The sequence below is a fragment of the Daucus carota genome, chromosome 7 (assembly GCF_001625215.2).
Source record: "Daucus carota subsp. sativus chromosome 7, DH1 v3.0, whole genome shotgun sequence".
Classification (NCBI taxonomy): Eukaryota; Viridiplantae; Streptophyta; class Magnoliopsida; order Apiales; family Apiaceae; genus Daucus; species Daucus carota.
The window spans coordinates 24227198-24299286 of record NC_030387.2 but is presented as its reverse complement, the minus strand read 5'-3'; the positions used below and the strand labels follow the sequence as shown (position 1 = coordinate 24299286).

At 33.0% G+C, this 72089-nt stretch overlaps 6 protein-coding genes and 1 non-coding gene across 7 annotated transcripts; 2 read left to right on the top strand and 5 right to left on the bottom strand.

Annotated features, from left to right (window-relative positions):
• Positions 1-11916: 11916 nt before the first annotated feature.
• LOC108195157 (cation/H(+) antiporter 3) lies at positions 11917-16506 on the bottom strand. Its single transcript, XM_017362109.2, has 4 exons — positions 15794-16506; positions 14583-14791; positions 13301-14302; positions 11917-13173 (listed from the first exon to the last, which is right to left on the bottom strand). Exons 1-4 carry the CDS (start codon positions 15819-15821, stop codon positions 12067-12069), a joined length of 2346 nt encoding a protein of 781 aa, XP_017217598.1. The 5' UTR covers positions 15822-16506; the 3' UTR covers positions 11917-12066.
• A 6758-nt stretch (positions 16507-23264) lies between these two features.
• Positions 23265-23947, top strand: LOC108193522 (protein EARLY RESPONSIVE TO DEHYDRATION 15). The gene is made up of 2 exons (XM_017360216.2): positions 23265-23565; positions 23647-23947. The coding sequence occupies exons 1-2, from the start codon at positions 23331-23333 to the stop codon at positions 23799-23801; spliced, it is 390 nt and encodes a 129-aa protein (XP_017215705.1). The 5' UTR covers positions 23265-23330; the 3' UTR covers positions 23802-23947.
• A 105-nt stretch (positions 23948-24052) lies between these two features.
• Positions 24053-24759, bottom strand: LOC108193523 (copper transport protein CCH). The gene is made up of 3 exons (XM_017360217.2): positions 24575-24759; positions 24423-24498; positions 24053-24345 (listed from the first exon to the last, which is right to left on the bottom strand). The coding sequence occupies exons 1-3, from the start codon at positions 24581-24583 to the stop codon at positions 24200-24202; spliced, it is 231 nt and encodes a 76-aa protein (XP_017215706.1). The 5' UTR covers positions 24584-24759; the 3' UTR covers positions 24053-24199.
• Positions 24760-32045: 7286 nt separating this feature from the next.
• Positions 32046-37493, top strand: LOC108194766 (uncharacterized). The gene has a single exon (XM_017361704.1). The coding sequence runs from the start codon at positions 32046-32048 to the stop codon at positions 37491-37493; it is 5448 nt and encodes a 1815-aa protein (XP_017217193.1).
• A 4720-nt stretch (positions 37494-42213) lies between these two features.
• On the bottom strand, positions 42214-44828 carry LOC108193264 (uncharacterized). The gene is made up of 2 exons (XM_017359852.2): positions 44575-44828; positions 42214-44111 (listed from the first exon to the last, which is right to left on the bottom strand). The coding sequence occupies exon 2, from the start codon at positions 44079-44081 to the stop codon at positions 42405-42407; it is 1677 nt and encodes a 558-aa protein (XP_017215341.1). The 5' UTR covers positions 44082-44111; positions 44575-44828; the 3' UTR covers positions 42214-42404.
• An 839-nt stretch (positions 44829-45667) lies between these two features.
• On the bottom strand, positions 45668-61904 carry LOC108196860 (inositol 1,3,4-trisphosphate 5/6-kinase 4). Its single transcript, XM_017364332.2, has 13 exons — positions 61616-61904; positions 60255-60290; positions 59455-59650; positions 58907-58939; positions 58479-58564; positions 57418-57486; positions 56764-56966; positions 54998-55151; positions 52676-52789; positions 49912-49974; positions 48182-48327; positions 47922-48078; positions 45668-46173 (listed from the first exon to the last, which is right to left on the bottom strand). Exons 1-13 carry the CDS (start codon positions 61754-61756, stop codon positions 46027-46029), a joined length of 1545 nt encoding a protein of 514 aa, XP_017219821.1. The 5' UTR covers positions 61757-61904; the 3' UTR covers positions 45668-46026.
• A 7254-nt stretch (positions 61905-69158) lies between these two features.
• Positions 69159-71555, bottom strand: LOC108194765 (uncharacterized). Its single transcript, XR_010285649.1, has 3 exons — positions 71430-71555; positions 71255-71320; positions 69159-69237 (listed from the first exon to the last, which is right to left on the bottom strand). It is a non-coding gene; the product is annotated as an uncharacterized LOC108194765 (transcript).
• Positions 71556-72089: the final 534 nt, after the last annotated feature.

Here is a 72089-nt window from a genome sequence, read left to right as displayed (position 1 = left end):
AATCAGAATGCATTCAATAAATTGATAAAATATTTTTTAAATATTTATCAAGATTATCGGGTATCTTTAAAATACTGACACCTAATAATCTACTGATTTTAGCTTAAAGGCTCAAGGGTAGGAACAATAGCTGGAGTGCAAGTAAATTTTATACGCAACTTATTTCCATGAGCAACTATACAAATGTTAAAATAGAAGAAAATGTTGAATTCGTCGGCAAACCTTCATATGCAGTCAAGACTAATAATCATTTAAAATTTCTGCATATCTTGTCAGTTTTTGTAACTCTTAAACTTTTTTTATGAGTCAAAACTAATAATCATCTAGAAATGTTCATATTTTGTCAACTTTATTTTAAACTAGGGGCAGATTTACAAACTATATTGTAAAACGGATCGCTCTTCTGGTTCTTCTAGAAATGTAGAATATGTCAATGTTGAATTATATCGGAAATATGATCATTTTATTATTCAGTTATACCGGGAAATTACTGATACAAAAGATCAAATATTATTTTGCTGGATATTATAAATAACCTATAAATAAACTCTACTTTTAGTTTTAAGTAATGTAGTAAGTGTAGTATAAAATCAAAATGGTTAAAATAATTAAAATATCGAGAGAATGATGAAAGAATGTTTTGAGGAATGCCAAATGTAACTTCACGTTGAAATTAATTAATGAAGAAGATAGGGCGTCGGCGTCCGATTCATTCATATATTAATTCTCTGCATTTCAACCAAATTACGCAAAAAGCTTATTAATTAAAATATAAAAAATATTCCTTGTATTATTTTAGTTATCATTTTAATTTTCTACATGTTTCTTTCTAAAATTTTATTTTTAAACTGAAATTCGTAGATTACATTTTTATTTAATATATATATTTTAAATTTAATCAATGCTTTTAATTAACATAGACTACGTGTAAAACCTATTAACTTAAAGTAATAGATTGGAAGTAAATTAAGCATGCACGACAAGTAAAATCTACGTAAAACTTTTCAACTCGAAATGACACATGCAAAGTAGGACCGTCCTGATAAAATCTCACTAAAGAACCTATAAAGCCGTGTTAAATTAGGTGACATGCTTAACAACCATTTCTAAATTGGAAAATGCAGATTGTTTTGACAACAATTCTGTTGCTTGTTATATTGACATGAAGTTAAATACTTTATTGTCTTGTGTTAGGTAGCCTGTTGTATGTTGGACATACGTGTTTATGTTGGATTTAAACGACGTAAGTTTCTTAGTTGAGTTCCTCAGAAACCAAACTCTAGGCTTCTCATCGAGAGAATTTATCAGAGCGTAAAATATTTCACCCGTTATTTATTGGTCATTTTGAATCTTTTTTATAAATATCATATAATTAGTGTAAAAATGTATTTTAGTTATACAAATTTATAAATGTGTTTTCATTTATGGTAATTTATACAATAATAAGTTTTATCTATGTATATCATAATTCCTGAACGATACCATATCAAGAAGTCCACGTAATTCATAAAATGCCACGTCATAAAGCCACATATTTTAATTATGCCACATCAGCAGTGCCAACTCATTACTTAATTCATATATGTCAAGTTCATTACAATCCCACAAATTACGCATGCATTCATGAATTTGTTTTTAATTGTCTTAACAAAAAATCATTTTCTTCCTAATTTTTAGTTTAATTTTAAATGTAGTTATTGACTTCTTATATCTCTAATTTAAATATGAAAAGATATCTCAATTACTCTCCAAGATATGAAACTAATCATCATTATTTCTAAATTCAAAATCAAATCAATTCTTATCATCTATTTTAAAAATTCAAATTCATCGGAATCTCTCTCATCTTTTATTTTTTTTTCTCCTCCTCTCTAAATAGGATTTCAAGCTCTATGTTAATTAAATAATTAGTATAACTTGCACGGGAATTTCATTTCATACAATTAATACTAATTGTAACAGACTTTACTTTACTTATTTTGATTCTTTTAATTGATTTCATATGTATGTGTATATATTCATATATTTGCGTATCTATAGTTGTAAAAACTTACTTTCTATTTCTCTCTGATTAAATATAGGAAGACTTCCTAAGCACTCTGAAGACTTTATTGTATAATGTTGCATGAAAAATTAAAAATTCAAAAATTGAATTATCTCTTAAATTGCTAATCGCCTTTTCTTAAAATATTTAAAATTAAAATATAATTAAAAAATTTCAAACAATATTTTTCTTATCTTTATACATTTAATTTATTTCACATTTACATGTATATTTTCGTATATTTACCTGTTTTTAATTGTAATTGTTAGCTTATAATCTCTTTCGAATTAAACATGATAATAAAACTTCCTAAGCACTTACAAGATTTTTTGTATGATATTGCATTAAAAATTCAATAGATTGAAAAGGTGATTACCTCTTAAACTGCTAATCGTCTATTCTTAAAATATATAAAAATAAAGTTCAGTTAAAATATTTTCATAAGATTATATACAAAAGAATAAGGTATTAATGCATCATTAAATATGTTATACTTTGAAAAATTATGATTCGACTATTGTTTTGTTAAATTTATTTATGTGTTATTATTTTCTTCATTATTTTATTTTTTTAGTTTTAATAAAGTAATTCTTATATATAAAAATGTGAGATGCGTCATTATATATGTTTTACTCTCTAATTTTTTTATTTTAAAATAAATATGAAAATAGTTTAAATTTATATACCAAAACAGTAACAGAGCATCGTAATGGTAAGGTGTGTGAAGAAGCATTTAGTTGATATTTAAGCATGCTCAATCAGCTGCATAATCGGTACTTTTTAAATATTTAATTGGTTTGAAATTTTTTAATTTTGTTTGAAGAATAATATCTTTTGAGGATCAGAAATTGTAAGCAATTTAAAAGGCACATGTAGTCACTATGTAGCTCTCCTTGATTATATGCATGATTGGTGCTTCAGCATGCATGGGGAGTGAATTTCATTTAATTCTTTCCATCACCATCTAAAAATTTGAATTCAAAGTAAGTATTTGCAAAATTGGAATCATATTGGTTGTCTCTCTTCAATTTTATATTTAAATTTCCTTGATTATAGCTTTCGTTGAACAATAGTATGATAAGAATTAAAACAATGATTTTATTTATGCTAATTTGTTTGATTGATTTCATATCTATGTATATGTATATGTTTATATATCTATATATTTTGTAGATAGTGGATATATATATAACCGTTATCAAGACCTCATATCTTCGATTGTCTTTATTCATCTTTGTTTTTCTTTTTCTTTTCTGACGTTATAGTTTGAGATTTTCATTCTTTTTTCTGTATCTGTAAGCAATTCTTTTAAAATTTCAAACATGTTTTTAATTTACAAGATATGTGGATGTGAATGTTAATGTGATCTTCTTCTACAATTTGTAGCTATCAAAGGCCGAGGAAACTACACTACAATGAAGAAAGCATGGCTGAGACAAGTCGTGAGACTCAAATAATCTAAGGGGTCGTTTGGAAACATGCATTTTATTTCAAATGATGGATTTCAAATGACAGGATTTGAGTTCTCATTTCAAATTCTCAGATTTATACTAACATTTGAAGGTGTGGATTTCAAATTAAATCCAGATCCAAATTCCCAAACAAGTTATTTGATCAAATCCAGAATTTCAAATGAAATCCTGGTTCCAAACAGGCCATAAAGGCATAGTAAATTCCTACTACATTCAACTGAATTTTGGTGTTATCATATGTTTTGCTGGCTTGATTAATTTAATTGACACTAATTATTTATTTTTGTGTATGTGTATATAGAATACTTGAACCACCATTTGTCTGGCCGCTTAGTTCCTCTCATAAGCAACACACCAATCTGGCTAAACAGATTCATCTGATACAAATTTTAGAGTTGTCAATAAATGGAGAATGATATATTGTTGTCTCACTTGGTAAATTGAATCTCAGCTTTTTCTGTGCAAATTTGTGAAAATTCTTATTGATACTTATTTAGATTGATTATATAACAAATGAAATCATTTATTGGAACTTAATATCAATCATTAGAATTTACATATGTATGTATAACTTATGTGTATGTATGATACAATTGTTTAGATAGTTGTCAGTTGTCTACAAGCATCTAAAAAGGAATGACGAAAGCTTAGGTGCTCTTTTAACAATCTCAAAGTCCTTAAAACAACTCATTATTGATCTGAGCAGCAGGTTTTCAAAGGAGTTGACACGGAGACTATTTGGTGTGTGAAACTTTGGTAAAGCTCATCAGCCAGATTCTCAATACAAAGGAAGTAGTATAGGCATCTGAAATGGTCAGACAGGAGTGAGGAATGTAGACGATGAGGCTAGCAATGCAATTAACATTGAGGAAGCATCACGTGATATGGAGAAGTCTGACGAAATGATGTCAATGTAATTGCCTCCATATTTACATTGATGTAGTCTTTGTTTATTATCTTGAGAATATATAATTTCGCACGTTAGTATTTTTAGTCGCTCAAGTTCATTGTTATTTGTGAAGTAGTTGTTTTAGTCATTATATTGCAAGTTCTCATTTGTCTCATGCATTGTCTCGGGAGTAAGTTATAATTTTGATCGCGTTATCTATTTAAATGAACCATTGACGGGTTTTTAAATTTTTTATCTATTGTTTTTGAAAGAGATAATCATGATTCGTATTTTATAATATTTTTATAAGAACATAAAGGACTTGAGTTTTTGAAGCCACATATCTTAATTATGCCACATCAGCAGCGCCAACTCATTAGTTAATTCATATATGTCAAGTTCATTACAATCCCACAAATTACGCATGCATTCATGAATTTGTTTTTAATTGTCTTAACAAAAAATCATTCTCTTCCTAAAGGACTTGAGTTTTTGAAAAAGATAATAAAATTTTCATGATTTGTATTTTATAATATTTTTATAAGAACTTATAAGAACATAAAGGACTTGAGTATAATGACAATATAATAATTCATGTACGATGCCACGTCAAGAAGTCCACGTAATTCCTAAATGCCACGTCATAAAGCCACATATTTCGAAGAAGACACATCAGCAACACCAACTCATCAGTTAATTCATATATGTCAAGTTCTTTACAATCCCACAAATTATGCATGCATTCATGGATTTGTTTTTAATTGTTTTAACTAGAAATCATTCCCTTCCTGTTTTTTAGCTTATTTTTTAAATGTAGTTATTGACATCCTATATCTCTAATTTAAATATGAAAAGCCTTCTCAAATACTCTCCAAGATATAAAACTAATCATCATTATTTCTAAATTCATAATCAAATCAATTCTTATCATTTATTTTAAAAATTCAAATTCATCACCATCTCTCTCATCTTTTTTATTTTTCTCCTCCTCTCTAAGTATGGTTTCAAAATCTATGTTAATTGAATAATTAGTATAACTTGCAGGGGAATATATTTCATACAATTAATACTAATTGTCACATACTTTACTTTACTTATTTTGAGTCTTTTAATTGATTTCATATGTATGTGTATATATCCATATTTGCGTATCTATAATTGTAATTACTTCCTATTTCTCTCTGATTAAATATGGGAAGACTTCCCTAAGCACTCTGAAGACTTTATTGTACGATATTGGATGAAAAATTAAAAATTCACAAATTGAATTATCTCTTAAATTGCTAATCGCCTTTTCTTAAAATATTTAAAATTAAAATATATTTAAAAAAAATCAAACAATAATTTTCTTATCTTTATACGTTTAATTATTTCACATCTACATGTATATTTTTGTATATTTACCTATTTCTAATTGTAATTGTTAGCTTCTTATCTCTTTCGAATTAAAAATGAAAAGACTTCCTAAGCACTTAGAAGATTTTTTGTATGATACTGCATTAAAAATTCAATATATTGAAAAGGTGATTACCTATTAAACTGTTAATCGTCTTTTCTTAAGATATTTAAAAATAAATTATAGTTAAAATATTTCATAAGATTATACAAAAAAGAATAAGGTATTGATGCACCATTAAATATGTTATACTTTGAAAAATTATGATACGACTATTGTTTTGTTAAATTTATTTATGTGTTATTGTTATCTTCGTTATTTTATTTTTTTAGTTTTAATAAAGTAATTCTTATATATAAAAAAATGTGAGATGTGTCATTATATATGTTTTACTCTCTAATTTATTATTTTAAAATAAATATGAAATTATTTCAAATTTATATACCAAAGCAGTAACAGAGCGTCGTAATAATAAGGTGTGTGAAGCACCATTTAGTTGATATTTAAGCATGCTCAATCAGTTGCATAATCAGTACTTTTTGAATATTTAATTGGTTTGAACTTTTTAATTTTGTTTGAAGAATAATATCCTTTGAGCATCAGAGATTGTAAGCAATTTAGAAGGCACATGTAGTCAATATGTAGCTCTGCTTGATTATATACACATCTAATCTAAATATATTTAATTCTCAAAACTGTTTGGTGACAATTTATACAACTACAGGAAATATCAGCTTTATCAACACACCGATATCGAAAGTCGATGTTAATCCAAGTTTGAGTGCAGTATATAGCATGAGACATAGTTATATATTTAATTTGCTCATTCATTCACACAGAATCATATAATTGTATATTTCATATCAAAATAATATGAGAATAATTTATTATTTTTTTATTTTGTTCCAGGCTTAATCGTGATGAATATGAATCGCTGCTAGATCTCTGATTATAACATCTCCAAGAATGCTGAATAATCGTACTACCGTATTCATATTTTTATGAAACAATAATGTAATAAGTATTTGAGATTCTCAAATCTTATAAACTATGTGGTTATCATCCGGACTATATTTATTTTATTTTATTTTATTCTTCATTTGAGATTATTTAATAGTTTGATTTTCTATTCTTAATCAAAAAAATTATGTTACTACGCCACAAAAAACCAACTACAATATCAAGACACCCGTGCGCGGAGCGCGGGCAAAAAAAAAGCTAGTATAATAATAACATTATAATATAAGCTCATGAGACACATTAAAAAACCCGACTAATTTATTCAACTCTTCAGGTTTATAATCCATTTCCGATTAATTCGGGAAGGCTGCACAGATCAATAATAACATATATTTAGATTATCTTATATTCCCTCTGTCCCATTTAATTGTATACGTTTCTTTTTCACTGATCGACACGCACTTCAATGCTCTTATAAAACATAGTTCTATAACTTATTTTTAAAATTTTCTTTTTCTGAATAAAAATATAACATGCAAACTTTTAAACAGAAAAGAAAAATCTTAAATATAAGTTATAGAATTATATTTTACGGAAGTATTATAGTCCGTGCCGTGTCCCCGTCCCCCAATGTATATAACTCAGGGGGACGGAAGGAGTAATGATTTAAGTTAAAGGTGAGTATAGTATTTAAAATTTGTTAATCCTAAAAGATATTATACCTCGATGATACTGATTAAGACTGGGCAAATAATAGAAATCGGTAAAATCCAGAAAACCGAGCCGAGATTAAAACTAAAAAATATTTAAAAATCGAGCCGAGTTCATGAGTTTGGTTCCGGTTACTAATTAAAAATGAATAGAAAAAAACTGAACCGCATCAAATCGAACTGATTATTTAAATCTAATGTATATATACACACACATAAACAATGTAGCAGGTTATGTGGCACTTGATGTGGTACAATAGACGAACTTTTGTCTGTGTCAACGCAACCTAACGGTTGTGAAACTTTTATGACTAGTCTCAATATTATTCTTTGATTTGTGAGCTCATTGACGGTTTTTTTTGAGTTATATGACCCAACTAAAAGTTAGTTCAGTGGAATGACTGTATATTACTTGAGTGGATACTTACATTAATTGTAGATTTTTTTTTTTTTTGACAAATACATTAATTGTTGATAGTTGTACATAATCTTGAAATGTTATCCTTAAACCTCTACTTCAGTTTTACAATATTTTATTTATAATCCGTATAAAATTAAAATCATATACAATTCATACGTTATATATAATAATTAAAATCTCGGTTGAATACAAAACTAAAAACATCTTCAATAGGGATATCCGATCCATTTACAGGCCTAGGTTAGACTAAAAATGATGGCTAAACAAAACACGTAATACATTGTATAAAGATAATTATTTACGTGTTTTGTTTAGCCATCATTTTTAGTCTAACCTAGGCCTGTTAATGGATTGGATATATGTTATATATAATAATTAAAATCTCGGTTGATATCATTTTTCTCAGATTATGTTTCGAACTGTTCCCAAAATTACAAAACTTAATTAGATCATGTATTCCCTTTGAGTTCTGAATCAGTGGACGCTTTATTTAATTACCGATTCGTTATGAGTCCGTTTTTGATGAGTCTTACCTTTTCGGAAAGGTCTTTTCGTTCACTACGACTTTTGTGTTTTGAGGTTTTCCAGAAAACATCGTTTAAAGGGTCAAAACAGTCAATTATTGGTCTGGGCAGATTGGGATCATGGAGATAATTGGAGTTTAAGATAAAGTCGGGGTTCGGAGTTTAGATGGTCCCTTGTGAGGTTGGTTAGTGTTTGAGTTTGCTATTTTCGAGGTACGGATTCGACCCTCTTTAATTCAGCGATATTCATGTTACTAATTGTTATATTCGTTTTATCTTTACTCTGTTCCTTTCGCGAATATTTATTTTGACTGATTTGATTCCTGAAAATTATCTCACAATCAATTTCAAAATCTTTTTATTTCAGTTCTAAAATATAAAAGAATCTGCTTTACTCCTGTTCCAATTTTATTCAGCTATTCCTCTTAGAAATAAACTACTTTTGATTCGTAGGGATTCTGTCCTCTTTTATTCATCGCCATTCATGCTAATCTGTTTTCAACTATTTTGACTTCCGAAAATTATTTTAAAAATCTGTTTTGAGATATTCAAACGTTATCCTTAAATTAAATGCTTAAACCTCTACTTCAATTTTACAAGATTTTATTTATAATCCGTATAAAATCAAAATCATATATAATTCATACGTTATATATAATAATTAAAATCTCGGTTGAATACAAAACTAAAAACATCTGCAATGGGGATATCCGATCCATTTACAGGCCTAGGTTAGGCTAAAAATGATGGCTAAACAAAACACGTAATACATTGTATAAAGATAATTATTTTATTAGATTTTAAAAATAATATGTTAGAATATAATGATGTGAAAATTTAGTACATATCTATATACAACAGCTAAACATAGCCAACATGACTGGATTAAACAAATCATATTTACGGATCTCATAATTTTGTATCCTCCGCCTCCAGATAATCTGATTTCATCTTCTTTAACTGTTTTTTATTGGTTAGGGTACAGATATATAGGTGAAGAGGAAGAACAAAATATTGACCCTGGTTTTTTAATATTACCAGTTCGACAGACTTAAATCATGCCTCGTCTCTAACAATCGTTTGACAAACACATCCAATTAGTTGAATATGATTCAGATCGTTACTTAGGTGCCGCTTGGATATGATTAACAGAAATGACAATAAGATTTCAATACAAAGGTTGAATTCCATGATCCTAACGACTTCTTAGATTGTATGCTTATATGCGCTATGCATTAACGTCTATCATCTAACTAGTTTGTTATTAGTTATTACAATGGACACACATATTCATTAGTTGGTCGATTCCGGTGCTGTAAAAAAGAAATCGGACTTAATCGGTAAAGTCATGGAACAATGATTAATCGAGAATTAATTGGATTGATCGGAGATTAATCAGATGATAGATTAAATACTCGGATATATAATCAGTTCAACAAGTTACGGAACATGGATTAATTGGTGATTAATCGTGATTAATCACCGACTTTTAGAGCAGTGGTCAATTCACACACAATTTTAGTCTGAAGACGCGAAATATGCATTCGATTCATTCATGCCACAGGTAAACTTATAAGTTATGCTCCAGCATATTGTCAAGGCATGTAGTGCAAGTATAAATAAGGATTTAACCAAAATCTGTGAGATTAATCTTTGATTGCATATAGAACGATTCAGCAACCGAGGTAGAACGAGTTACGTGAAACAGTGGGTTTTAAACTCGAGGAACTAGGGTTTATGTGTGTTGTGGCACTTGTAATATTTTCAACTCGAGTAACATTACGACGTCACTCAACTGACTACGAATTTTCACTTGGGTCATCAAACTCAAAAAGCTTTCAGTCAAATAATTGAACTAATAAAAACTTTCAATCACGTCACTTGACGTTTGGATGGAAAAATGAGTTGTCAGGCTTACATGGCAGATTGGCAACCTATGTGGCTGCTCCACGTCATTGGATCGTTAGACCCGTTCCACATCTTATAACCCAACATCATTATCCATTTCCAGCTTCTCCTTCCTCATTTCTTATCCACCATTTTTCTTCTTCAACTCTCTTTCATGTCCATTTTTTAAAAAGAGCTCATCATCTTGTTCTTTAAAACTCATAAAACCAAAAGTGTATACACAGACATATAAATCTCATTTTTCAAATCTCGTCTCTCTCTAGTCTCCACCAAACCCCATCTCTCTAATCGACGGTGACTTTATCGCGTCGGAGCTGTAATCTCCCGAAGCCTCTCCCCACGCCCCTACACCTCTCATGTTCGTTCTTCACCGACTCAACGACATTCACTATCGAGACCTCGATTCCATTCACCAATCACAATAGCGACCGCCGTCACGCTCCATCGAGACTTCCGCCGTCGAGCTGATGACGTTCTTTTATGATATGGCGAAGATGAGGCGCATGGAGATTGCGGCGGACTCGTTGTATAAGTCGAAGCTATTGGGTTTATACAGATGGGTGAAATGAAAGAAATAGGGAAATATAATGAGTTGTGGGTGAGTTACCTGGGTCGGGTCCTAACTCAGCCGGGTGGTTTTATTGATGGGTGGACTAATAAGCTGATATGGCAGCATATGTGGAAAGATTTAACGGAACACCGTCTATAATCAATGGGATTTAACGGCCGTGAAAGTTTCATCATCTTCGATGATTAAGTTGCATATTTTTACTAGTTAAGTGACCTGATTGACAGCTTTTTGAGTACGATGATCCAAGTGAAAGTTATAGGTCAGTTTAGTGATCAAAACGCCATTTAACCCTAAAATTAATAGAGATAGGAGGAAAATTTTGAAAAAATTGTGAGAAAGTGCAAAATTGCTATGATGAGATTTGAGAAGAAATTGAAGATAGGAGAGAATGGAACATTCTATCTCAAATTGAAGGTGTGATATCTAGCACATGATGTAAAGAATGGAATGGAGTAAGCAATGAATTATTTTAAAAATTGTAGATAGTACATTTTTCATTACATTACTTCCGAAATCATTCACCTCAACCAAACACAACATTAGTTGAATATGATTCAGATCGTTACTTAGTGCCCCTTGGATATGATTAACAGAAATGAGAATAAGATTTCAATACAAAGGTTGAAATTCCTTATCCTTACGACTTCTTAGATTGTATGTATGCTTATATCGCTATGCATTAACGTCTTGATCATCTAACTAGTTTGTCATTAGTTATTACCATGTACAGACATATTCATTAGTTGGTCAATTCCGGTGTTGTAAAAAGAAAATCGGACTTAATCGGTAAAATCATGAAACAATGATTAATCGAGAATTAATTGGTTTGATCGGAGCTTAACTAGATGATAGATTAGATAATTGGATATTTAATTAGTTCGACGAGTTACGGAACATGGATTAATCAGTGATTAATAAGAGATTAATCGTGATTAATCACCGACTTTAGAGCAGAGGTCAATTCACACACAATTTTAGTCTGAAGACGCGAAATATGCATTCGATTCATTCATGCCACAGGTAAACTTCTAAGTTATGCTCCAGCATATTGTCAAGGCATGTAGTGCAAGTACAAATGAGTATTTAATCAAAATCTATAAGATTAATCTTTGATTTTTGACAACTTGCAGCTCATAGAACGATTGGTTTGAGTTTAATCACTTCCAATAATTCACTTGACAATTTGTTGCTGCACCACCAAGACTGAAGCTGGTCTGTTAATTTCCGCAGATGCCAAAATGTCACCTACTGCCCCCAGCTCTGGTATATCATTCCATTGCGACAGACCCGCTAAGAGCGGTGAATGCTCTCTATGGTGTCTCCCAACCATTATCAAATCAAAGGAATCCACCATTGAATTCACTATCAGAGCAGTCTCTCCGCCATCACTAGTAGTCTCTTCTCTATAAACAATATTGCTCTGTTGCCTGCTCAATATCTTTGTCTCCCTTAACATTTCTCTATCAAGAACCGCGTCCCAGTTCTCTTCACTCACTTCAGAGGGAACAAGCCTAATGACACTCAACTGAATTCTCGTCGACTTTGCCATACGCATGGCATAGGCCAAAGCCTCCCTATCGTCATTTTCTCCCAAAAATATGACTGCAACATGATATCTTGATTGTCTGTGTTGGTCAGTAGAAGGTTCAGTGCGTATTTTACGACGATCCACTAGAATACCTACAGAACAAGGAGCTGTTCCCAGTACCTCCCGGTTTACTGTCCTCTGCAGAGTGTTTTCCAGTATAATCTTGCCATGCTGATTCCATTTCCGATGAAAGGGGAGTATGATTAGTGATGCTGAATTGTCAAAGGCGACAGAACAAACGTCGAAATGCATGAATCTTGGAAGTGACACTGAAGTGAAGGCCTGGACGGAAACCAATCCAGAATACTGTTGTTCAAAATTTTTCCAGAGATTAATTATTTGTCGCGAAGGAGTGTGTCCAGAGTAAAACTTTTGACCCACTCCGTGATTGATTATGAGTGGCGTGGCCTGGCCAACAAGTTCCACCAGGTTAAGCGCATAGGCCTGTGTGGGAGCTTCTCTGGAACTTGAAGCTTCTAAAAGCTTCATAGCTGCCATGGCATCATCAGATCTCTGGGAGCAGACCAATACTTTGAGCTGGGAATTGTTCAGAGTGCTTAAAATGCTTCTTTTTTCATAGCCTCTATATATTTTTGAGTAATCATAAAGGCATTTCACAGAGAGATGTGCAGCGGCTGCTAGTAAGGCCATCAACATCATTACCAAGGAAAAGGTTTCACTGTCTATATTCTGCACTCCAGTTATAAATGAAATGATACGAGTTATAAATTAAGTTGAGGGAAATAAATCAAATAATATTACTTGATGCAAATTCATAAATAAAAATCTAGCTCTTGCTTGTTATGTGTATACGTACCTGGTTCCTGTAGTTCATATCGTAGAATGCAGCTTGAGCTATTCCTTGGGCACTCATGATTATGCTGATAGTAATAGCATCTCTTACAGGCAGATTGTTTAGTAATGCTGGTCCTAAAACAAAGACAATTTTAATAGTAATGCCTGCCAAGGTGATCATACATATAGTTTTCAAAAAGTCGATATCAGAAAAGTCTGTTAAATCAATCCATAGTGAGAAACTGCTTATCATCAATGGAGCCAACAAGCCTGATACAAATGTGTCCAACTTGATTGCAAGTGTCGAACCCAGAGGAGGACCGATGGGGATGGCCAAACCAAGCAGAAAAGGGATATAGAAATCTGGGAGCCCCAAATTGGTGCATAGGAAGGCTGTAAAAAGAACTGCCAGATAAATGAATGCAAGGTACCCTTGCCTCACTGGCTTTCCTTCTGGTGTCCTTAAGATGATTCTTGAGAACCATGGCCGTGTTCCCACCAAAACACACGTAATTATGACAAAAGACTGAATGAATCCCAGCCAGGCCATAGATAGACTCAATGACTCTTCCAAGATTCTGTAAGCATTTAGTCCTACCAGACCTCCTTCAGCAATCAAATCAGCTACTAGAGCTGCTGCCAAAGAAAGGCGGCCAATCTCTGTATTCATGATCTTTAGATCAACTAAGAGAGCAACAACAACAGGAAATGGAGTGATGATTTTGATTCTGATAACAGTTAAAATCGCTGATCTTTGATATAGGGGAAAATACTGAGCTAAATTTGCCCACAGTATGGCCGCAGTGATCATGGGGGCCAACGAGGCACCCAAGCCTATGGTTACCGCCTTTCTTCCAACTTTCCATATCATGTTGAAATCCATCTTCACTCCAACCATGAACATGTAAAAAATAAATCCAAATCTCGACAATGAGTACAGGAGAGCATCATCCTCTGGAAAAAGTCTTTTTTGCATATCTCCGGACAAATGACCAAAAACTGTTTTTCCTAGTATAACTCCAGCCTGCATAATTTTTGAGACAACAATTAGTTATTACTCCTAGTTAGAAATGTATATTTGACAAGGTAGAGCTTTTATTTAAGGGTTTGTCCAAACACTAAATTTAATAGGTTTGGGACATTTTGATTGGCGTGGTTGTTGTATATGCAGGGAGGTCCACCATTATTAAGAAACAAGAACCAATCAAAATGAGTCAAACTTGTGAATTTTAGTGTTTAGCATGTGCCCATGGTCACACACTAGAAAAACCGTTTATTTAAACTCTTGTGGGAGAGAATCATACCAATATTTTAGAAACAATCCGCGGCAGATGAAAGCGCCTGAGAAGTACATGAAGGGAATGAGTGAGGATGAAGATCAAGGATAATTGTAGCAGCAGGCGCGGCAATGCATAACTGAGAACATAATCACTTGAGTGTCTCAATGTAAACCATCCTGGGGAATTCACTTTGATAAAAAGCCCACATTCATCTTCTTCGCCAACGTTTACACCTTTTATCAAGAAATCATTCATGTCCATGACGCTTAATTAAAGACTAATAAGCCTTAGAATGAAAAGCAAATTATGTTTCCTTCCTATTGCTGCATAAATAATGCAGGAAGTTGATGAATAAATTTTGTTACTAGCTGTAACATTGCAGCAATTAACTAAAATTATGATCATACAGATTTCCAGTTGGCTAACTCATGAGTTTTACTATACATATACGATGACAGATCACACATATAGTAACATTTATCAACCTTTTGTTTATTTTTAGGTAGGTAAATACAATGATCGCTTTATTAACATAATATCATCCGGATATAATGTACAAATATAGCCAATTTTAGACAAGGCTCTCTCAAAATCTATCTGTTTAGTCCAATTAATTATGTCCTATTAATAATAGGCTATATAATTACTCGACAAACCGGAAACTAAACTCATATGAAAGGTTAGAAATTGTAGTTATTCTAATACTACAATTTAATAAAAAATTGATAGGCCAGTTAACGAATTCATAACATGTTTTGTCTAAGACTTTAACATATTTTCAGGTAAATACATATATCATCTTTTTAATGAATTTTTATTATCTTCTAAATATAGTTTTAAGAGATGAGTCTATTTTACTTTTACTAAATACAATTGTTTTTATTTTATAGATTACCATATTATGTGATTGATATTTTTTTGGTAAATATAGACTCTTTTGGCGAGCATTTAAAAGTTTTATAAATAAAAATTTCAATTGAAAATAATAAACCTCTTCCTGAAAATTCATTTGTATGCCAAACTCAACTTGGATAATTCTCCAATAATAACTTAAATGAAAAAAAAAAATCTTTAGACAATTTATTTCATTTTTTGAGTAGTTTTTAGGAAATTTGATATATATACCAATTTTTAGATATTTATTTGTGAATATACTACATTATCAAAAATCTTACAAATTTAATACTATCTTTTAAAACATATAATCAATTAAATTAGCAAAGTATTATCTTCACCTCTTTCCCAACCATTCATCCTCCCCATCAGCTTCTCAAACCATACCAACTCTTCTGCTCCTGGCTTCTTCCCACGCAACCTCCTCGACTGTGATTCCGATTATAACTCTATCGACAGCCCAAACCTCCGCAACACCTATATCTCAGATGAATAACCCCCCTCTGCTATTTCTTCGCCACTGTCTGCGTCTCCGTAACACAACACCTCGACGCTGAAAGCTGCCACATGTCATATAGTCTCATTTTCAATCATCCAAATCGAACTCCGCTCACCATTGTACAGTCCACCCATCAACTAAACTTATCCCTTCGTATGCGGCATCGCCACACAAAACTAACACATCACCCCTGTTCCACCCAATCAACCGTTGTAACCTTCAATCAAGCCCCACAACCTCAGTCATCTAGTTGTGATTTTGTGATTGTTTTTTATATTTTGTAATTGTTTCCGAGGCACTCATTTTCACAATTTGCAATCACTGGCAACTTATTATGCAAATAAATGTAATTTTCAACTGATTTTTTCAAAGTGACATTTGTTGTTGCTTACATGGTTGCTGGTAATTGCAGATAGTGTTAGAGAATGGCTACCATGTTAAGTGATCAATTCTCCGAAAATCTTAAGGTGTTAGAGAATGGTCTTTTCCTGGATCTTATATTGATTACAAATACAATCTTCATATTTTTATAAATATTTTTTGAAAGATAATATTATATTATAAAAAACTGTATAAAAGAGACGGAGCGCAAAAATTATCTCCGGACGACACTCAAAAGCTCGGAACGAAAGTACGGATTTTAATATATACTAGTTGATAACCCATGCCAAGCACGGGTTTTTAAATAAAATTTTAAAATTTGTTATTTATTGGAAGAATAATATCTTTTTAGTTACATTATCATATTTTTATTATACCTATTTAAATTATTATTTTTAAATGATATTTAAATTATTGTTATTTAATATAAGACTTTCGATATATTAAAATTTGATCCCACTTTAAATGTATTTCATAACAATATGGGTCCCTGTTCTATGGAGTCCACAAAATAAGAGTATTGACGTCCAAAATTATTTAAAAATAATCTACTCGTTTCAATTTTAATTTTTTTAGTTTACAATATTTGTAAACATCTGACAATTTGCAGGTTATATTCTACAATATAATCGTTGCAATCAAAAGATAAAGCAATTATATTATTAATCACTAAACACTATATATGTTCTAAAATATAACTCATAAGTAGAATAATGATCTTAATGATTGTAAATGTTGAAAGATGTTAATGATTAATTGATAATTATATATTTAAAACTACTTAAAGATGGTAAATTATATATAAAATTTGAATAATTAAAGATATTATTTATGATTAAACTAAAAGATTATATGACTGGTACTTACTACGTCTTAAATGTGCACTTTATGGAATTTAACTCCAACAATATGTTTTATTTTAGTAAAATTACTATGTTGTTTGATGATTTTTAAATTGTGAACATAATATTCAAGATCAACACATATAAGTTTGTTTATAGCTTCTTTAATCTTGAACAAACAAAATTTTAAGTCACAATTATTTTATTCATTTAATAGGCAAACATTATATATAATTCTAGTTCGCGTTTTTGTAGTTTTTGTAGATCTAACAGTTGTTGTAGTTGTTTGATAAACTGATATTGTAGTTTGACAAAATTAATTAACTTTCCAAAAGTAATTTGATATCAAATATTTTGACGTATGTCTAGAGTTTTGGTTCTTTTATTATATATTGTAATATGGATAATGACTTCATTTTCTTTGAGTTTCTATTTGTCAAGTCAGTGTTACCACCGCCTTATTCGTCTTTATTGCAATCTTATGAAAAACACTGAATGATAATAATTATTATTATTAAAAAATATATGACCAAGTTTTTTGGTATTTTGGTATCAATATTGAATCTTATTTATTTTAATTCTGAAATATGAAAGAAATTTTATAGATTTGTTTCATATATTAAATTGTATGAGTTTTAAAAATTAAAACGAATATTTGACGTATGTCTAAAGTTTCGGTTCTTTTATTGTATGTTGCAATATGGACAACGACTTCATTTTTTTTGAGTTTCCATTTGTCAAGTCAGTGTTACCACCGCCTTATTTGTCTTTATCGTAATTTTCTGAAAAACACTAAATGATAATATTAATTATTAAAAAATATATGATCAAGTTTTTTGGTACTTTGGTATCAATATTGAATCTTATTTATTTTATTTCTGAAATATGATAGAAGCTTTATAAATTTATTCCGTAAATTAAATTGTATGGGTTTTAAAAATTCAAATGAATAATTTCGTTGACATTATTATTCTATTGATAGGATATTATATTAATATCAATATGAACTATTTATTTATTTGAACTCTGTAGCATGATAAAAGATTTATAGAGTTGTTCCGTATATTACATTATTTGAGTTTTAAAAAATTAAAACAAATAATTTTTTTGGTAATATATTTTTATTAGTGAGATAATTGTTATAATACAAAATCCTGTCAAATATAGAAGTTTTTTGATGATAGTAATAATTGTTAAATAAAAAATAATATGATGATAGCCAAATTTTGATATGAATTTTATAAAACTGTTTCATAAGTTAAATTGTTAGCGATTTAACTGTGCGGATAGATAAAATTATATTACAAAATCCTAAACACCATGGAAGTCTTTTTATAGTAGGATCATAACCTTAACCAATATTAAAATTTTTAATAATAAAATCCGAATCAATATAGAATTCTTTTCCTAATTGTATAATAATAATTATAAAATCCTAAAAATGTATAATAATAAGTATAAAATCCTAACAATATGAAAATCTTTTCATAATTATATAATGGTTATTGTTATTAAATAAAAAAAATTGTATAACATTGCCCTAATATTGATTGAAGTTTTTAATAATAAAATTTTAATCAATACAGAAGTCTTTCACTGTCCTAATAAATATTGAGGTCTTTAATAATAAAATTTTATTCAATACAGAAGTCTTTTAATAATAATACAATAGTGATTATAAAATCCTAATCACTATGAAAGTGACTCGAATTTTGGTACTTTGGTACCGAAGTTCGACCGAAACTATTAATAAAGGGTATTGATGCTGCTGCCTACTGGCCGCTGGGAAGAGATGGAAACTATGTGCTCAAATTTTCTTTTAAAAGAGCGTATGAAGATTTTTTAATTTGTTACATAGAAACTCGGGAATGTTAGATAAGAATAAGGATAAGACCGGTGACTCATCCCCGACATGTTGACTCAGGTAAAAAACTGAAAATAGATTCAATGAACCACTCCAGTTCAGGCGTTCAGTTTACCATAATTGACCTGTTAATTTGAGGGTTGTGGCTAGTCCACCTGTACTTGTTAAGAAGTTTAATCCATGATAACAAAATTACATAGATATTCATAATTATACAATAACTATTTGCGATATAAATATATTTTTGAAAAAATATATAAAAGATTAAATAAATATTTCTGACCTTTTTTTTTTTCAAACAATAAATATTTCTGACTTAAAGGTGATTTTAAAAATATAAAAAAAAAAATATGTCATACATACATTGGCATTACATTCAAAATAATTTTAAATAAATAATTTTTATGTATTTAAAAATTAATATGTTATAGAGACATTCACGTTACATTCAAAATATATATGTAGTATAAAGTAGTGGAAAATAGGAAGAAAAGTAGGTAAAGTGGTGGGACACATTGATTTTTGATGGGACACATTGATTTTTAATGTATAAAAAAAAGATTGTGAAGTAAAAGTAGTGTGAAAAAGAAAGAAAAGTGGAGAAGTGATGCGACTTATTGATTATTTTTGATAAGTTTTAAAAGGTAAAAAATTGGATGATACATCAAAAAGAAAAGTGTAAAGAAATGAACGGGAGACTAAGTATTAGGGGTGAGCATAAAAATCCGAAATCCGGATTATCCGATTTTCCGGTCCGGTATCCGATTTAAAATATCCGGAAATATGGATATCTGATCCGAATAAATCGGACCGGATATCCGATCCGGTTTTTTTCTATAAATTCGGATTCGGATCCGGATCACATATATATACAAAAGCGGATATCCGGATCCGATCCGGTTTATTATTTTTAATTAAAAAATATTTTTATAAATAATATATAATACTTTATCTAATCTTTTAAATAGAATATTTGTTGCAAAATTTTACTTTGTGCATCTATGTTCTTTTAATAAAAACATTGTGTGAAATTTATTCCCAATTGATTTTAAGATGTTGAGATTTAAGTAAGCCGAAGGAGAATTTTAGCCTTAATGAATATTCGCAGAAAAGAGCCCCTTAATAATGCAGAAGTAGAGAGACATAGATGTTAAAAACTGCAACTTTACGCATTAAGAGCAGCAGTGCTTAATAGTTTATTTGAGATCAACAAAGAGTCTCTGTTGAATGCTAATTGTCAAAAGATGGATAATCACCATATTGCCTAAGCTACTGTTTTTTTTTTTTTTTTGAAATTGCCTAAGCTACTGATAACAGTTCTCCTTTTTACACTTGTGGGAAAAAAAATTAAACATTACAAATTTATGGAATTAGAAAGTAATACATATTTTTTTAAAAAAACAGGATCCGGATTATCCGTTTTCCGATCCGATTTAAGAGGATATCCGAATATCCGGATATCCGATTAAACCGGAACCGGAACCGGAATGAAAATTTAGCGATCCGAAAAACCGGATATCCGGTTTATAATTCATAACCGGACCGGATATCCGGTTTTGCTCACCCCTACTAAGTATGAAATTTTGGATGCATTAAACAAATTGTCCGTCCATTCCATATCTTTAAAATTTCATTTTTATCTATTTATTTTATATTGACATATTTCCTTTGACAAGGTCTCTAGAGGAGTCCGTTGGACTACAATCTACTTATATATATAATAGCCCAACACGTTCGTGTCAAGTCTCGCTCCTGAGCAAATAAATTACCTAGCTCCGAATCCAAGCCTAACTCCGAACCTAACTCCTCCTCATACATATGAAAAAAATGTTATTTATGGGACTCGAACCAAGCCCTCTTCATTACAATTACACCACTCAAACCACTTGAACTACACAGGCAATTAATGTTTTTTATTCAAAAGCATTAGACTCATACATTAAAACTGTTGTATTTATATTATTTTCAATATCTTATTTAATTGAAATAAGTTATTATTTCATGTAAGTCTCATATGTTTTTTACATGATAGATTAATATCCATAAATTAATTACTTACGTAATAAATTTAAATTTGAAAAAGAATTTGAACAATTGGGCTCGAGCCATGTTTCAGACTTCAAAAAATAGATATAATTTCATATTTGAATAAAATTGGATGAATTCAAATCTAACTTAATACTTTAAACGAGTACCGATACAATATTAGAGAAATTTAAGTCATGAATGTGAGAAATAAGCACAAAAACTAAGATTTCGGTGAGCATTTTTGAAAGGAAAAATTGATGGATTTTCAACATTGACTTATAAAGATATTACAATATTTTGAGGAACATGAAATAAGATAACTGAAAGAATATTTTTATTTAGATTACATTTTATTTTAAACTTATAAATTCAAAATTCGACGTGTAACCAAATCTTTTCAAAAAAAAATATCATAGATATAAGAATAGTGACAAAGACATCAAATTTGGTGTTAGAAAATATGTCTAAATGATGTGATTTTGGTGATATATGAATTTGAAATATTATAACTTGTGATACAAAGGTGAATTTAGGGAAATTCTATGTTATTAATCAAAAGTCAATCAAATAATAATAAAACGTGTTTACGAGACCTGCTAAAAAGAATTGAGTTATAAATTTTACTTGCTTAAAATAAGATAACATAGAGAAATAAGTTATATATATATATATATATATATATATATATATATATATATATATATATATATATATTAAAGCTTTAAAACTATGATTTTAATATGCCATCCATCAATGTATAACATACGAGTTAAATAAAATGATTCAAACTATAATTAAATTAATTAATTATTTACAAATTAAACTAATAAAATATAATTAATTCTGAAATGGATAATCCGACACGATAAGGTGAAAACTAATATTTGATTAAGCGGGAATAGAAGAAGAATAGTTTTCCGTAATCTAGAAACTCGAACACCCAATTTGATCTTTAACAATTTAACATGATATGCTACATTGCTCACCCCTAAGAAATAAGAGTATCAAAATATTTAAAAATGTGAGTTTGCACAAAGCTAAAAAAGTTACTATACAACTAATTAAACTAAATATTTCTTATTTATATGAACTTCATGGTGCCTAACTGATATCTACTCTATTTTTTCTATTTGAGATCTGGTTGATAACAATTACATGAAAAATCATTAAAAGTCTTAATCAACAAGCTCAGAAAACTAATGATAAAAAAATAATATTTTATAACAAGACAATATTATAACACGCGGTATCAAGGTAATAATCATCTAATATTTTAAATTAACAAAAAAAAAATATAAGACATTGAAGTACTATATAATTGATTGATATGAAAATTAAAAGGGTAAGCCACATCAAATGTGTCGGAATTTTTCGGGTAGAATTATAAGGTTAGTAGTTCAATTGATGCTTTTATAATAAAGTAAGGTAGGGTCTTTTACATACAATATATGTTTCAATTATTATTTATACAAGATGTGTGCAACATATGATAAAAAAGAATGCGTTGATGGTCTGTCCATCATATATCACTTAACTATTACACAAACGTACGCTCAAAAAAAGAGAAATAAATATAAAACAACGCGGACCATACATCTTCATCTAATCATGATTTAGGATATCGTAATTCACATATCAAGAACAAATTTTCATATTGGATGAAATAATTTAATAATTTTCAACAATAAATTAAAGATCTTTTTAATGAGGTATAATACATTTAAATTCTAAAACTTTCAATATTAATTTCGAATATAATTTTGAACATGTAGATAATATGGTAGTGGCCTTTATATCCTAACGAATTTGAATATAGAAAAATCAGTTCAAATGTTGTTTTTGATCCATAACTTTTTTTTAAAATGTAGTACATATTATTACTATCAATGCTATTAGATTGCAAATGTTACATTTCATATTTACATGTTCTGTTAAAAAATAAGACGTAATAGTTATACTCGAAATAATATGATGACACAAGAATATTATTTAAAACACAACAAAAACTAGAGTCCCGTGCCTCGCACGGGCTTTTATGCTAGTTTTCATATAAATGTATAAACAATTCGCATATATGTATCTTGTTAGTCTTAAAATTTAAATAAAAATTGTGTCGAATAAAAAGTAAATAAATAAATTAAATTGTGATTTGAGAGAAGTCCTTGTAGCGTAATATCATCCAACTTGGTGTCCACATCCAAATCGCAACTCATATATAAGCACACACTGGCACTGTATACTCACACTTAAATCTTATCCAGAAGATGGTGATGAAAGTAGCTTCACACAACACTTGTTCATTCTCCACGCTCAATCCCAACGCGCCGATGTTCGTGCCGTCGGCGTATCGCCTCGTCGAGGACTTCTCCGATCAGTGGTGGTCTCTCGTGGAGTCCTCCCCTTGGTTCCGCGATTACTGGCTCACTGAACGCTTCACCGATCCGCAATTTCTCGATGAGATCGACGATCTCCTCGCCAGCGATGTCAATGTCGTTAAAGGTGAGAACTTTATTTGAGTATCAGATCGGATCTGGTTGATTTAATGTTTTCTCACTCGATTTTGTGGACTTTTTTTGTTAGATCAAGGAGATGAGATTCAGAAGGAGTTGATCTCGCTCGGAATGCTCAAGTGGCGTAAACCGCGTGTGGCGACGGAGAGGAAGATCTGCGGCCGCAAAGCGCCCAAGATCGTGAATGTGAAAGTGAGTCCCAGGCCGATTCAGCAACCGAGGTAGAACGAGTTGGGTGAAACAGTGGGTTTTAAACTCGAGGAACTAGGGTTTATATGTGTTGTGGCACTTGTAATATTTTCAGTTATTTTAGGTTTCAAGATCATGTGCCTGCTGTGTATGTATATAAATAAATTAGTCCTTCGATTTTATCTTGTTTGCTTGTGATTTGTCAATTGGATGGCTATAGCACTAAAATGCTTTGCGTTTCATATACAATATCAGACATATCGGTGTACAAAATTTCCGCATCAACGTTAAAAAACTGAATCCATGTATTATTGCTCGCTGGTACACAAAATTTCCTTTTAAAATAGAGAGTAGTGGACTACTGATCCTTATCTTAATTATCCTAAAAGAGACTGCGGAATGTTACAGAGGATGGGATATATGAATATAGGTATTTAGACAAGCTGTGCTGATGAAGCTCCCTCCCATATGGTAGATTGCTTCCCAATCTTTTGAAGAGCTTTCATCACTTCTTCCGTTGTTACTCTACCCGACACGGTGATCTTGTTCAGCTGTGTATCAACATCGTATGTTTCTATATCTGCTTTACAAAATAACAACAAATGGCTTGCATATTAGATTTATGAAATCAAACTCTGTGGAAGAAATTGGCATTACCTTCAATTTTCTTGACAGCCTTCAAAATCTTCTTGATGCATTCATCGCAATGCAAACCCACCTTCAATTCCACAACCTGATGTACAAGACAAATATTTAAAGATTCAGTTAAAGCCTAAGGGCAGAAACAAGGTGCGAGATAGAAGTATTACATTAGCCATCAGGGGGAGTTTGAAGTCTGGATTTTCGTCTCAGCTTGGTTAAGAGTGAGAGAGAGAAATGATGAGAAAAAGTGCAAGAATTGGGGGGTGTATGTTTTTATGATTGATTGCATATGAGTAGAGAAATATACAGGGACGAATCGGTGGGGTTGAGGTATATGATGCCTGTTTTTGCCCAGAAGCTTTTCACTTTGTTAAAGCTTTGGCTTTATTGACTTTTGGTGATTTTAGGCACCATTTTACACTGTCCATACACAGGGACGGCTATTATTTCATTGCTTGTTTGCTTTCATGGAGGCAGAGAAAGGGCATTCTATTCATTCATTATTACTTTATTCTTTGTAAACTTTGGACGCATTTGGATTAAGGTCAAGAATGATAACACGGAATGATAATGGAGGATATAAGAATGGGGTTAACAAAAATGAAATGATATAAAAACTGAAAGAGTGAAAAGGGTAACGATTTAATCGCAGGAATGAGGTTCATTTCATACAACCAAATACTTATGTATGAGATTTCTGATTTATGTTAACAGACTTCATTAATCATGAATCAATAATTTAATTATATATTTTTATATGAATTATAATTTAAAGCATTAAATGAGTATGTCATATTTTTGTTATATTATTTGTCAATCTGAAATATTAAACTATAAAAAATACTACAGTATATGATAATTTTGTCTCATATTTTTATCAGATAAATTATTGTTTATCTGATAAAGAATTTATATTGAATTATTCTGATAATTATGCAACTTGTAACATAAGAGTAATGTTACGCACCACAAATTTTGTCACGAAAATTTAATTCCAAATGACGCGTCAAAATTTAATCTCAAATGACGTGACAGATAAATATATAGTTTTAATTTGATGATTGATGTGCATGTAGGGATCCTATTATTATTAGTGTCAGTTGAATCGATCAGATGTTGCCAATTAGATTTGAGAAAAAAAAATTACAAAATTTTTTGAGGTACCTAGCATTTTCCAACGTGGGAAAGCGAATGGGCTGGGGGCCAGGGCTTTTTAAGACTAACAGTTGACTATTAACTTGTGAAACAAAAAGAGTAAAGTGAAGGATTGGGAGATTCAAAACGATAGAAGACCTTCATAAAATTGGATTGAACAGCCCATCTCGACCTGGTTATGCTAACTCACGGACATCAAAGCACAGCCTAGCCCACAGAACATACAGGAAAATGTAGCCCATAATAAGGAAAGAATTGTGAAATTTGAAAGCATCAATATCATTACAGAACATCACATTGACAATTATAGTAAGAGAGCTCGGGATAGATATGTTGAGTCAAAGGATCTTAGGGGTCATTTGTTAAATCTGAACAGTTATTTCTGGATGAGTTGAATTTCTGGATGACGTGAATTTCTGAATGAACACAATATTCTTATTTGTTATTATTTTTTCTAATTTATCTGGATGACCAGCTTAACACAATATTCTTGTTTGTTATTATTTTTTCTAATTTATCTGGATGACCAGCTTATAATACAGAAATACTTTTAAATGTATTATTTTATCAAACAATTGTTGTTATGTATTTTTTAAAATATTTCTCTCTAATCCGGGTTGAAATATAAATATAATATATATTTTTAAAATAATTTTAAATATTATATCAAATATTTCTCATTAATTTGGGTTGAAATTTAATTACTATAGTTGAAAGCGATAATCAAACTATAAATATTCATATATATTATTATTATTATTATTATTATTATATTTAAATATATTATTATTATATTTTAATATATATCATGTTGCATAATTAATATTATTTTATAAAATAAATTTTAGCCGGTTTATATTTAAAAATAAATTATATTTTTATCAACCATATGCTTATATTTTATTATTATATTCTTATATATATATATATATATATATATATCATGTTAAATAATTGTTTTTCATTTTAATATTTAATAATATAATTCATACTTTAAGTATTTAATTTTAAACTACAAATATTATAAATTTTTTTGATAACTTAGCTCATTAACATACATTGAAAGATAAAAAAATTTAAACGTTAAAATTTTCAATATTCAAATATATAAAATTATTATATATATATATATATAATGATTTAAAAAGATTAAATATAAAATATAAAATATTATTTTTATTTCTTTTTATCTTGGAGGAGAGGGGTTAACCTAGCTGGATGACAGAGCGGCCAAAATTTGATATGTGTCGTCCAGAAGTTTTTTAGTGTCATCCAGTCCAATCAGGAATAATCAAATGATCTTAACGAGATGGAAATCTGAACCAACCCATTAATCCTGTCATTCACCTGTTATCAAATGACCCCTTAATGTTACAAATGTTAATCATCTTCCAAGAGAACACTTTCATCCAGGAGTAAGGTACTCTCTCTGTTTTGAAATATAGGTCGGTTGATTTTTTTTCACGTGTTTCTAAGTCTTTTGAGTGCATGCTAAAAATCATTATTTAAAAAAAAAAATTTGAATAAAAATATATGATTTGATATTATTATTAAAAAAAAGAAAATTTCGAAAATAATAATTTTAAGCATGCGGTCAAAAGACTTAAAAATACGTGCAGAAAAGTTAAGCTGACCTATATTTCAAAACGAAAAGAGTAAGTAGATGATATTCATACTTCGACTTTCATTGATAGAACTAAAATGCAAGCAAACGAGGATATCATTTCCCTGTCAAGTTCACTCCAATAACGATCGTTGCTTTCTTCCATTTGTCTTCATCTTTTTGGAAGATTTTTTTCAATCCCCTTGTATATTCTCCCATCTACTTAACTTGTTAAAGATCCTCATTTATACGGTCTTGGGCTCATCTTCATGCCCATCAGAGAACATTCATTCATCACCTGTTCGTCTTGACATTTCTCCGTCAAAAATCAAATCCCCTCCTCCTAGCGCCAAGAATAGTTGTGAAGAAATTCGCCAAAATCCCCAGAAAATATGTTGTAAAGAATGATGATTCTTAACTACCCGAAAAGATTCACATTAAAGTTTTCGTAGTTCACGAGTTGTAGTTTTAAGTTTGTTTGGATTGAATTTGTTGGTTTTCTCATTGCACATTTTTGCAAAGCAGCTCCGGATCGTTATTTCTTTCAAGTATTTAGTATTCGAACTTTTGATTTATCATAAATCAACATGTATTATACATCTAAATTATATTCACGTCAAAAATGAAATACATCAATTTTTATTTTAACATGATTTAAACAAACCAATGTCCATCATGGACAAATTTTTGATACGCACATCTTATTATATTTGTCCAATTCAAATTACACCACTATAAAACACCACATAAGCATGTCATTATATATGTTGCATCTTTGCATTTATAAAATGACTATTTTATTCGATTACAACTTATTCTTTATGCAGCCCCTGGTCGACAACACTTCGCATGATTATTATATAGCAAGAACAAGACCGGGAACAGATTTCCCCACCCGATTCGAAACGCTACTCTCCCAAAGAAAACAAGGACAGTGAAGAGACCGAACCGAACCCGAAAAACCAGAACCATTCCCAAAACGGGTAACAGTAAGTGAAGTATTAAAATACTCTCGCACCTGAGTGATGACCCCATCCGTCAGAGTCCATGCATGCACCCACGAGATCGAACGCTCCTGATCACACCCTTCGACCAAGACTATTGATCCAATGGCTGTGATAGACTGTGGAGTGAACTGAAACTTATCAGACGACGCCGTGTCATTGCCAGTGAGCAAGAGCTTCATGAACTGGTGAGAAGGTGGGCCATGGTACCACCATTCTAAGTGAGAGGGAAGAAGAGAGTGGACAGTGGAGACGTCACGGGAAGAGAAGGCTTCGTAGAGGGCGAGAGCCACGCTTTTGTTTTTGCATTCCTCCGGAGTTTCTTCTGAGTTTGCCAGGGTTTTGTTTAGTGAGTTGTATGGTTTTTGTATGGTTTCGAATACGATATATAGAAAAGATCGATGATGGGCTTAATTAGAAGGTTGTGCGAGTGAGGTATATATAGTGGTGAAAAAAAATGAATCTATCCACCTTGTCAAAAATAATCTCTCTCCGTTCAAATTAAATTAATTAGTTGATTTTTTGCACTTAGTTAAAATATATTTTATTATTTATTTTTTTTAAAAGAAAATTTACTATTTAAACTTTTACTTCAAAAAAAACTTTTACTTGAAAAATAAAATTTAAAAATTATATTATGTAACTATGCAATAACAGACATTAAATGATTTGTTCAAATTGAACGAGTTCATCTAATTTAGGATGATTAGAGGGAGTACCAAGATGCTAGGGATGACAATTTAACCAATTTGATGGATACAATCTTACAGATTTGTTCCGAACTTTATAAATTTTACTGAACTCGATTTTTTATGGTTGAATTTGAATATAAATTTAGTTTAGAAAATTTTCTACTATCTTTTGGGGGTATAATAAAAATTTCGGATATGATAAGAATTTTGTTATATATGAACTGTTCTGACCTAATTGCCATCTCTAAATATATTCATCATGAATTTGGAAAGAAGGAAAAAAAGAAGTTAATTCTCTCTTATGCGGATCTTTCCAATTTTGTAGGCTGTTTTCCATTCCCTACTAATCTCTGCTAAAAAAACTCTGAAACTGGGAGAGAATTTCAAGTTTTTTTTAACATGCTCTATGCTCTTCTTTTCTCTCATATATATTTTTCAATTCGGGATACGTGTATAAGTGCAACTTAAATGGTTTCATGTTGAGACACTATTTTAAAATGACATGTAATCCCTCTCAAGTTCTCAGCCTGGAAATTTTGAGGAATCGATATAGACAGGCCAACAGTCAGTACCAATACAAATGTGGAACAAAATTGCTGAAATCATACACCGTCCAATCACCAACACAGAACTTATTAATGAATTTTTAGAGGAATCCTAGTCGGCAGTCACCCTATCAGCCACTACATGTTTTTTTAACTCCAAAATAAAGTAACGAAACCAAGTAAATTTTGGTCGGTTGAGGTCGGTTTGGTAAAGATGTCTTTGCACAATTAGGTCCATTACTGATGAAACCTTTTCATTCGAGGAAACATGAGAAACAATTAAGCACGGGATCAATAAAATGATAAATAAATAAACATTAATCACCACCACTAAACTTAATTAGCTAGTCACTAAAACACTTGTTTAGTCGTTTGGATGGTTAAATATTGTTAGATGAGCTTAGTGGCATCCTAGGAAATTCCATGAATCGTCCGTGTCAAGAACAACGATCTGCTCTCGTGTACACGTAGTAATTGTCAATCAGGGACCAAAGCACCTCACGAGTTCAGAACAATTTTGAGCTTTTTCCAAAGATACCTAAATTGTAAAAATTATTTTTAGAAATAAAAAAATTTTCAAAAAAGAGAAAAGTGGGAAAGAGATTTTTACTCCATATATCAGAAATCATTATACGGCAATTATAATAGAAATTATTTGTTATTAAACATGGTCTTGACGAGACTACGGTGGGATTAAGGGTAGACTCTTGAACGCGTACAAAATCTATCTAGTTGAGGCTTTTACAGGTTGAGCTGGATTGAGTGGTGTCTCCGATAAATGATAATATACACAAAGTCGGTGATAAATGATGTCATATTGGTAGTTCTTATAGTTTATATTTAATGTTTTTATTTGATAACTAGCGTGTGTGTATAATATTATATAATATTAAAGAAAATAAAAGATGTAAATTATTATGAATATAAGATAATGAATGATTCAGTAGAATAAAAGCTCAGGCAGAGTGGTGGCATGGAGTCGTATGTTTATATATATATAAAAGAAAAGACTTAATTACCAAAAAAACTATTAAACTTTTGTGATTTTTTCATTTTAACCATAAAACTGTTTTTGTTGCAGAATAATGCAACTAAGTATACAAAATAAATCTGACATAACCCAATTTTAATGAATCTCTAACCATGGTTAATTCATTGAACGTCACATGCAGTACAAGACATCAATTTTTTTAATATAATTTTAAAATTTTACATAATTTATTATACATACATAAAAAGTCAGCTATATTTACATTTTCTTTTTGTGTATAAAAATTCAAGTGATAAATTTTTATTTAGAAAAAATAATAAAATAATTTATGAAACTAATTTTTTTTAAAACTATTAAAATGCGTGTCAAACTCTCGTTATCAAATCACCAAAATATTGCAAACTACCACAATATTTTAATAATGCTAAAAATAATAATATAGTGTTAATATTCAAATCCGAATCTAACATCAGTGACAAAAAAATCTGAACCTAACACCAGTGACAAAAAAATCATAGTTTAGTGCTAAGTTTGGTGGCGAAAAAATCTATTTCTTCTTAAATAAAATTATCAATTCGAGATAAATTAATATAAATCGCATGATAAATAATCGATATACAGTACCTGATAGACGGTGGTTTCAAAAAATCACACTAACATCGTCGCCTTTGAACATAAATTTTAGTACGGTCTGTGTTTTTGTAGATTGTGAATTAGGATTTGACCCTTAATGAGATAGTAAAAGTATTAATAAAACCCATGTACCAAATAATTTAATTAATAACTTGATAATATATGTGGCACCCATCTTAATTTTAACTTAACTATGGTTATGAACTAGTGAGATTGGGTTTTTAAAATAAAGTTTTTTAAAATTACTTGCATTATCCTGCAACAAATATACTATTATGGTTAAATTGAAAAAAACATGATAGTTATATAATTTTGTTGGTAATTAAGTCAAAAGAAAACGATTGTTGTAGACAGAAAAGGAAGGAGTCTAACATTATTGAATATAAGACGGCTTAAATACCTTCTTGCCATTGAAGTTTGACATGTTATACACACTAACCACCCATGTTTCAAAATATACTTCGACCATCAAACTTAGCACTTTTGTATATATGAACCATAATCGGCACTGTTACGACACAATCTTTACGACATGACGAGAGAAGATGATGGCATGACGAGACAAGTCTGATGAGGTGTGCATGTGTCAGGAGGCAACCAACTACAGCGTGGAATATGGGATAAGCATGAAGGTTGTTAAGCAGATAAGGACCAATGTGTGGGAACGTGGAGCAAAAGGTGGAACAGTCCAACGGGCTTAAGTTTGAATTGTAAATATAGCTAAGGCACTAGTATAAATAGCATGGTAGGCTAGATCATAAGGGACAGAAAAACAGAAGCAACTCAAAGCTCATACATTGTAACCTACGTATTTTCTTCATAGTGCACGTATTTTTGGCAGGGTTATAAACCCTCCCGCGGTTTTTTTCCTTCAAGGGTTTTCCGCGTGATCAATTCTTGCTCTCTATTTATCTTCTAGTTAATTTATAATTCTTGGCATTTAACCCGCGAAAATAAGCGTAAACAGTTTGGCGCCGTCTGTGGGAAACTTGTCAAGAATTCGACGTGAAACGACATGACGACAGATGAGCAACATCAGAGCAACACCGCGAGCCAGGATGACAACCAAACCATACGCCAGATGGCAGAGACAATCAGGAAACTGCAGGCTGACATGGACACTCAGAGAGAAACATGGAGGTCAGAAAGAGAGGCACTGCAAAGAGAGTTAACAACGGCAAGGTCAAGGTCTAATCCGACGGCAAGAGAGACATTGGCAAGCGTCTCAAGACGTCTGAACATGGATGACGAGGAAGAAGAAGAGTACGACGAAGAAATTGAAGCAGAACCCGAGCCAAATGAGGAGAATCCAGAGGCAAATGACAGGACTGAAACCGAGAACCCATCGGGAGGACCTAACAATGGGGGGCCACGTGTTGAAGGGCGTAAGAAGGAGAGTAAGAAAAAGAAACAGTCTCACAAATCGACAAAGTCACGTAGCCGTGATTCAATGCGAAAGGAACTACAGGCACTAAAGGAAATGGTGCAACGAATTCCGGGGATGCCTAAGCCCTTGGAAAAGGCCGCACCCATGAGCTACGCGGATTCCCCTTTTTGTGACAACATTGCGCTGGTGGAGACACCAAAACGCTTCGCGGTGCCACCGATGAAGGCTTACGACGGGACCACTGACCCTCAGGAGCATGTGGCGCAATACAAACAGAGGATGTTCACCGTGCCCATCACAAAGGAGCTACGGGAGCCTTGTATGTGTAAGGGCTTCGGCTCGACGCTAGCTGGACCGGCATTACAGTGGTACGTGAGTCTTCCTAACGGCAGTATAGAAACCTTTGCCGACTTAGTCGACGCCTTCAACCTCCAATTCGCTAGCAGCAGGGTGTTCGAGAAGACAACAAGTGACTTATACAAGATAGTGCAAGGGTTCAGGGAGCCCCTGAGGGATTACTTAACCAGGTTCAACCGTGAGAAGGTGACAATCACGAATTGTGACACTCCGACAGCGGTAGAGGCATTCAGAAGGGGACTGGAGAAAGACTCACCACTGTACGACGAACTCACTAAGTACCCTTGTAAGACCCTTGACGACGTCCAGGCAAAGGCAATGGCGCAGGTACGCCTGGAGGAGGACAAAAGGGAGCGTGACGACAAATATTATCGCCCAAATCGCAAAGTTCTGAGCACACGAACCAGGGACTACAAGCCCTACAGCAGAGACGCGAGAGATGCGAAAGAAGATGCACGGATCAATTCCACACAAGAGCATTCTGATTGGAGGAAAGACCCAAACTTACCACCCACATACGATAGCTACGGGTTCACAGTCACACCATCTGCCATGATGAGGGAATTTACAAAGCTAGGCGACGTGGTGAAATGGCCTGTCAAGAGCAATAAACCGAAAGCTAACCCAGATTCTAAGCTTTGGTGCGACTTCCATGGTGATTATGGCCACAAGGCCTCTGATTGTGTAGCGCTGAGACGGGAACTCCACTACCTCACCAAAAAAGGCTATTTAACAGAATTCATGCCAGCTGGGGGGAACACGCAAGACAGAAAGGACAGGACACCACCAAAGTTGCCACCACCACCTTACCAGAAGGTCATCAACTTCATAGCAGGAGGTTCAGAAGTGTGTGGTGCAACATACTCCCAGGCCAAACGAGTGGCTCGACGAGCTGACAAGCAGGTTGCGATAGTAAACAAGAGACTTGAAGAAACAACTGCCTTAACCTTTGACGCACGGGACAAGGAACACGTCAAAGAACCACAACAAGACAGCCTGGTAATATCACTTCCTGTGGGAAACTGCCTCATCAAGAGAATCATGGTAGACAACGGTAGCGCAGCCAACATCATGATGAAACACACATTGCAAGAGATGGGACTAGCTGAAAGTGACATGATCAGACGCTCAACAACGCTGGTGGGATTCAGTGGAGAGACAAAGAAGACTATGGGCGAGATCACACTACCAACATATGCGCAAGGGGTCAATGTTCTGACAAAGTTCCTCATAATCGATTGCGACTCGACCTATAACATAATCATGGGGAGACCATGGATTCACGAGCTGCAAGCTGTACCATCAACAGTCCATCAAGTCATTAAATTCCCCACACCTTGGGGAGTTCAACAAATCAAAGGAGATCAGGCTACGGCAAGAGAGTGCTACAAGACATGCATGAAGCCTACTGTTGAACATGAACTCCGGGCGGATCTGGAACATGCCCCTACCATGACAGGACCCGAGAAGCTGACAGAGGTCACCCTTGACACAGGGGACAAGAAAGTGCTCGTTGGGGAGGACCTATCTCCCAGCCTAGAAGCAAACCTAGTAGACTTCCTGACAACACGACTTGACGCCTTCGCCTGGGAGCATGAAGACATTACGGGAATTAGCGCGGACGTGATCACACATAAGCTCAACGTTGATCCCAATCATAAACCTGTCCAACAGAGAAGGAGGAAATTCGCTGCAGAAAGAAACAAGATCATCAACGAGGAAGTATCACGCTTATTGAAGGCAGGAATGATAAGAGAGGTGGATTATCCGGAGTGGCTTGCGAACGTGGTCATAGTACAGAAAAAGAATGGAAAATGGCGAGTATGTGTCGACTACACCGACCTCAACAAAGCATGCCCAAAAGACCCATTCCCATTGCCACACATAGATACCATGGTGGATTCGACAGCTGGACACGAACTACTAACCTTCCTAGACGCCTCCAGTGGTTTCAATCAGATTCAGATGGACCCCAAAGATGCTGAAAAAACTGCCTTTGTCACCGAGAGAGGAATATACTGTTATCTTGCAATGCCCTTTGGATTGAGGAATGCGAGTGCAACGTTCCAGAGACTCGTCAACAAGATGTTCAAGGAGAAAATTGGTAACACCATGGAAGTCTACATTGACGACATGGTGGTCAAGTCACTTAACGCAGAGGATCATGTCAAGCATCTCGAAGAAGTGTTCGACATACTGCGACAGTACAACATGAAACTTAATCCACAGAAGTGCAATTTCGCTGTCTCTTCGGGAAAGTTCTTGGGCCACATGGTTACGAGAAGAGGGATAGAGGCAAGCCCGGAACAGATCAAGGCGGTACAAGACTTGACAAGTCCATCTAACGTCAGAGAAGTGCAAAAATTGACAGGGAGAGTTGCTGCCCTGAATAGGTTTATTTCACGTTCCTCCGACCGGTGCCGTCCATTCTACAACGTTCTAAGGAGAAACAAAGGTTTCACTTGGACTGACGAACATGAAAAAGCCCTCTCAGAGCTAAAGCAATATTTGACATCACCACCACTGCTTGCAAAACCGCTGCCAAACGAAGATCTCTACTTATATCTGTCCGTCACCAGACATGCGGTCAGCAGTGTGCTAGTAAAAGTTCACGAAGGCATACAGTCACCAGTTTACTACACAAGCAAGAGTCTGGTCGAAGCTGAAACAAGGTACACACCACTTGAGAAACTGGTTCTTGCACTTACCATGACATCCACCAAACTGAGACACTATTTCGAGACACACAAGATACATGTCTTAACGAATTTCCCTTTAAGGACGGTCCTGAGCAAACCGGAGTTGACAGGACGCATGGCGAAATGGGCCATCAAACTCAGCACCTATGACATCGTATACGAACCAAGAACGGCCATCAAGTCGCAAACCCTAGCTGATTTTGTGGCTGATTTCAGCCCAAACCAGATGGCACTAGCAGAAGAGGAGTTGCAACGAATGACAACATGTCAAGAAGCACAGTCATGGATTCTCTACACCGACGGAGCTTCAAATGTAAATGGCACAGGGCTCGGACTTGTGCTGAAATCGCCACAAGGGGACAAGATCGTGTACTCAGTATCTTGTGAGTTCAAGGCCACTAATAACGAAGCGGAATACGAAGCACTCATTGTAGGTCTGACCACAGCCAAAGACATGAAGGTTAAACACATTGATGTATATTGTGATTCTTTATTAATTGTTAATCAAGTCAACGGCTCTTACGAGGCAAAAGACTCAAAGATGCTTACATATCTTGACATGATAAAGAAATTACAACTATCGTTTGACACATTTAACATTCAACAGGTCCCGAGGGAATCCAACACACAGGCCGACGCCTTGGCAGGCTTGGGGTCAGTGCTCAAAAATGCTGGTATAACATCTATCCCTATTGTACACATCATGCAACCTGCGAACTTAAGAATGAAAGAACAACTTGCCTTATGTGTTGACAATATGCAAACAGATGACGGTACAGAAAACTGGATGCAGCCCCTCAAGAATTATCTCCAACATGGCACATTGCCAGCAAATACTAATGAGGCTCGGGTTCTACGAATGAAAGCTTCACGTTTCACATTACTTGATGATGTACTTTTCAAGAAGTCGATCACAGGCCTCCTGCAGAGGTGTCTGCACAAACATGAAACTGATCTAGTGCTACGTGACCTCCATGATGGTGAATGTGGCAACCACACTTCGGGCAGGAGCCTATCCATGAAGGTCCTGCGAATGGGCTACTATTGGCCAACAGTCAAAAAGGATGCAGAAGACTACGTAAGGAGCTGTGACGCCTGCCAGAGGCACGCACCCATCATTCACCAACCCTCAGAGGAACTCCACGCCACAATGCCTTCGTGGCCATTCATGAAGTGGGGAATGGACATAGTCGGGAAGATGCCTCCAGCCCCTGGGCAAAAGGTCTACATGCTGGTCATGACGGATTATTTCTCCAAATGGATTGAAGCGGAGGCTTTCCGACAGGTGACGTCAAAGGAAGTGGTGTCATTCATCAAGAGGAATATCTTGTGCAAATTCGGAATACCATCTGAAATTATTTGCGACAATGGGTCACAATTCATAAGCGACAAAACTGAAGCATTCTGCAGAAGATACAACATCACCCTAGTAAAGTCTACCCCCAGGTATCCGCAAGCAAATGGACAGGCTGAATCAAGCAACAAGATACTCATAAACAACTTAAAAAGGAGATTGACAGGTTACAAAGGAAGGTGGGCCGAAGAGCTACCTTGGGTCCTGTGGTCCGACAGAACGACCCCTAAAGCGTCAACAGGACAGACTCCCTTCAGTCTAGTTTACGGGACGGAGGCGGTACTCCCGACGGAAGTGATGATGCCTACGGCCAGATATGGCCTGATTACTGAAGACACCAATCAAGTCAACATGGGGCACGACCTCGACATGATAGATGAAACTAGAGAGATGGCTAAGATGCGTCTGACAGCATACCAGCAGAAAATAGCCAGAAGCTACAACAAGAACGTACATGTGCGAGCATTCCGCGAAGGTGATATGGTTTTAAGGAAAGTCTTCCAGAACACAATAGAAATACCAGCGGGGAAGTTCGCGGCTGCCTGGGAAGGGCCTTACTTGATAGATGCAGTGGTCGGCAAAGGAGCTTACCGTTTATCAACTTTGGATGGGCAGCAAGTTCCACGAAGTTGGAATGCCTTACATTTGAAGCTTTATCACGTGTGACAACACCTTCTCACAGTCGCTTAGTTTATGTTCTTATTCCAAATAAGTCGCTAGGACACAGTTCAATAACTTGAGTTACTTAGTGGTTGAAGCATGTTTTTTTCCATTCATGGTCGCACGTTAATCATGATAATAAACTATTTGCCCATCTCAAAGTGCTTTGTTCTCTTCTTGGCTTATGTATGCTCTTATCTTAGCTTATGCATGTGATTCACATTAATCTGTTGTGTGTAACTTGTATTATCCTGATATGTGATATTTAAGAATTGATAGGATTGTTACTCTGAATAAATTCTTCTTTAGTAGCGAAAGATTGATGAACCTAGCATTTTGCTTTGTTTAGATATCACGCAAACATTGCAATAAAAACTATAGACCACAAAACATCATAACGACAACGTGACTTGACTTGGTGAGCTTCAAGAGGCTTAGACTCTTAGCCACCCTACGAGTGCATGCACATACGAAAAGAAGCCACAATGTGATCACAACAAACATAATTGAAATAACGCAACAATAAGACAACAAAAGATTCTTATGTCATAAAGCACGCCTAGAGTAGGCAATAAGTTCTTAAAACGAAAGTAGCCACGGCTCATAGAGCAACAAGTTTTAACATAAAATGACACTTAACGAAAAAGTCTTAAAAGGATCCCACAAACACCAACTTTAGAAACAGAATCAAAATAGACAGCCACGACGAGATACACCTTCAGTTTTCATCAGTATCCTTAGCGACCTCACCCTCATCATCATTTCGAGGAACATAAAGAGGGAAGGCATCAGCAGGATAAGCCTCGTTGTAAATACGAATCGTCTCGTTCATATCCCAGCTCAAGTGCTCCCCTCGAAAATATTCCAGCATGGCCTCCACACGAGAACGCATAGCATGTTGAGTGATCAGCTTCTGCGCCTCATCGTGCATCTTCTTCTCAAGGGATTGCACCTTCTCCACAAAATCCTTCAACTCACCCTCCACCTTCTTGCGAGCCTTAATGCTAGAAGAAGCAAGCCCCTGCGCAGCCTGTAACTTTTCAGCATAAACCCCATTGGCCCGTTCCACGGTGTCCAACTTCATAGACTGCTCGATGAATGCGTGACGAGACATAAGGGAAGCCTGCAGAGCCTGCATGTGAAACAAGTTAATAGGATGTCTGACATAATCATAAAGCAACAACAGAATGACGACATACAACAAATTAATACATACGTGAAAGAGATAGCCGTTGGCTTCATTCAGGATAGTTTCAGGTTCTTTGCCAAGTGAGGAGTCAACATATTGAGAAAGTAACATGCCAGGCAAGTGTTGTGCAAACTCTGCAGGGTTTCCATGGGGAGTGTACTCGTAAAATATCGGAGGAACACTTGAATCAGACTTCATGGTGGCTAAGGACGGGGAGGATTTCATTTTCTTGTGAACGGAACTTGCTTCAAAGAGCACCGGAGTCTTGGAAGACTCTGTCTCACCAGTTCTATCCTCACGAGCTCTCTTAGCAAATATTTCTTTGGTAGAAAAGAACGAAGGAGTAATGATAGGTGGTCTAAATTCTACAACCATGTAGAAGGGTTCGATCAAAGATAACAATACGAGCGATGAGAACACAAACAAAAAGAATTGAAAGAGATAGCAAATACCTTTCACATAAAGTCGACTAGAGGTCATTTCCAAGCCCGTTTCAGACTTAGGGCTCTCAAGGGAGTCAGAGGACAGGGTGCGAACAGAGCACGATGTCTTGGTCACAGGGGTGGCTGCTTTGCTTCTGGTCCTGGTTGCGACGGACTTTGAAGGCACTCTTTCAGAAGTCTCCCCTTCACACTTGACAGTAACCCTATTCATCCTCTCAATGAATTCCGCGACATCAACAGGGCTCGAATTCCTGATGGCACGCCCCAGACAGTTGGGCCACAATCTGTCTTCAATGGGCAGGGCTAAAATCTTTTCAACGATAGCCTTAGCCCCGACGTTCCCCTCATCAAAGCCAAAGTCAGGGTCTGAAGACAAATCAACGCATGCACTACAATCAACACATACGAAAGGAAATAATTCAAATGAAGACGACGAAAAGTAAGAAATGATACCTTTGGGATTCCATCGCTCAAGGAGATACGAAGCATCATCTCCCATGGTGGATTTCTCGGCAAAGAGAAAATCGAACTTCCAGAGTCTATCATTCACAGCATCAGTATTGAGTATGAGAGCCCCCTCCTTCCTCTTGTTGGTAAATCCAAAGCGACACTTATAAAATTTTTTGATTCCGTAGCAACACTTGACAACATCCACATTGATGCCCAACTGGTGTTTAGCCTCTATTGCCTCGAGACAAGCCAAGATCCTCCAAGCCAGAGGCATCAGCTGGCCTGGTGAGATCTGCATGTCAATCAACACCTCTTTCACTAGCTTCGAGAAAGGAAAAGGCATTTTGATATCAAAGGGATAGTAGTACAAACAAACCCAACCCTCACGGAACCAATCAGCACCCTCGAAGGGTTTCGGAATCACGGCATTGGCGGAGGGATTAATGAGGAGACGTGCGTCCTCGAACCTTTCCTTCTTAATGGTACAGCTGATATTATCATAAGGATCCAGAATGCAGGTGGCAGACCAAGAGGATTCTCCTGGCGGATAGTTTGCGATTGTGACATTAGGGTTGGCAGCGGCGGGAGTGTTTTTCTTCACCATGTTTACAAAAGGAGAGTCTAATGCAAGTGAGGAGATGGATGGTCAAATGAGGGTTTGATGTTTAAAAGGGGTGATATGGATTAGCGTGGGAAACCGAAGCGTTAGATTGATAAGTACAAGAAAGAGATTGGCGCGGGAGCCAAGACGCGTGATCAGAGGCGTGTAGTATTAATTTACTTGCCAATTTTAATTAACAGTAAATTAATAGGGCTATTGTTACGACACAATCTTTACGACATGACGAGAGAAGATGATGGCATGACGAGACAAGTCTGATGAGGTGTGCATGTGTCAGGAGGCAACCAACTACAGCGTGGAATATGGGATAAGCATGAAGGTTGTTAAGCAGATAAGGACCAATGTGTGGGAACGTGGAGCAAAAGGTGGAACAGTCCAACGGGCTTAAGTTTGAATTGTAAATATAGCTAAGGCACTAGTATAAATAGCATGGTAGGCTAGATCATAAGGGACAGAAAAACAGAAGCAACTCAAAGCTCATACATTGTAACCTACGTATTTTCTTCATAGTGCACGTATTTTTGGCAGGGTTATAAACCCTCCCGCGGTTTTTTCCCTTCAAGGGTTTTCCGCGTGATCAATTCTTGCTCTCTATTTATCTTCTAGTTAATTTATAATTCTTGGCATTTAACCCGCGAAAATAAGCGTAAACAGGCACAAACAAAAAAAACCGGGAGCAAGTGCATAACAATCGCCGTGAATGAGAGTAGTTGACAACATTTCAGTGGAGGGCTTTCTACTGTGGTGTGTCTCACTTCTCCTTTGCAGTTGCAGCTCCAAGTAGATGTAATATACTGTTCTCATCTGATGTTTTTGAATAATCTTTTTGTAGATTCCTTTCTCCTGGTATCCCATTTTTTTCCTTTTTATAATTTTATAAATCTGATCCGTTATAAAATAATATTTTAACACTAATATAATTTATTTAATAAATTAAATATTTTTATATTATTTTAGTGTATTCTTATTAGTATTCCGATTAATCATTTCGATTAACTTCCGAATATATTTTGAATATTTATTTAAAATTCCCAATCTTTTCGATAAACTTCGGAATATATTTTGAATCATTTCCATAAACTTCCGAATATATTTCGATTACTGTATTGAAAATGCCCTATCTTTTCTCTTTTGTATGAAATTAATAAACAATAAATCTAGAGAAAAATAGTTCCTCACACACATAAATGCGATTAATAAAGCATATATTTTTGATATGTTTAATCAAAATATATTTTTTTAAAACTATATAGCATAATAAATATAATTGAATAAATATTATTATAAGTTTTATTTTATATATTCCGATTAGTGTCCCAATTAATTATTTTGATTAATTTCCGAATATATTTTAAATTTTTATTTATTTTAAATTATTTTAAATTACTTGATTAATGTATTGAAAACGTCCCATCTTTTTCTTTTTTATATAAAATTAATAAATAATATATATATTCAAATACATTTAAATTCTTCAAAACATAAGCATCAATATTTTATAATATTATTCACACTTTCATTGCAAACGACAACTTTGCCTTAGCAGCGGAAGCAACTTTTACAAGTCACCAGAAAAATATTTGGTCCGATCTTCAGACATGCTATATAAAGGAGCATCTGCATTAGTTGTCACATTTGGTTTTGTGCTGGTCAAATTGACTAAAGTTTGACTGGAATTTATTAATATTTTATCAATTGATAAAATAAAAAAAAATATATCAATGGAAATAACTTTTAATCTATTTTAAGATGTAATTTTCAGTTTTTTAAAATATGAGTGAGTGACTTATAATCTTTGGTCAAAACTTAGTCAATTTGACCAACAAAAATAGAAATGTGACAACTAAAATGGAACGGAGGGAGTATATTATTAACCAAAACAAAAAAAATGAAAAACACAAAACTCTTACTCTCCACCCAACTTCATTTCCCATTTAGTCAGAGTCTATTTGTTCCAATCAGATATAACATCTGATTAGTACAAATAACAATGTTGCAATTACAGTACCTTCAATCCTCAAATGAGAATTCAATCAACTTAAATTAAAAGAACCAAGTGGTAACAAACTACATTATTCCCAGCAGTGAACAGAAAAAAAATTAAACATAACTATACTGCACAATCAACTCAAAATATACATAAATTACATGGGAAAGCGGCAATTTACAATGCAACTCACAAGTCACAACTGCATTTCAATAGCTACATTCTTCTAACTGGCATCTCTTTGAATCACTGATGGAGAAGGTGGTTTCATGATTCCCTCTACAATACTTGAATGTTGTTCTGCCACTGTAATTTGGCTATAATATTCATTTGAAAATCTGCTTGGACTAGGAGAGTTTGCTTTCAAGATGTTAGGAGACGGGCTGTTTCCAAGAGGAGAATTTGAGCCCGACTTGACATGATAACCTCCTCCATCTTCGCGGGGTAATGGAGACATTGGTAACTGGGTATTTTCGTCTCCTTTCTTCTTGTAAAATTTTTCCTCTACAATGTCATAAGAATTACCTGTTCGAACTTCCTGAGCAAGTGTACACCAACAGCAGAAAAGCCACAATGCACAATCAGCAACAGCTGGTTTACCCCAACAGAAATTGTGCGATGGCAAATTGAATCTCTTCCTCATTTGAATCCTCCAAAAGCCACCATAGAGTAAACCAAATACACAAAGAAAAACTCCAGTAAGGCCCAATATCGACCTGACAACTTCGTCATTAATATTAACAGCAGCTAAATTGAAAATCCAAAATGGAGCCAGACAAAAGAGAAGAAAAGTCGCAATATGAACATACATGTTTCCAAATCCAAGTCTCTCCATATTCCACCCAAAAACACAGAAACTACAGAATAGAGATAGATATGCAACAGAAATATCTTCCCAAATATCAAATATACCGCCACTCCACTGAGGTCTTTCTTCGAGAGCTCTAGGTGCAAATGATCGTATCTTTTCTAATGTTTTTGATCTCAGCTGGCTTGCACTACTGTCGGAAGTATTGTTCTGAAGTTGCTGAGCTTCTTCATCCAATTCTAAATGGTAGTCCTTTCCAAGGGGGCTAACGATGGAGTAAATACCAGCAATTGCAGGGCAACCAATTGCAAAGGAAATAGTTATTCCAACCCCTAGGGCAGGTCGTTCTGATCTCTTGTATCCCACATTAAGACCACACAAGGCATATTGCGCAAAACAATTAAGATTGAGCAGAAATATAACAACCATCATATGCACCCATTCATTTGGTTTATAAGTACCATCCTTGCTGTAAACCTTCCTCAGTCTGGAAATATCTTCTGACCTCCATCTAAAGAGAAGTACAAGGTGGTATAGTCGTTGTGGATGTTGGTAGAGACACATGAGGGTGAACAATGCATTGAGGATCTGGTTATTAACTTCAAACCAAGCATTCCTTTGGGTTTTTTTAGGCAGGGCGCTGTTTAACATTCCAGTCATGACAAAAAACAAAATTGCACCCGAGACAGCAACACAAATTATCCACAACAACAGAACCATATTCATCGGATTCCTTATCCATTCTTTGCAGATTTTCTTAAGGCTGTTCCATTCAATTTTCTTACTAAAAACTCTACTTAAACGTTCTCTAACATTACGACTTCTAGAACAAGGGACAGTACGTGAAATTTCATCTCGCTGTGTTACAAGCCTCTGAAATTTGAGAGACGGCGACTGTAAAGCACCAAAGGTGGAGAAGAAATTCATTTTGTTGGCATGTGCACTTAAGCTACCGTCCGAGAGACTAGGAGGGTCATCAGTACTAAGAAGCTCTCTTCTAGATGCTGCAATTTGTAGATTAACAACCCTCTTAACTTTAACACCATTAGCTTCATCCGCTCCTCCAACATTTTCACCATTATCAGTTGAAGCCATTCTACTATCCCTTAACTTTTTCCTCGCAATCTAAAAATATAAAATTCGCAGATTACCAAATTAAGATTGGTTACTCTACTTCCTGGCAACTTAAAAAGATAACCAGTAACGAAAAACACTTAAAGCAACACCTTATTTCCATGAAAATTAAGAAAACAGCAGTTAATTACAGATTCAAAGCAATTTTCGGGATACCTAGCATTTTTCCTTAATTTATTACAGAGACTGAAACACTCAGCTTACAACCCAGAAATAAAGTAAAGCGAAATTAATTGCCACATTAATCCAATAAACAAAAAAAAAAAAATGGGAAATCTCAGGATGCAACACAAACCACATAAATGCAAAATTAAAGATACTACAGTAGTTAAAAATCAGATCTTTGAACTGAAAAAAAAGAACATGGTGGAAACAGAAAACCAAGTAAAATTCAACATAGAAAGAATATACAATAGCATCTTGACAAGTGATAACCGGAAAATATGGATTATACCTGTTAAAGAGATCGGAAATGAATGTGTTGAAGGTCCCCAGTTGGTGGAGGAAAAGCAAAGGGGTAGTCGTAAATTTAATCAAAATATTTAAAATGAAAAGGAAGCAATCGTGTCCATGGCGTTAATAATAATAAGACAGCCCCGCCAACTATTATTCTCTGTCACTACCGTGTTTGTGTTATTGTATTCGGGAAAAGTCAACGGAGAAGATGGAAGAAAGGTCTGCGGAAACTAGTCAAGGACGACTAAAACCGGTTACTCTTATGAAGGGAAGGTTTTATATCCATCTTCAAAATATCTCAAAAGTATCTCAAATAACTACTCTATTGAAACTCATTTAAAACATTAAAATCATTATATATATTATATTATATTGAATTGATCTGTTTTGTAATATATTATTTCTAAACAATAGGTTATTCGGAATTTTTGATTTGATAACTAGAAATCAAGAACAGTGGTCAATCAAGATCGAAGGCGTTGTGAGATTATTTATAAAAAAATATATTATATATATTTTCTCTGTCGCAGTAGGTAGTTTATGTTCACTGTTTGCACTCTTATAAAACTATGCTTCATAATATTTTTCTGATTTTTTTTAAAACAAAAATTTAAACGCCAAACTCCTATTAAAAAACATTTAAACAAATATTATAAAACTATATTTTATAGATTCCTCAAAATAAGCGTAAAGAACCACATGGACTCATGGAGACAATGTTTTAATATGCGTGTACATGTATAATTGTGAATTTTTTTGTTACATGAGCCACGTGTAATATGCCTTCTTTTTTACTAGGATTCAGTTAAATTTTTGAAACTGGTGAAGCTCTAATTTAGAGCACATACACTTTTCATGGGATACTTCACTTCCCTGGAGGGCTGGAGAGCAAGTCTAAACAAGGAGACACTTGCCAATGACACAAGTTTTTTCACTTCAGAAGATGGTGGTTTTTTCACTCGATTTATCAATGGATTCGTCAGAATCTCCAAGCCTATGTAACATAATCTATAGCCACCTAGATCTGGTAAAGTTTGAATTGTATGGGCATGTTGTTTTGATTCACTTGTCAATTGCTACTCATTTATAAATGTCATACAAAGGTCCTATTTTATTTTTAGGAAGGCTTAGACTCAGTGGGCTTAGAACCGTGAGTCTGCCTGAGTCTGCCGCCGAACAAGGATACAATTACAAATAACAGTAAATTTACAAGACAAAATTTGAAGACTATTACCATTATAAAGTTCTCGACTAGGCACTAAACATGGCTAATAGCATACCAAGCAAACCTTATATCAGTACTTATAATCCATTTTTCATATTGGGGCGCAACATGGTAACTGACGATATATTTTAAAAGTAGCAACATCAAAAGCCGATATGTAAAGGTTCCTCTGTCTTGATCAGTTTTGCACTGTAAGCATTTTACCAAGTGCAGACTAAGGTGTGATCATTCTTGGTTGGCATTCTGTCTCAACTTGTACTTCTTCTTAATAGCTTCCCAGAATGCAGGTATTGCTTTATCATCAGGTACTTCTTTGAAGGAGGGTAGGTAATTTACATCTACAATGACATGATCCCCAGTGCCATCTTGAACCTAAAATATAGATGTGGACAATCATTAAATAGTCAAAAAACAATCATTAAAGTTGTATGCAGCGATAAACTATTTTATCATATGCTTTTAAATGTTGATATCTGATAGTGATATTTTAATTAAGGTCATGGGACGTATATATTTGTGCTGATAGACCTTTAAAAAAAACCTGCGTGAATAGTTCCAGAATTTTTTTTATTGCGCTCAGTTAAATAAAATATCATCACTGGCAAAGAATTACATTAATTAAAGAGGAAATAAAAATGTTACAACACATTAGGGTATATCATAGTATCATGTTAGCCACTACAATAGGAACAAACATATGCATACAAGAGATAATCATATAAATACCTATAGTTTTACAAACAATTGTAGAATTCTTTTTTTTGATGGAAAACAATTGTATAATTCTAACAGTATATAATATAATTGAGTAATCTTTTGATGTATATAACAGTCTGACAGTATAAAGGTTTATAGAAGGATCACATCATGACCCAATCACTACCCCATTATCATTCTTTTTACAAATTAACACCAAAATAGTGAAAGAAAAAACAGAAAACAAATACAGTTAAATCATCACTCCCTCGGTCTCTCTCCAAATTAAATATCATTTTCTTCGCATAAGATAATTAATAAATAGTTTACATCCGGAATCAGTCTACATAGGAGACACTCCTCAGGCATTCACTATAAATTGTAAGGCATTATAAATCATTTCCTCCACTTAGTTCATGACAGAAGTACAGAATATGCATTTATTCAGTTAAAAAGCTGCTAGTAATTTTTAGTTCCTAAACTATTTGAGGGTACTGCGAAAAAAAATTGATGTTGTTTATTCTTAACATCCCAGAAAGGACGTGTAAATTAGGATAGGTGAAGTATAGATAATCTCTCCATTTTACAAGATACTTGCTTACACTTTTAACTTTGTGCTCAAAACTTGCCAGCAACCAACTACACTTCTGCTGGCAGATATTTTTTACTTGCAGAGTATAAGATCATCGCTTTGTATAACTATGTGCTTAGAAAGGTTAAAAATTGATGCTTTAAGTTGAGTTGCTTCTTCTGACCAGGAAACAATCATCTTAATCCCTGCTAATAGCTAGTTGTAATACTTATCATGACAATCTTAGCAAGAACAGCTCCCTTCTTAATTCCTGTCAAGGAGGCGTGTGAAACGTTTTGTATCCACGCAAAGAGACTATTACCTGCTTCTCTATTACTAATTCTTCTCAAATAGCGAAATAGGCATGAAAAGGTAACTAACCTCACTACAGTTTTCATTCTTCTATTTTATGAACAACTTGCTTGTCTACCTAAGAAGCATTGGTTTAGTATTACTACAAAATGAAGTGATTTGGCATGTTCCAATATCAGGTCCAAGTTTGATGATCCGACACAAAGCTGGAATTAAAATATTTTCATTTCTCTAAGCAGATACATGCTACACCTAATTCCAGTCAAGTAATAATCAACAAAATACAATGACGTCAAAGACTAAAATACAGACTATCTAAGGTACTAATGAATATACTTAACACAGTTACACAGTAGTACTTGCTTTCTGGCATCAAATTATTTGTCAACACCCTATATACGAAGCAATTTATTTCCATACTACGATATATGCACAGATTAACTTTATTTTTTATTATTTTTATTTTTTCTTGAGTTTTTTTTTTTTTGAGGTTTGGGGGTTGGAAGAAACAACAAATAGTTTATGAAATCTGAGAACTTACAACAACATCGAAACCAAATATGGTTAGATTAAGCATTTCGCTAAGCCATTTAGCAGCGACAGTCACTAGATCAAGGTCCATTTGGTGCTTTTCAGCTTCCTGGTAACTCGCATCTCCAGACTGTTGCTCATTTTGGGCAGTTGGTAGAGACTTTAAGCTGAGGTAAAAGAGCAGGAGATTTTCAGTTATTAAATATTGCTCTAATGTTATTAACAAAAGAGCCAAAAGGCCATAAAAAAATGCAAGATGAACATGGTTACCTATCAAAGAGTAAAGGTTCAAGCCCAGTTTGTTCAGATAACTTTATTAATATATCAGCATTTGGCGTAGACTTCTTCACTGTATGGAAGATCTTCTCCCCCAGTACGTAAAACTTGAACAAAGTAGATGAATGATTCACATATTCCTGCAATTTAAAATATTCGTCACCTTCAAACAGAAAGCAAGAGTAATCAGCATTACTATAGGAATACCAGAAACAAATTTATGTTGTATTTGGTTAGGGTGAATGAACTGGAGGGAATAGGATGAAGATTGTATTAATTTAGGGGTAGATGTTTAGAATTTCATTCCTTCCTCCATAACATTCACGAGAATTTATATTAGAGTTTAGAGCTCCAACCACTCAAATTGAAAAGAAATGATCCATTTTTCTTCCAACTCATTTTTCTTCACAAATTTCATCATGAAAAATTTGCACATCCACTTTTTTTTTACTCTTCCTTCCTACCTCTGTTATTTCTCCTTTAATCTTCTTCACAATTTCTTGTTTAATTCTCCCAAACCAAAAAGAGCTTTAGAACATATGCTAGAATTATTGAAAAAAACAAAGTCCAACCTCAAATCTGTTGTTGAAATCATGACACTGGTTTCCAAGCAGAGTAGCTATATGTTAAACCAGAGTAGCTATATGTTCAGAAAATTCATATACACTCATAGATGTAATTAGGTTTGATGATGTTATAGTAGGTAGGACATGGCCATTAATTTATAAGTTTGGTTATGACATTATCAAGCAAGGAGTCAGAGAGCAAAGTGTGTACAGGTATTGAATACCCACTAATTAAGTTAATTCGATAGAATCATAGAAATGCAACAGAAATCTGGAGTCTTTGTTCTGCTAAATTTGAAATGTATAGCCAAAGAGATTGTAAAAAAAACCATGTTGGTTCTGGATATGTCCCCTAATGTAAAAGACAGGTACACTGATGTCATGCAGTAACTCCGGATCATGCATCAATTAGTTTGTAACTTGTTAAGTACATGTGAGTGAGTATATACAATAGTCACTTCGTTCTTTGGGACATAAGATTAGCCTCTGATTCTGATTCAAGTAAACAATTAGAATCAATATCATGACAAATACTACTGCTATGAAAATTTCAAACAATTTAACTTTATGGATGACATGCATAAAAATTAGCTTATACTAGTGGCTGTACTAGCAATACACTAACCAAGTATAGTGACAAAAGTACACAATTAGTTTGTTTAACCAACAGTGCCATGAAATCAGACAAAAGGTAATAGACTGTTAGAAAATAGATGAGTATTTTTTAACGAAGGACTGGTTACGTCAGAGATGGGGGCATGTTATCATCAGATTTCAGTATAATATCACCAGATTTCGGCATAATATCACTAGAGATGATAGAGTATGTTCTCTCCTCAATCTAAATCAAGTGAAGCTTCTAAAGAGCACGAGGTAAGTTAATTGTGTCATTTAGCCTAATCATTTTGGTTTCTACAAAGAATAATCATAGAAATTACAAATTTGGACCACAATATATAACTTTATATCACCTGAGACAGTTATGGGAAAACCAGATTGCATGCAAGATGTACTACATTTATGTTCTCAATGAAGGAATGGCCAATTTCTTATACATACATTATTGACCCTTGAATTATTTACCACTTGCGAGAAAACTCAACAAAAACCAATTCTTTTAACAGAGTTACTGTAGCTGGTATATCACTCGTTGCCTACCTGCACAATTGCTGGAACTGGAACGTTCAAACCTTTGTAATCATCTACTTTGTAGACAATGGCCTGCCAATTGACAGAATAAATTTAAAAAGACAAGCAGACAGACTGAAAAACTAAATCACTAACATAGACTATATGCGGAAGAAATTGTATAAACAACAAAAAATATATACAAAGGCAATACAAAAAAATTAATAAAATGCTCTATGTAGGTTCTACCAAACACATCTATGCAATACTAGCACCAGTCACGTAAGAGCATTTAAAAATCAAGTAATAGCATGACAAGATGCATCTTCCAGCGACAAATTACTTAAAACATCTTCACTGTTGCACTAATCACTTCACACAAAAGCTGACAAGAGAAACACAGATGCATTTTGCAACATAGGGTTGCAAGGAATGAAAAACAGAAATTGAGAAAAAACTTCGTAAATGCAGCACTGGCCCGAAAGTTTGTCAGATGCAAAAGGTAATACACAAGTTCATTTGATCTTATGAAGCTGAGGGACGAAGACAAGTGCACAATATCCAAAGTGATAACTTTAACAGCTTCCGCTAGATAGGAGAACTAATATAAAATAGTATGATACCATGTAGCAGCACACTACCAAAAAGGTTGGTGGCAATATATTAATAGGCAATTCACCACAATGCCTATAATAGTATCATCTAGGGCTGTTCATTCGGTAAAAACCGAACCGAATTTAAATTCGGTTAACCGAAACCGAAATAACTGAAAAATCCCTACCGAAAACCGAACCGAAATTAATTCGGTTTTAAACCGAAACCGAAATTTATATTTCGGTAATTACCGAAAACCGATTTATGAAACCGAAATTTTACAATTTTGCACAATATCATTTCTGTGGAGATGGATTGTGACTGAAACAGTGAAGCTTGTTATTAATATAATACCTCAATGACTCACAGGCCCGGATACCTGTTGCTAGCCTATTAACATAACCATGTTCAAATCGTCTGAAGCCAAGCAACTCAGAAAGAATGGGAGCAAAACAGCATATAAAATATACCAAAAATATCCAAACTTAGCCTGATACGCCTGTTTTGTAAATACTATTTTGCTTTAATCAAAACAATGGTATTATAGTTTTCATTTTAATTTGTCAGACACTCAGTTATAGTAGATTGAGCAATATAATTTGACATATCCCTGGCTTGATATTCCTGCAAACAGAGGACAGTGCTGCTATATAAAATAATTCGGTTAACCGAACGGTTATCGGTTAACCGCGGTTAAAAAACCGAAAAACCGAAATATTGATTTTTTACTACCGAAAACCGAACCGAAATATAAATATTGGTTAACCGAACCGAAATTATTCCGGTTATTCGGTTCGGTTTTCGGTTAACCAAACCAAATGCTCACCCCTAGTATCATCTAATAAAAGTACATGCTACCTAAATATGACTTCACTGACATTTTATAAACTTAAACTATTAAATTCAAATGCCTTGGCCGTCACAAACACAAGCAAACAGATGCTACAATGGGAAGCCACAAAAGCACATGCCTATGAATACAAAGCCAGCCAACACCACAAAGAAGCCCTATAGTTGATGTAAAAAAGTCTCCTGGAGGCCCAAAACTAAACTTGCACATATAAATCAACAAGGAAGCAACAAACCTGGTACACATTACTTTGCAAAATTCACAGGAGAATTAAACATAAATGTGAGGTCTGTTATGCACTAATATATTTTTCCAGCCAATTTGCCCACCATAAGCTATAATATTAATATTAAGTAATTTTTATATTATAAGTTGCTTTCAAGATCACACAAAAAACGATAGTCAAAGATAAATCCATAAATTATCGCTGTATCTACCTTTTTCACAGTTGCCACGAAATTTTTTTCCGAATTTCATCAAAGATAAGACACTAAGGTTCACATATAAAGAAATGGAAGTATTTATTTTCTTTTCGAGACGTCAACTACCTTGAAATCAGTGATATAAAACACAATTGTATTCTAGATAAATATCATACCTTTATTAGTTTTTTAGCACCTTTACACCCTATAAAGCTGTGAAACTAAATGATAGCATGCATCTCAGGTTAAAGAGCTCTGTTATATAATAAGTTTTAAAAGAAGCTACCGTTTCATAATCTAAGAGCTAACAGAAAGCCGTTAAAAGCTAAATAAAAATTAGAAAACCAAAAGAATCATTAAACAAGAGGGAGTTCACATATGCGTGAAGCACAAAATCTTTCACTAAGAAAGAGTTACAGATATATCAAATAAAAGTAAAATTGGATGTACGTCATTAAGGCTGTAGAATAAAAATTAAAGCTTTAAGTTACCATTTTAAAATTGCTAAAGGAAAACTGGTAGATTACACTTTGATTTCTGTAAGATATAATGTACTAATTTATTTTTAAAATTTATAAGAGATTAAGGTTAACAACACAAGTTAAAAGTAAGATTAATGTTTCCAAGTTAGAAGGCTCCTTGTCATCAGTCAAGTTCATCTTAGTTTGTTAATTTGAGCATAATACCTCCATGCATTATACATGTGTGTGAGTGCGATACAGATGCATTTGTAAAAACTCACAGAAGTCCAGTAAGTAATAAATGAAACCAATTGTAATTTTATTGCAGATAACAAATAAAATCCACCTGTTATACCAAAGGTAAATGATGAATTTCTGTGATTAAACATGTTCAAGTCATCTTACAACACTCGACAACACAAATTTACCCATAGCATTTAAATTACGCACACAAGGACAGTTATTACCATGCTGTGAGCATCACTGACACCACAAGCCACTTGAGCTTTTACAATACTTGGCGGAGACAGTGCAGCTTCTAACAACCTTTGTCGCAAATCAGGTACATCAAAATTTTCTACCTGAAAATAAAGTCTCTATTAATTATCGAGAACAACTAAACATTAAATGAAACTGCCAGAAAGAATGACTTGCATCAAGAGAAGAAAGGAGAAACACAGGAATCACTAAAAGACTTTTCCTTTTCTTGCCAATATATTATCAACATGTACTCCTTCCATTACTATATCACAAATTGTTAAAGAAAAAATTGCTTACCCCACTCACTACTCCGCATTAATTGATAACGTAGTTAATAGCCGACAGTGATTTATAGTCAGATGTTATAGCACACTAGCAACCTCATCCCTATTCGTGGTCGTAAACGAGATATGCCTCTCTGATTCAGCATACAGAGTACATAAGTATATCTCTAATTTTGTAATGAGGGGGAAGGGGGATCTTCTTGATTGATTACAAAATAAATGTATGAACTTTCTTTTGAAAAGTCTGAGTATATGAAGTCACCAACTCACCATCCTTTTCCCTTAAAAAGAGTTCTTTCTATATTCTATCAAGCAAAATAGTTGAACTTAAGCCTAAGGAGCTAGAAGATGATTGGCATTAGCAACCTTGGCGATAAATCATGGGGACAAGGAACACAAATTACCAGAAGCATAACCGACACTACTACTTTTTGACAATGGTTTTATCTGAGTAATCTAAACTTTCAAGACTATATTAAAGCAAAACTGTAGTGTTAAGAGTTCAATCCACTTCTTCCCACCACATGCATGAGTCCTTTATATTCTAGAAGCAACAATCCAAAACTACACTGATCTTGCTCAAAAATTATTAAACCAGTTCTCTGTACTGATAGTCACATTTACATGATCAATATGTAGTATAATTGATGCCAATATTGCTATAAGTAACAACAGTGATTTGCACCAACCCTAAGCAACATATACACAAATTTCCTAGAGATACAGTTATTTCAGAAGCAAGATGCTGCAACACAATTAAATACATGAATCAGATAACAATTTTGGTCCTATATAGCGCGGGCCTCAACTTTGACATAAATCTTATTAAGATTACAGTCCGGTATATACCTTCAATAAGAACCGCTATGATCTTAAATTTTGAAAACAATTATGAAAGAAAAGTACACCCTGTTATGGGGAAGGTGGAGCCATGGAAAGAATAATACATTAATCAAGAGAATGCTTAACACGCCCAGTATGTTGAATCTGAAATGTCTTCATACAATATATATGACATATTATTAAAGCCAAAAGGATAAGATGTTTTAAATAGTCAGATTGTAATTCGGCCGGTCTACAGGGTATATTTGTTTTAAAACTTATTTTAACAGACGTAATAAATTCAAAATTCAACTCTAATTTAAATACATCTGATTGTTCTAATTTGAACACATCTCTATAGCCTACTTATTTTAACGGGCCTCATTCATAAAATCTATTTTAACTGGTCCAATTATTTTTAAAAAAACCTATTCTACTAAATACACATAACTATTCTAATTTAAAAACATGTCTAGGCCCACTTATGTTAAGAACCTTTTCAACGGGCCTAATTATTTCAAATATCTATTCTCATTAAAACACACATAACTATTAAATAATACCAGGAATAAGATAGCATGTATTAAAAGCAACCCTGCAATGCAGAATATATTATTTTATAAACTTAGTATACATATACACACACTTAGCACATAAAATTTTCAAATTAAAATTTAAGCAGAAGGGATATTTGAAGAAGGGGTATAAATGACTCAAACTGATCGTGAGCTAGTCGAACTCAGCTTGTAAAATATTCAAATTCGGATCAAGAATAATAGATCCAGGCTCAAACTCAAACTAAAAATATATATTGTTGATGAGAGATAAAGCATCAAATTAGCTTGTGACGCTCGCAAGCTTAATCGAGCTTTTATATAGTATATATATTATTATCTTATTATTACATTTGTTTATGCTTGCCGAAACTATCATACTTGAGATTTTGTCAAACTCTTTTAGAATTGACTCAAGCTTTCGATCCAAACTAAAACATATTGAACTGTAGTCAAGTTTCGAGGTTGAAAATAATATCTTGATTGAGCTCGTCCGCGATCTAGTCGAGATCGAAAAGGAGTTTATCTCGATTACACCCTTCGTGTCCACTAAACAGTATCAGAAAAAAAATGCAACTAAACCACAGGAGCTTTTCGTCTAAACTATTGCATCAAAAGGAAAACATAGATAGAAACCCTAGAGAAATACCTTGATACAACGTGGGGCTCTGACTTTATATCTACCTTCTGTGTTGAGCTTTTCCAGACCAAGTAAGAGATTTTGGATCTTAAAACGATCCACCACAGGGTCTATGTTGCCAAATGGATCGATTACACAACAATCTGACCTCTCTTCCAAGCACCTGTAGATACAAAATTTGCTTGATTGGTAACCTAATGGCTTCATATCCAAAGTCTCAAGTGCAATACTCACTGTTCAATCTTTTACTTTCATCTACTTTTATATGGCAGCTAATGTTTTAATTACATATAACCCCCTCCCCATGTCCCAGAGCATTAGCAACAAGCTTCTGATATACTAAAAAGATTATATATATATATATATATATATATATATATATAGAGAGAGAGAGAGAGAGAGAGAGAGAGTATTTTTTTTAAAATGTATACTACTACTGGAAATATATCATCAAATTATAAAACTTTTAACAACAATACATCCACAACATAGTTCTAGCATTTTTATGTTTGTCCTATTCTCGCAAAAGCATCTATAAACATAAAGTGGGACACGGGTTGTACATTGTATGAGGTGCAAGACATTAACGCAATGACAAACACAATCCATATACTTTCATTCCCTCCGTTCCTTACCCAGGCTGAATTAATGGCACATCTAAGATATCGCAGAAAACTAATGCCATAAATAATCCACTAAAGTTTAGACCTTTTATCTTGTTGTTTAAACAGAAACAAAATGATGTTGGCAATTTATAACATGTGTGTCTTTGTAAATTTCTTTATCCATGTGTGTTCGAGTAAAGGAGGAGGGGTGAATAACTTATGAGGATTAGTTTTGCTTCAATTTAAACCACATGTAAGAAACTAATGATATTAATAGACTGAAACGCAAGAAAAACTGACATGAACACTCTAAAAAGCATAGTATTTACTTCGCGACCAAGCATGGGACGGCTACTTTGCGGCTGTAACAAACAATTGCATTTTAATTCATATATATACCAAACCATAAACAGTTTAAGCCATATGGAAGAAAATAGAACTAGAAAACAAAAAAATACGATGAGGCCAGTCAAGGATCCCATCTGCAAGATGAACCCCAAGTCGGCTCCTCTGATTCAAATTGTTGATATTTCCTTTCCCGCTACTTCGCATTGAGAAATGCAACTCTTCCAATTTTAATATCATAGATAGCCCTAATAACTTGGTCTAGGGATCATGTTTTGTGACAAAATAGAAGTGCTTAAATGCACATACACAAATAGCATTAAACAACAAAAGGAAGCAAGAGTGAGTTTACACCAGAATCAATTATGGTATTTACCACATACGACAGATACTCGTTTAAAAAATATCGTCGAGGAGTGATACAAACAACCTTATAACAGTACAGAGCAATTGAATACTTCGGAACTTCACAACTCCCAAAATCTAATGAGTTTCAGCGTACAACCATAAAATAGAGCAAAGTACCTAGCCGTAGTAGGGCATCATGCAAACATCATATCTGGCGCATGATAAATGTCCATACAAAAGCATAAGAATGGCATAGAGGGGGTAATCATGTGAATGACTGGAGAATACAATTCCACACAAGTATTACGCAGACACCACAAAACAGAAAAATAATTGCAAGTAAATACAACTCAAAGCTGCATATTAATATTATGATTCTATTTGTATCAGCTATGACCAAGACAAAGTATGCATTACAAATATCAAACAATAAGAATGTAGTAAAAAAAAATATCAACCGAGAATAGTGTGGCGGACCTTTGCAATTCCAGCATACCCTTGCTGTAGATGATGTTATTAGATATTTCCAAGGAACTACTCAACTCAACAGAAATAATCTCATCTGTTGCTTTATGGATAATCACATCCACCTGTTGCAACTGTTTTGATATGGGCAGCTCAAATGTAAGCGGCATAAATATCAAACCGTTCCCAGTGGGACTCAAGGGAAATGCACCTCTCTGCCAAAAAGCAAACAGTCAATATATATGAGATCAAAACCTTTTGACGAAAAATAAGGACAAACATAGAAAGATAAATTTGACATTGCTGTAGAGCCATGGGGCCAGTTAGATTTTTCCGCCAAATTGACCAGAATGATTTTAAAAGGAAAAAACCTGTTTAGGTCAGATATTGCAACTACATATAGATTTTGTCTTCCCTGCCCCACTTAAGACCCCGGGCAATAGTCTCTAATAATATTCATTTTTTACCTTAGATATAATGGAATGGGTTATCTTCAATAAGAACATGATCGAAGGACCTGTTCATATTATAAGGTAGGCCCACAGAAACCCTTGACAGGTTATAGGACAATTTTAAGCTATACATATGAGCACAACTCAACTAACTAGTGAATCCTCTTTGGGACCAAAACATGGGGTGCAATCGTAAACTTGTAGAAATTCTCACCTTGGCGAAGTCGTCTTCACGAGAAGGCTTCATGACATAACCAACCACTAGACCATCCTTGCCCATTGCCTATTTTCAGTGAAACATTGGATACAGTATCAACCAGCACATATAAACAGTACCTTAGACATGGATACTTTTTATAATTACGTATTTTTATTTGGCAAAGAAATTTAATAATGAGAAACCGAATTGCACATATAATACGAAGTGAATGACCAATAAGTGAACTTTAAAGAACTGTGGACAAGTAAATTTTTGCAGCTACCGGACACATTAATTTGCAGAGACATTAAGACAACTTCCTTCTAAGAAGAATAGTACTTATGTTGTGGAGCTTATTAACCCTCCTTAATTAATAAGTTGGATATATCTTGCTTTTTATCAGAAAAAATCAATTCTTCAAGGACACTGAGTAAAGCTAATAATTCTATACAGTACCATGGCGTCATGGTAACATAATGAATCTAATAGTGCTTGTGTCATTGAATGAAATCTTGTTTGTGCTACTTAAAACAACTATGTGCTTTCCACTTTCATAAAATATTTAAATATACATGGACTTGGTTCAATTATCCATAGTATGCATATGGTTGAATGTGCTTCTTCAGGATCAATCCTTAAAAAAAAGTTATAAGAAGTGGTAAGGAACGCCCTACAAGCACAATGGCATCATATAACAAGAGCCACAATTTGGCAATATGTGAAGGCATTGCAGGTTATGGTTCATAAATAATCCATTGATAAGGTAGGACAGAGTTATGAATACATAGAAAATAATTATTAGTAAATAGATCGCAATGCAACATGCATATCTCATCCATTCCTTAAGTTTGGGGATTTAGAATTCCTAATTGTACACACAATAATGTGGAGCAACAAAATGAATGTGAAAACCAACATGCAAAAGAAGAAGAATTTATAAGAAAATCAAACTTGCTACTTTAAGTTCAAATTTAACTCGTACCATATCAACGTGTTTCTAAAATGCAATAGCTTCGACTATAACCTTTAGTGATATAAAAAATAAAAAAAATATGGATATTAATAGCATCAGCTACCTTTCTATTGAAACTGCAAATAGTCATTGGTAACTGCTCTAGTTTGTCTATATAAAGCACACTGGATTCCTCGCTGGTACCGCCATCTTCGATGCATGAAAACTAGAGAATGTTAGCCTTGCACATCTAATTGAACCAATTGACTATAGAGTGTTAAGGTAGTTTTGTCATTGCCTTGACACTTAGGTGTTTGGATATGCACACTTAAGGATCTACATATTCAAGGCACCATGTGAAGATAATAAAATTGTTCATGTACTTGTAAGTTAGTAAGGATAACTTTTTTCTATTATAACATCCATATTAATGGACTTAGCTGAACATTATAGTTGATATACATGATGATGCTTATAGTTGATATACAAAATCTAGAGATTCGGAACTTGGTTAACACAAGGTTAGATGCTTGTAATACTGGAAACAAATACCTGTGTGACCAGCTAACTCTTCCCCATGTGATCCTGCAATATAAATCAACTCATCAAGTGAAGCTCGATCATGATCGGTCAATATTATACAAGTTTACATATTGAAGCCAGAGAAATGCTAGAGTTCCCAATAAAAATTCCGAAAGGTTTATCAAATGATTTGGTGTCAAGTATTTATTGGTCACTCAGTTATAAATAAATGACCCCCATTGTGCACATGCACTCCAAAACGTAAAACATGCCGCATGTGATTCGGGAACAATTTGGGGTAAATTTTCAGGACCCCTAGCATTGCTCTAAAACAAATATATTTAACATGTTCTTCAGTTAATTTTAACATACAACTGGGAAATTTCCCATTACGTATAAAAGGCATGGAAATGAACATGGCAACATATAGGCACAAAATAAAGTGAAGTGAAACGAGGACACATATGATATTACTTCTCTTTTGATTCCCTTCAAAAGTTCAATATGTCTTCAATTTTATCTCAAGTTACTGATGATGAGTTCAGCGTCAAAGAATGAGGACATTTAGTGCTACTCACTAAGGATAATACACAGCCAACTGTTGCTTAGTTTAACAAAGGGTTCCGTGTTAATATCACTAGCTACATGCAGAATACGCCCTCCATAATCACCCCAGGCCCTTGCAACTTCTTTTTCAGTGACCTCGATGGAAGATGAATTCAATATGAAGATGTCAAATGAGAATTGCTTCGAGATCGTTTCCAGAAGTTTAACCTATACCAAATAAATTGAGTATTCAAGAACCACAGCATAAATATACCAAAAATGATAATTTCCACTACAAGCTGAACCAAGTAGCAGTTTTATCCTTACAGTAAATGAACGGTCATTCACTTGCATAATATTGAAAGCCAGTTTTTTTATTGTCAAAGTGTAGGACTGATATCCAGAAAGTCAGGCCAGCATTTCATGAAAAAAAGAACGATTCAAGAAACTTCGTAATGAAAATCAGTGGGACATCAAAGCAACTTGCATCCTTAAATGTTAAATAATATTCTCTCATTCTCGTTTAGCAACCAGGATCCCATTTAGGTCATCAACTAAGGTATATCAGACATCAAATATATTTCTGTGCCCGTTCAAAGTAAGAAAACAAATTAGTTAGTTATTTAAAACAAAGGTAATTCTGCTAAAGACAACCTCAGAGGCATTTTAATAAAAATTATTGGGAAATGCAAGACGTATATGTTTAAATGGGTTACAAGGTATCAAGTTCATAGGAAAAAAATGTATTCCAGTAACTACACTTGATCTATTTAGCATACAACTCACTACAGCATCACTTACAAAAAGTGTAAAACATAGTATAACAGATTACCTTCGGTGTTGAAAGACCAAGTGCATATGTTATCCCCTGCAAAAAGAAAATTAGTGATGTGGAAACCAGCAACCAAATAAACCTAGGGCATCAGATATGAAAAAGAAGCTCGGTGCTGTATAAACGATTATATTATCATCACTAACAGATGTCAACATTCTTTAGCAATTTAGGCTTTTTGAAGCGAACGAGAAAATCTAAAAGGCTGTCAAAAGCTCAAGATAAATCAAACACCTAGGTACAAGTCTTTTGCAACATATAATTCAAAGCATCAGCTTATCCATCCAACTTGCAAACACTGGAAGAGAGGCTTAATATGTGAATCACTTATAGGATTACTACTAAACTAGCTTAAAATTTATATATGTGGTTCTTAGACGATATTCTAGCAATAGAAAGTCTGTGAAATTGCAGTGCATATCCACTGAACTAAGAGATTAAAAAATTTAGACCCATGTGATGTGGTGGTGCAGGTGATGACCAAGTATGAGGATCGTAATACCCAGGTGTATCTTAACTTAGATATCTATATTTATCATATCTTTATTAAATCCAAATTATTATAAATTGGTAGTTGGTAGTTTAATTCATTATAGTATAAACATTGGAACTTTTAAAGCAAGTAGAGAAGAATCTTGCATAAATACTGTGATGCTATGCTTATAAGAAGTATTTGCTAAATACATGATGAACATTACTCATCAAACATCCTGAAACAGATTGTGCTGCCGTCTTGCATATTACCAAATATTATAACCAAGTTCTGATGTTATTAAGATAGAATTATAGAAATAAACCAAAACCTTATTATCTTTGTACCATGATACCAAGGGTTAAAGCTTAAAAATTTAAGAACAAATAGGAGGGTATAACCTAATGAGCACACAGATATCACTTTAAATAGTTAAATACTGTACGGGCGCATTTTCATTTTTACAATTACACGTGAATACACACTTCAATCCCACAATTTCAATATAAGAATAAAGATGTAAACATTCATACATTAGTTTTAGGCGATTCCACTAATTGAAAAATACATCCTAAACATTTACAGTAGTTTGAACACAATTTTCTGCATTACCACCAAGCTTAAAAATTCATTGGAGATTATAACTACCAGCAGACATAGTTTTAGCTATTTCGTTCACTGCGTTTAGTTAAATCAATACTATTAATACAACATGAATTACTAACGAAATTATAACAAGTGAAGTAAGTATCCAATACAGTTAACAGCTGCATCACTAATAATCAACACAGAGATACACACACAATATAAATGATTTAATATATTGTTCGAGACATAAACACAAACAAGTGGAGTGCAAAGATGAAAAGGAAGGGGAAATTGTACTTACAGTGGGGATATTGGAATAACGAAGCTTCCGGAACAGATAATCAGCTCCAGGTGCAAGTAAGACGTCGTCGTTCTGTGTATCAGCGGCCGAAACGACTGCGGAGCTGTCTAGAAGCACTCCCCTCACTCCATCAAACCCCATTTTAATGGTTTTATGAGCTCGATTCGACTGAAATGTATTTTAAGCTTTCGGCAGGGGAAGTGTCTCGAAGTGCGTGCTTGTGAAGCTTACCCTCTGCGATCGTTGGGAACAATTTAATTTACAAACTCGACAAACCATTTTTTGTTGTACCTTTGATTTTAGGCTTAAACACCCTTTAACCCTCCAAGTTGACACCAATATGCACATGAACCCCTCAAGTATCATTTTGTGCGGTTCAGCCCCTTAAGTACGAGGAATGTAAGTGTTAGCCCCAGTGGGTAGAAAGTGCGTTCCACTCGAAGTTGGCGAGAGTATTCGGCTCGGAAACAACTACCACTGCTCTTTTCCTCTTTTGTACATAACATCTGGTGCTTGGTGGTGCAGCTTTATTTTTTATTCATTCCTTCTTAAATAATATTAACTCATAATTCGTGTTATGTGATTTTAAATATTTATTATTTAATTAAAATGATTTAATATAAATTTTTAAGTAAAAGATTGTTCTAGAAGAAAATGTATTTTTTGATAAAAGAGATTTTCATAATTAAAAAATAAACATGTTTACTTTAAAATAAAATTATTAAATGCGTTATATTAAGACTTTATAATTTATTAAATGATAATGATTAATTTTTTAAAAAATTAATTTATAAATGGAATGCCAATTGATTCTCTTAAAGACCAAGATTGATGCTTTTATTTTACTTTATTGTACTTTTAAAATATACTTCTGAATTTTTCAAAATAAAAACAAAAAATTCACGCTTATAACCAGTAATACTAACTTCTTTTAAATGCTTCTCGAATTTTTACACAAACAGTACAAATAAATGCTTATAATTTATAAATCAAAAAATCACGCTTAAAACCGGTTGTCAAACACCACCTTAATAAAATGAACAGCTCTTGAATTTTGTCCATGGAAGATGACTTGAGAAGCTGTGTTGCTCAGTCATTTCTTATAAATATATTATTATATTATTAGTAAAGCTGCATATTATTTGAACTTTGTGTTTGATTTTTTTTTTGTTTTTATTTTACAAAATTAAGAAATATATATATTAACATTACATTAAAATAAAAACACATTCAATGATTTTATTTCAAAGTAAGTCACTAGTATATTCACAATAGAATAAAATAAAATAAAAACACATTCAATGATTTAAATAAGATATTAATCTACACAATGACAAAATGCAAACCTACACATAAAAAAATTATTTTCGGAAATTATAAATTGTGCGCATGCAGTACCGGGCACTAGTGCAGGACTCCACGTTTTTTAGTGTTCAAATTTGGACACGAGGTTTGACTAAGTCAAACATAGTATACCATCAAGTATTGTCACTCCCAGTTTGAAATCATTACTCGTCTCTATGCCTAATGCCTTTACCGTTGTTACATGTAGAAAATACTCTCGCCCGGCTTCGAGTGGGAGTCACTCTTCACCCATGGGGCTAACACTTACATTCCTCGTACTTGAGGGGCTGAACCGTACAAAATGATACTTGAGGGGTTCATATGCATATTGGTGTCAACTTGGAGGGTTAAAGGGTGTTTAAGCCTTGATTTTATGCTGTTACTTAGCAAAGTTTAACCGAAATTTATTAATATTTTATCAAGTGAAAAAATAAAAAAAAATAAGTCACCAAAAATAACTTACATGATGTATTGGATTAGGATTTTAAATCTTTTTTTTTCATTTATGAAATCGAAGAGTATTCGATTAAAATTGTTTCAAATTGATTAAAATCTTAAGATATTTAATTGGGATTTTAAAGTTATGCTATAAAATATGATGGTATTCAATTATGATTTTAAATTATACTTAAAATCCGATAGTATTCAATTGGGATTGTTTAAAATGCTTGATGGTATTCAAATGCTGATGAATTTTTTTGGATTTCATAAAAAAATGGATTTTGTGGTATATTTTAAGTTTTTTGAAATTCCACCAAAATTTATGAGATTTTGAAGTATTGTTCTTAAATCCTATCAAATCTGTGACATTTTATAAAGAATCCAAACAAAATCAAAATCACATACAATCCATTAAAATTCATAGACTAAAAACAATCCATTAAAATCCCAATCGAATACACCTTTGTTAGTCTACTTTAACATGTAATTTTCAGTTTTTTAAAATAATTAAAGAATGACTTATAATCTTTGATCAAAGATTATTCAATTTAACCAACAAAAATATAAATGTGACAACTAAAAAGGGACGGAGAGAGTAATAATTTATAATGCGTGGTGATAAAAATCGAAATTCCACCGTATAACTTAAACTTTATTTTTATTTAATATTTAATAAATAAAAATTCAAAATTGAAGTGCTTTAAGTGACGACAGTTTGAAGGCTTCTTGCATGAATCTTGAACATGCATCCCAGTTACAATGGCTTCTATAGAACAAAGTTTTTTCAAATTAAAATTGATTAGGGTGTACCTCCGTTCTAATATTTCACAAGAACGGTTGAATGAGTTAGCTATGATATAAATAAAGAAGGATATATGTTTGCAAATTCTAATTTGAAGGGTTAGATTGATGATTTTGCTAGCAAAAATATTACAAAAATAATTTTTAAGACTTCAATTATTATGAGGGTAGAAAAAACTATAATTTTAGTGACATCCTGTAACTCGCGACTATTCCTGTTTATGTGAATAGTGGCGGATACAGGATGTAGACTATGGTGTGTCACACTTTTAACATATGTTGATGAAATTAAAAAAACACTTGATTTATATCAAACTATATCCAACAAAATTCACTATGACATTTTATCGAACAGCTTACAAGCTCTGTTTTTTCTTTTTCAAATTGCGAATTTTAAAAAATCTGAAACTATGAGTATAATAGAGAATTTTGGAGATGAATCATATTATGAAATTGAAGATTTAGAGTGACTATGAGTATAATAGAGAATTTTGGAGATGAATCATATTATGAAATTGAAGATTTAGAGTGAAAAAATCAGTCGATACCTCGATGGAGAAGCCTGGTATTTGACGGAGGGAGGAAAAAGATGTATCACTGTGTTTGAGTAAATTTAAACAGGATGCCAAAATGTACTTATGTATTATGCATGAGTAGACAGTAGTTCAGTACCCTGCCTGTACCCACTACCCACCTAACATATAACTAAAAAAAAAATTGAAAAAAAAATATTAAAAAAAAATGGTAGGTCACGTGACCTCCCATTAGCAATGCTCCATCCGCCACTGTATGTGAATATAAGAGGACCGTTTCAATCAAAATTTAATACATGTTATTTTGTGAAAAATTTTATACACAATATCATACCGGAAACATTTTCCTCGAATAACTTAACATGATTATTTAGGTGGATACTACTTTGATCTTGTTCGAAAAGTCTGTCCTATTAGTCTATTACCCACGAGAATTGTGTGGTTGTTTGTGGGATGTGGCTGCCTGGCCTGTGAAACGTTGTTGACTCCGTTTTTCGTCTAGACCAGGGTTCAAAGATTTATTAGGGGTGTTTTTATGGCTGCTTGTATGAAACAAATAATGCGTAAACTCTCAAAATGCTTATGTACTGTATATATAGGGATATAAATGGATCAAACCAACGTGATTTTTGGGAGTCATCTACGTTATTTTAAAAAACCTAATGTATATAAAGTCAATATCAAATGTTGTCGAAGAGTCCTGAATAAAAAAATCTCGGTAATTGGATAAATATTTATATATTTGAGTATATTAACTTTTTTAAATTCCTAATATTTTTCTTTTTAATTTCACTTTATTATTATTTTTGTAGCATCAAACTCGAATATAAACACACATAAAATTTGACATTATTTTAATGGTACTTTTATACTCTACCTTTTTTATGTTATGATCTAACATTTATTAAAAAATGCAGTTTTTAAGTATAAAATTAGCCAAAATCAAAGAACACATCCAACTTGTCTCTTATCCCTGGCTGGCACAAAAGTTTGTGCACGCACTTAATCCAAATGAATTCCTAGCTAGGCAATTTTCTTTCTGCAGTTTGTCTCAACTTCCATGGAGTGAAACTAGATACAAAGCCTAAAATACTACCGAACCAGCCTGCTTGCTGTCTTTTCTCCATCTTTTCTCTGAGATGGTGATATTCTTTGTAAAGTCCAACAAAATCCAATACGCTTTGATTCGTTCGGGCGACGAGTGCATCTGCTATAATCTGTCTCAGATACATATTAACTCCTACTGTTAGTAGCTGATTAAAGAATATAAGTAGAATATACTATTAGTATATGTTATGCATGTGGTATACTCTCTCCCTCTCTAAAAACTTTTCTCATTTGAAATGTCGGGTTGTTCATAACATGAGACAAATTACAAATTTACATCTAATTTATAAGACTAAATATAGTCATGAGTGATCTTGTTGGATTCCTATTTTTGTGTACTTTAATACAGTGAAGTTTTTATATTTAATATTAATATGAAATTAAAGATATTAATGATCAAAAGTGTATGTTGGCAAGCGTGACAAAGAAAAACATGAAAAATATTAAAAGACGGAATGAGTATTAGTTATGTCACGTCACCTTGGGCAAAACTCCAGTCATTGTCATGTAAAGGCATCCATCATCATCCTTGTGATCCTCGTAGATTGATGACATCACTTTCTCAGCTGCCACGACATTATAGATAGTCAGCTACAACAGCATTATACACTTAGAGCAAGTCCAATGGTGAGCTAAAAATAGGTGTAGTTATTGCTATAATATAGCACCAAAAAGTGATTTTTGATGCTAAAATAATATCACATCTCCAATGGTTGGTGCTATATCTTGTGCCAAATTTCACCAACTCTCCAATGTACTTGAATAGGTTGAGATATAAATCTATTTTTTATTGATTTCCCTCCACTTTTTTACTTTTTGATGAGGTGGCAATTATAGCTATTGCTATAGTTTGTGCTAAATATAGCACCAACTATAGCAATATGCTATTTTAGCACCAAGTTTAGCACCATTGGGAGTTGAAATTTTTTGATTTTGAGCTATAATATAGATATAGCACAAGATATAGCTCACCATTGGACTTGCTCTTATAAGCAGAGATGGAAGGGAGGGGGCCCCTAAACATACTTCCTCCGCCCCACAGATTCGATCTATACACTTTTCTTTTCGAGATGTCCTACTTAATTCTATACATTTCAAAATTTTCCCAAAATAACATATTTTTATAATATAAAAATTTCTCTCACCCACTACTTTCATCTATTTTTTCAAATCTATCTAATAAAAATTGATGGATCCCACCACTTTACCCATTTTTTTCTTCTCTTTTTTATTGGGTTAATTATCAAGTTGGTCACTAAAGTGGGCTTAATGTATCAAGTTGGTCACTGAACTCAAAACGGTATCAAGATGGTCACTAAAATCACTAAAAATATCAAACAATTACCTTGAAATATGAGTTTAAGTAGTAAAAATATTATTTATAAAGTTTTACACATTATTTTTAAATGTTACCACAACCAACTAAAAGATTATGACTTCTAGTATTTAAAATAATATATTTATATTTTATCAAGTTTATTTATTATGTATATTTTATTATATAGTTATTTTTTTTGTTTTAATTAAAAATAAATAATAAATAAACTTGAAAAAATCTAAATATATTATCATAAATATTAGAAATTATAACATTTTACTTGATTTTGGTAACATTCAAAAATAATGTGTAAAACTTTATAAATAATATTTTTTCTGCTTGAACTTATATGTTGTTTGATATTTATAGCCACTTCAGTGACCATCTTGATACCGTTTTGAGTTCAGTGACCAACTTGATACATTAAGCCCACTTCAGTGACCAACTTGATAATTAACTCCTTTTTTATTATTTTATACTATTTTATAATTTTTCTCTTGAAAAAGAATTCCTATAATTCATTAAACTAGTACCGGATGTGGAATTTGACCCCCCTAACCTAAAAAATCATGTAGACATTTAATTGGGACCTGGGTCATATAGATGTTTTAACTGACCCACGCCCTCGAAACACATACAAAACAAACTAGTAAATCGTCAGCTTGTATGACATGTTTTAGTATAATTTTCTAGCCTTTTAAAGTACTTAATCTATTACAAAAAATTTAATATGAGGTTTGCCCCTCCAAAATATATTCTTGATTTTGTCCCTATTATAAGTAGTACTAATGAATTTAAAATATTCAGAATAACAATTTCCTTTACAATTATATATTATTATATGCGTATTATATAAAAATTGTACTTACCAGTAGGATCCCTGTGTATTAAGCGGCTAAGATCCTTTAGTTCAGGGAGTGTCGTGTTGCTAATATCCTCTAGATTGTAAATCTTCTTAACAGCCATAGTAAAAACATCCCTAATGCTTGACTTAGCTTCCACAACCAGTGATCTACATGAAAAAAAAATGTGAGGTTAAACAAGTGATCTGCAATTAAAATAATTAGCTCAATGCCAACTTACATCATCTTCTTATCTGTTGTACACTTTTCTACGATCACCACCTGTACAGAAAACTCGAAAGTTAGGTAAAAGAAACTATATATACAAAGTGTTGTTTTATATTGAAATTTATATATATATATATATTTGAACAAAGTTCCATGTAGTCCACATATTTACTGTAGTACCGTAGACCACGTATGTTCTGCAACTATAGAATGGCATAAAAATATTGCAAAATGTGTTATTTTGCAAATAATGTTCTATAAACATCATTATTTTGTTAAAAATTTTGACAATCCTAAACATTCTACAAGTTAAATAGTGAAAAACACGTTATTTTGCAAAACATGTTAAGTTTGCAGAACATATTTACATATCACAGAACATATGTGTTCTACTTGTCGAACATAAATGATTTTCAATATTTTTCATGAAATAGTGATATTTATAGAATGTATTTCACGAAATAACAAGTTTCATACATTTTGCAATGTTTTTATGTCATTCTATAATTGCAGAACATACGTGGTCTACGGTACTACAGTAAATATGTGGACTACATGGAACTTAACACACACTCTCTCTCTTTCTCTCTCTATATATATAATACTCCAATACAAAATTTTTTAAAATACAAAAGACAAATCAAAATTAAAATTTTCTAAATCACATTGAAATATAGCACATATGATATGCAAATTGATCGTCGATATATTAAAAAAATGCAGTGAAATCAGATATCAAAAAAAGCTCACTAATGACGGGAAAAATCAAATTAAAAACTAGAAAAAAAATTCTTCATCTCCCAACGATGAATTTACATACCATATGCTATATATCTCCATGTGAATTTGATTTGTTCTAATTTTAGTTTACAATTTGTATTTTAAAGAAATTTATATTAGAGGAAGATAAAATATATATCAAATTACGTGAAAATTACAATTTTTTGCTTACTGGAATTTTGTCTGGATTCTTCTCTCTAACCCGGTTAATGATTGCTTGCCTCTCATCTGAAATACATACGTAGAGATATGCAGTAAATATTGCGGATGAATTAAGATGCAGTAATCAAATTTTTGTGTAAAAGACAAGCTTATTGAATAGAAATCGGTAACACAGATAGAAGCATCTATATATTATTCTATGAACGCTTGCCTCTCATCTGAAATACATACGTAGAGATATACAGTAAATATTGCAGATGAATTAAGATGCAGTAATCAAATGTTTGTGTAAAAGGCAAGTTTATTGAATAGAAATCAGTAACAGAAGCATCTATATATTATTCCATGAACGTCTACCTATGTGCATGTCCCAGCACCTTTGGCTCAACCGGAGATAGAGATGGCAAAATAACTCGATCCGACGGATATCTGATCCAAAATCCGAATTTTTGGAAATATCGAATCCGCTTTTTTGGATTTTGATATGAATTTGATTTTTATACCTCCGTTTTTTTATTTGGATGTGGGTATGGTCTTTACAGATCCGAAACCCGATCTAAAATTCGAAACCCGATCTGAACCTAAAATCCGAAAAAAACACGAATATCTATCTATATATATATATATATATATATTATTTATATATACATCATATAGTATATATATATATATAGGCCAACACTCCAGAGAGGGACTCCTTATATGGAGTTACATAGCGCTATTATAAATCATCAATTTTATTATAAATTCTGTTATAAAATACATATAAAACGTGATTCTAATATAGAATACTATAAAATATATCTATTTTAAGTAATTTAACACTTAAAATTTGATGGAAAAAGTATATTTTCGAAACTGATTCTACAACAGAATAATTCTGGATGATTATTATTCTGTTATAGAATCATGTTGAGATATTGCATAATTTTAGATGATCTTTGGAATAAAAAAATTGTATAACTTCGTTTTCGGTTTAATAATCAAAATTTGCAATTATATTTCATAAAAAATATAATAGAATATATATTATGTGTATATTTATAATGGTGTGCTACGTAACTCCATATAAGAGGGTATGCTGTGGAGTGCTACCCTATATATATATATATATATATATATATATATATATATATATATATATATATATATATATATATATATATATATATATATATATATATATATAGGCTCATGATCAAATAGAAACCACTTTTAAAATAAAAACTAGAAACCAGTTTCCCTACCACTATTTATAACTACGGGTATCACTAATTTATACTGCACTAATCACTGCTTTTATACAGTATGTAAACAACGATTTTTATTATCAAAATTGAGAAAATCTACTTATCTAAATTATTGATAATCGATTATAGATGATTAATTTCATCCGTAGGAAGGTTCTTGGTGGTAGGAAGCCGCAAGAGAAGTTGTATGATGATGGTAAGTAGTCGTTAGTTTTGTAAGTTATGATGGAAAATGTATGTGACTATTGGTGATGATAGACAATGGTGGCAAGTCATTGAAACGTTTGGTAATGGTGGTATGAGGTCAATTATTACGGTTTGGGTGAAGATGATGGTCATATACGTTGCATATATGTGTATATATATATTTATATTCGCGAGATATGTTATATATAAATTAGTGATATGTTATGTACAAATTAGTGATTTCTATAGTTAAAAATAGTGATAAAAAACTGTCCAGAAACTGGTTTTTAGTTTTTGGGCTAATTTGGTTTCTATTGGAGTAGGACTATATATATATATATATATATATATATATATATATATATATATATATATATATAAAACATATGTTATTTAATTTTTTTTTAATAAATGTAATATAATAATCTCAATATCAATTAGATTAGGTTAAAGGAATAAGAGATTCTATTCAAGACAAATACTTCATTAATAATATATTGTATAAAATATGTTATCAAATGATATGAGGGGATGTTATTAAATAAGAGTCATGATGTTAATAATCCTATCATGGATTTATTATAGCAAGCAAAATTAGAGTAAAACAATCCGGAAAACAAAAAAATAAGAAAAATTCGAAATTATACCTAACGGCTTCTCTGGTTTGAAGTTGCACTTGGACACAGAAAGAGTCATGATGATTTCGCCGTGATCTGCAAAATTTAAACACACAACAAAACGGTGATATATATATATTGAAACGTATGATACTCATACCAACAACAGATATCTTAAAATCAGAAGGGCACGTTCAAAACATACCAGTAGAATAAAGATTTTCTAAGAATCCGCTAAAAGTATAAGGACTGATTGTTTCTTCCATACTTATAAATACGTACAGAAAAGAAATCCTTTTGTTGTTTCTGCGAGTTATATACTAAATTTCTTATTTCTTTTGCTGAAATTTGCATCGGACGGGCGTATATATATTGCTGTTGAGGTAGAGTTTAGAGTTCTACTAGGAATATGTAACTGTTTCAAATGTCTAAACTGACTACAAATTTTTCTAAGCATGTACTCCTCTCTCCCATTTAATTCTATACGTTTCTTTTTCACTGCTCGACACGCTCTTATAAAACATAGTTCTATAACTTATTTTTAAATTTTTTTTTTTCTGAATAAAAATATAACATTCAAACTTTTATACAGAAAAAAAAATCTTAATAATAAATTATAAAATTATACTTTACGGGAGCATTAAAGTCCGTGTCGCGTCCCCGTCCCCCAATGTATATAACTCAGGGGACGGAGGGAGTATATATCTAGAGTCCAGACATGCCTCGGAATCTAGGCCTGATCGCTATCATTCCAATTAGGACGAGTGAGTATAAAAATTCGAAAACTGGATCATCCAAATTTCGGTCTGGTATATAATTGAAAAAATTCAAAAAATCGGATATGTAATTAGAAAAAACGGACCAG

What these genes read in the sequence shown, in the direction of transcription:
- LOC108193522 (XM_017360216.2), top strand. Translation starts at nt 23,331, where the DNA reads ATGGTGATGAAAGTAGCTTCACACAACACTTGTTCATTCTCCACGCTC. An exon ending in CGATGTCAATGTCGTTAAAG is followed by an intron (nt 23,566 to 23,646) that starts GTGAGAACTTTA and finishes TTTTTTTGTTAG; the next exon opens with ATCAAGGAGATGAGATTCAG.
- LOC108196860 (XM_017364332.2), bottom strand. Translation starts at nt 61,756, where the DNA reads ATGGGGTTTGATGGAGTGAGGGGAGTGCTTCTAGACAGCTCCGCAGTC. An exon ending in TTGGCTGTGTATTATCCTTA is followed by an intron (nt 58,940 to 59,454) that starts GTGAGTAGCACT and finishes TTTATATTGCAG; the next exon opens with GATCACATGGGGAAGAGTTA. An exon ending in TATTTGGTTTCGATGTTGTT is followed by an intron (nt 46,174 to 47,921) that starts GTAAGTTCTCAG and finishes TCTATATTTTAG; the next exon opens with GTTCAAGATGGCACTGGGGA.
- LOC108193264 (XM_017359852.2), bottom strand. Translation starts at nt 44,081, where the DNA reads ATGGCTTCAACTGATAATGGTGAAAATGTTGGAGGAGCGGATGAAGCT.
- LOC108194766 (XM_017361704.1), top strand. Translation starts at nt 32,046, where the DNA reads ATGACGACAGATGAGCAACATCAGAGCAACACCGCGAGCCAGGATGAC.
- LOC108193523 (XM_017360217.2), bottom strand. An exon ending in GGCTGTCAAGAAAATTGAAG is followed by an intron (nt 24,346 to 24,422) that starts GTAATGCCAATT and finishes TTTGTAAAGCAG; the next exon opens with ATATAGAAACATACGATGTT.
- LOC108195157 (XM_017362109.2), bottom strand. Translation starts at nt 15,821, where the DNA reads ATGGGGAGGATGAATGGTTGGGAAAGAG. An exon ending in GGATTGTTTCTAAAATATTG is followed by an intron (nt 14,303 to 14,582) that starts GTATGATTCTCT and finishes AAAATTATGCAG; the next exon opens with GCTGGAGTTATACTAGGAAA. An exon ending in ATATGAACTACAGGAACCAG is followed by an intron (nt 13,174 to 13,300) that starts GTACGTATACAC and finishes ACTGGAGTGCAG; the next exon opens with AATATAGACAGTGAAACCTT.